The 72,089-nt window shown below is 33.6% G+C and overlaps 3 protein-coding genes and 1 pseudogene across 3 annotated transcripts in view; 3 read left to right on the forward strand and 1 right to left on the reverse strand.

The window, feature by feature from the left end:
- The first annotated feature begins 5,102 nt into the window (after positions 1–5,102).
- Positions 5,103–7,853, forward strand: LOC124828963 (DNA glycosylase superfamily protein). Its single transcript, XM_047302362.2, has 5 exons — positions 5,103–5,892; positions 6,099–6,156; positions 6,269–6,352; positions 6,439–6,574; positions 6,992–7,853. The coding sequence occupies exons 1-5, from the start codon at positions 5,229–5,231 to the stop codon at positions 7,280–7,282; spliced, it is 1,233 nt and encodes a 410-aa protein (XP_047158318.1). The 5' UTR covers positions 5,103–5,228; the 3' UTR covers positions 7,283–7,853.
- Positions 7,854–18,794: 10,941 nt separating this feature from the next.
- On the reverse strand, positions 18,795–20,386 carry LOC124828965 (putative aspartic protease At2g35615 pseudogene; annotated as a pseudogene).
- Positions 20,387–27,712: 7,326 nt separating this feature from the next.
- On the forward strand, positions 27,713–28,178 carry LOC148201472 (uncharacterized). Its single transcript, XM_088108935.1, has 2 exons — positions 27,713–27,799; positions 27,978–28,178. The coding sequence occupies exons 1-2, from the start codon at positions 27,713–27,715 to the stop codon at positions 28,176–28,178; spliced, it is 288 nt and encodes a 95-aa protein (XP_087965061.1).
- A 13,207-nt stretch (positions 28,179–41,385) lies between these two features.
- The window catches only part of NUA (nuclear pore anchor), a 35,937-nt gene continuing 5,233 nt past the window's right edge, over positions 41,386–72,089 (forward strand). Inside the window, exons 1-40 of the mRNA XM_088109011.1 lie at positions 41,386–41,802; positions 41,917–42,063; positions 42,273–42,371; positions 42,712–42,840; positions 42,936–43,028; positions 43,117–43,182; positions 45,861–45,950; positions 46,055–46,132; positions 46,405–46,514; positions 48,168–48,288; positions 48,376–48,468; positions 49,010–49,058; positions 49,530–49,633; positions 49,712–49,780; positions 50,922–51,062; positions 51,148–51,252; positions 51,350–51,463; positions 51,828–51,906; positions 62,442–62,494; positions 62,686–62,759; positions 63,353–63,455; positions 63,537–63,671; positions 63,777–63,875; positions 63,939–63,980; positions 64,066–64,119; positions 64,241–64,420; positions 64,505–64,552; positions 65,012–65,062; positions 65,248–65,331; positions 65,408–65,482; positions 65,570–65,754; positions 65,838–65,940; positions 66,584–66,700; positions 67,967–68,059; positions 68,617–68,775; positions 68,860–68,913; positions 69,277–69,390; positions 69,549–69,626; positions 69,832–69,981; positions 70,082–70,153. Of these exons, the coding sequence (XP_087965137.1) occupies positions 41,497–41,802; positions 41,917–42,063; positions 42,273–42,371; positions 42,712–42,840; positions 42,936–43,028; positions 43,117–43,182; positions 45,861–45,950; positions 46,055–46,132; positions 46,405–46,514; positions 48,168–48,288; positions 48,376–48,468; positions 49,010–49,058; positions 49,530–49,633; positions 49,712–49,780; positions 50,922–51,062; positions 51,148–51,252; positions 51,350–51,463; positions 51,828–51,906; positions 62,442–62,494; positions 62,686–62,759; positions 63,353–63,455; positions 63,537–63,671; positions 63,777–63,875; positions 63,939–63,980; positions 64,066–64,119; positions 64,241–64,420; positions 64,505–64,552; positions 65,012–65,062; positions 65,248–65,331; positions 65,408–65,482; positions 65,570–65,754; positions 65,838–65,940; positions 66,584–66,700; positions 67,967–68,059; positions 68,617–68,775; positions 68,860–68,913; positions 69,277–69,390; positions 69,549–69,626; positions 69,832–69,981; positions 70,082–70,153 (4,116 nt within the window). The 5' untranslated portion in view covers positions 41,386–41,496. The remainder of the gene's footprint in view (positions 41,803–41,916; positions 42,064–42,272; positions 42,372–42,711; positions 42,841–42,935; positions 43,029–43,116; positions 43,183–45,860; positions 45,951–46,054; positions 46,133–46,404; positions 46,515–48,167; positions 48,289–48,375; positions 48,469–49,009; positions 49,059–49,529; positions 49,634–49,711; positions 49,781–50,921; positions 51,063–51,147; positions 51,253–51,349; positions 51,464–51,827; positions 51,907–62,441; positions 62,495–62,685; positions 62,760–63,352; positions 63,456–63,536; positions 63,672–63,776; positions 63,876–63,938; positions 63,981–64,065; positions 64,120–64,240; positions 64,421–64,504; positions 64,553–65,011; positions 65,063–65,247; positions 65,332–65,407; positions 65,483–65,569; positions 65,755–65,837; positions 65,941–66,583; positions 66,701–67,966; positions 68,060–68,616; positions 68,776–68,859; positions 68,914–69,276; positions 69,391–69,548; positions 69,627–69,831; positions 69,982–70,081; positions 70,154–72,089) is intronic.

The following is a 72,089-nucleotide window of genomic DNA, read 5'->3' on the forward strand; positions in this document are numbered from 1 at the left end:
TCATTTAATAACATGAATCCTTTTGGGTTTGACTTTATATATTTAAATCCAAAACTGATGATATTGAATTGTAATTTTAAAACTCGAAAACCGATAATCTTAATGAACATGAACTTGTCTTTCCAGCCTAATTGAAATTAATCAATTTATCGGACCCATTCAAACTTATGTCGATCACTTCTATGAAATTGGAAAACCAGGAATAGAACATGGGCACGTATCTGTTCCTACCACTATTTGTCATTAGTGGTTGATTAATCAAAACCTAGTTTGGTTAAGCGTCTTGTTTCACCTTGCAGGATTCTAACACATGCCAATGATTTCCACTTTTGGAGAGTTCCATTAGAAAATAAGTTAAACCCTAACAATTGAGTATAAAGTCATTACTTACTCTCTCATATACTGATGTGTATCAACAGGTTTTCGGGTTGATAATAAGATTAAGTTTGAAAAATATATTCAATTATAAATAAGTTCTTAAGTATTAAACAATAAATATATTCAGTTTTGATATACATAAAGAAAAAACTAGACTTATAGAACATTTAATCAATCATATAATAGTTCAAACCTAATAATGTCATTAAGGCACATAAATCACTCTTCTTAACCAAAACATATGAAATCATCATACTATTAAAGAAGTAAGGAGAATCTCTAATAATAAATATAATGAATCAAAACAATAAATAAGATATTATAGGTATTAGAAGAAAGAACCAAATATTAGGTTAAGCATTAGGTTATGATAATGAAAAGAAAAAACAGATGAAACACTAAATATTCTAGCCTAAAGTCTTCATATTTCTTGACTGCACATTTTAGTATATATAGTGAAGGAGGTGAATCTTGAACCACTTTTAGAAATGCAAGCAACAAGAAGGACAATAAAATAGACAAGAGGTTGTACTCCAAACCTCTACAAGTAGATGACAAATTAGCACCTACATAGCCTAACAAAATTTGCAAGGTTTTAAGAAGGGAATCATATTGTTTGGAGTCGTACATGAAAGCCTTATTTTGACAACATGGAATGTATCAAATCAAATCTTCATATGTATTATGGCTAAATTATGTTACTTCTTTATCAAATCTTAAGCACCCAAATTTGAGATTTGAGATTGTAAAGTTAGGGATCAAAGCCAAACTGGTTACCAAGCTGAACTAAACTTATAAAGCATTTAAGTCTAGTCCATGTAATTGGCCAATTATGATAATGACACTGGCCACTTAAATCACTCTTCTTATCATAATATGAATATCAAACAATAGGTTAAAATACTCTTTTAATTAAAAAAAAAAGTACATCTTTTTTTTCAATTAAGTTTCACTTTTTGAAATTTTAATTTAATTAAGTCTTTTTTTTATTTGTTCTAACAATGTTAAAAATATGTCACAGGTAGTTATAATTTTTTTTAAAGATAAGTAAAATCATTTAAGAGTTAATGAACCAGTATAAAAGCAAGTCTTGTTCCTTATTATATTTTTAAAAGCTTCCTAAAAACTTCTAAAAATCCTTAAGTATTTAACATTATTTGGAGATCGTCTAATTCCTGGAAATAGCGTCTAGTATTAAATTGCGAAAATAATTTTAAACTCCTTCAAAAGCTTTTCATAGAGTTTATCTGTAATTTGAATTGTTTGTTGACATGCTAGTTAAATTAAAATATATGTCGCATAACCTATACTATTAGTAAATTAAATGCATAAGTCATTTTGATTATCTATTCTAATAATACACGTTCTTTACTATGTTATAAAATAATTTGATAGACCAAAAGAGAAATTTTAAAATATTTCAGAGATAATAAAGGAGACAATACAATATTTAAGACAAAATACAATTCTTTTAACCAAAATTTTATAGTTTATTAAATACTTAACTTAGAAAAAATAATTTATTAAGTGCTCCAAACAGAAATATATAATATATTAAGACCTAAAACTTATTTAATTAAAAAATTTTAGATATATGAAAATATAAATAAACATTTTAATAATCAAAATTAATCGAACATCATCTCTTATTACTTGTTTTTATGTTAATAAAATTAATTTTTTAATATATAAATAGGAGTTTATCTTAAACTTAAATTTCAGTTACTCATAAGAATTTGTTCTAAATAAAATCTGTTGAAGTTATTAATTTGTATTAAATTGAGTTGATTCCCATACCTTTTAGCGCGAAAATATGATGTCTCCACGTTTCCGCTACCATACTAGAAAAAGGAAGAAAATAAATTGATGTTTTGATTTTGTCCACGAAAGAGTGACTAATACCAAACCTTGACTTTAATGTCAATACAGCACTTAGTTGTCGAGTGAAAATCGCTTAATGTTTTGGTGTAAAAAGATAATGTGGAAAAAATTGAATTAGAGCTTTCTTCCAAATTCCAATTATTGAGCTGAAAAGTGACAAGCAAAAATGAAAGGAGTGTAAAATTGATGTTTCAGATTCTCTTATTTCCACATCACATGTCTTTATGTGCAATACAAAGAAAGTTGTTCTGCTAAAAGAATGCATGCTTATTTTAAGAAACAAAACCAGAAATATATATAAACTATTATGTGGCATTTCATTCAAATATTAATGTGTATATATAATCATTAATTATTAACTTTTAAATCTTTATATATGGTTTATATGATTAGCACGTCTTTAAATATTGGCCTTTATAAATCACAATAAACCTACCTCTCCTTTTTATTTGTATTAATCTTAAAATACATAACAAAAGACTAATTTCACAAGCATTCTCAAATCTTTCTCTCTAATTCAAACAATAATATAAAACAATTAAAAATAATAATAAACTACATAACACACAAACTTCTCTTACAATCTTAAGAAACTTCATAAAATACACTTTCGTTACCTTACTTCCGGTAATTGAACTATAATTTCGTACTTCTTCTTTCTTTATCAAAACTTCATAAAACCTCAATTTCTCTTCCAATTCTTCTGTCAATTTTTAAAATTATTTATCTAAAAGAATTAATATGTGCATGTACTCTATTAAGCCCTCCCTCTTAATTAATAAGAAAATTACAGTTTTACTTTTATTCTTCCTAGTTATCATTGAAGAGTAGTCATACTAATTTAAATTGTTTTTAATTGACATTAGTATGATAAAATTGTCCACCTCTGAGCTTTATATCTCCTATGAAAATATCTATATTTTCTTGAATAATTATTTTTTAAAATATGTATTTAATCTTTCATTTTTTTTAACTAAAAGCAATTCACTCAAAAATAAATAAATAACAATAATAAACTATATATATTTATAAACCTAATTAAATATTAAAGAATATAGGTCCTTACTATAGTTATTTTGAAGCAAAATATTCAATATTAGTTTATAAGCTTGATGTTAATGAAAATTTATATAATGAGTTTAAGTGATTAATATTGAATTGACATGAGTGGAGGATAATGTTTGAGCAAATTATTATTAATAATTTTGACTTGTTTGAAATGCTTATATATCTTAAAGTAACTTTGAATAAAATATTTGAAATTGATTTGATTTTCTGGTATGTGATTGATTTTATGATTTTTTTTTCTCAAGCAGTGAATTTTCATTTAAATGAAAATAAAATAGAAATTCAAGTCTAGTTCTATTTTAGCTTAATAGTACTAAAATGTATTTTTCTTTCTTTTTTCTTCTTATAATTTTAATGAATTAGATTTAAATATTTATTATGAATATAAAATGAACATTAATTTGTATATTAGTTGATTTTGTTTACATGAATCATGTTGTATAAAAATGGTTCTTGAGGATGCTTGTATGAATTTGTGATCACAAATTTAGAATCACATATATAATATTGTTTGATTTGTATATTAAATATTAATATTTATATTAATAAAAAAATTAACGTCTATGTCGTAATATATATTCTCTTCACTAATTATGGTCTAAAATGCATAGATTAAAATATTAGGTGATAAAAAAACAGAAGAGTTTTTACCCTTATCCATTATTGTTAATTATTTTTTGTAAATCTAAGTAACGATTTATAATTGAAATAGTTTCTAGTGGAACATTACATAGTTTTTTTTAGGGTATTATAAAATTGAAACTAGTAATTAACTCATACGTGCCTTTAGGGGATTTATTTCAAGTATGTTTTGTAGCACATGAAAAGAAAATTCTCTCTTTAAATAATCACTAATATCCGACTCTGGTGAAAAGCAAATGAGACTAAATTTACCCTAAAAAAATCCTTTAATCAGAAGGTGTCCAGGAATATAAGAACAAAAAACCAGAAAAACGATCTCAGTTTGAGTGTCGTAACAAAAGTCTAACAAAAGAGTTTCACACATGGCCTCAATATATCATATTTGTGCTAGAACACCACCATTTAATTCAATCCAACAACAATCTTTCTCCGCTCTCAATGCTCACTTTCTAATGTTGCCTCAACGGATATCACGTATGTACTTTTTCTACCAATCCGTTTGAACTCACATTCTCACACACACAAGAAGATAAACATAAAAAAAAAATAATAAATAAATAAAAGACAGATTCCATACAGATAAAAGGAATGGGCCCAATGATTGCTCTTTTTCCTTGCATTTTGATCTTTCTTATGCATCACTCCAACACCGATAAAAGTCCCACAGGAAGTCACACATATACTGCATACATACAACACTGCAGAGGGCAGTAAAGTTTCACTGTAGGAAATTTTTAACATGGTTGATACATACATTATATGATTCAAGCACAGCACAATATCCCACCCAACGAATCCTCCAACAAGCTTCCTTGATTCTCTCCCAATTAAAACCTTATATAAGTTATAAATTTTGATGCAGTGGTTGACAAGTTTAACTGATTCATAAGGTTTGTACATAGTGTAAACTTAGTTTTATCCCTTATGGAAGCAGCATATGAGTATGAAGAAGTATTAATTTAGAGAGATTGCCAAGTGGCAAAAGTTAGAAGCGCGTGTCACAGTCATCCTCGTGGTTTAGTTTGCAAAAAAGTAATGCCCCTCACAAGAGGTTGTATGGCAGATCCCCACCTCCCCATGTTACAACTTCTCCTCAACCTGTCCCTACCTTCCCCACATTTTATAAAACCCCATAACCCTCTCTTCCTTTCTCCTAATTCACTTCCTCATCACACCCTTCATTTCATTTCCTCTCTTCCTCTTCCTTTCTTTCTTCACCCTTTTCAATCTCAACTCATATCATAACTAAAGGCACCAACATGTGTAGTTCTAAGGCCAAAGTTACTGTTGGCATAGAGGGTGTTGCTGCAGCTGCTGCTGCTGCTGCTGCAACCACCACTGTCATGCCTTCTTCAGTGGCTAGAATCAATGGAAGGCCGGTCCTTCAACCCACTTGCAACCGTGTTCCAAACCTTGAAAGGAGGAATTCCATCAAGAAAGTGCAGCCACCAAAGTCACTTTCTCCACCCTCACCACCTCTTCCTAGCAAGACCTCATTGACACCCCCAGTTTCTCCGAAGTCTAAGTCCCCAAGGCTTCCTGCAGTGAAGAGAGGCAGTGACAACAATGGACTCAACACTAGCTATGAAAAGATTGCCATCCCAAAAAGCTCCTCAAAAGCTCCAACTTTGGAGAGAAAGAAGTCCAAGAGCTTCAAGGAAGGGTCCTGTGCGCCAGCCTCTGTAGAGGCTTCCTTCAGCTACTCCTCCTCTTTGATCACTGACTCCCCAGGGAGCATAGCTGCTGTGAGGAGAGAACAGATGGCACTGCAGCAGGCGCAGAGGAAAATGAAGATTGCCCATTATGGAAGATCAAAGTCTGCTAAGTTTGAAAGAGTTTTTCCTCTTGATCATTCAACCACTGCTCTTACACCAAAGCCAACTGAGGAGGAGAAGAGATGCAGCTTTATCACAGCCAATTCTGGTAATTCGCAGTGAATATTTCAATTGCGTATTTTTAATATTGTTCTTGATTAGAATTGGATTTTTTTATACATAGAACAAAGTTATTTCAAATATTAACAACAGTTACTGGAAAAAACTCTAATCTTAGTTGAATGAATGTGCTTTACCTTAAAAAGCAAAAAGCAAAATGTGTTGCTGAATCTCAACGTTGCTTTTGATAAATAGATCCCATCTATATTGCTTATCACGACGAGGAATGGGGAGTTCCAGTTCATGATGACAAGTAAGCCACCACTTCTTTCTTTTTCTGTCTCAAACACATCGCAGTGTGACACTTAACAGAAATATGCAGAAACTGACAATGATGACTGACAAAATCACTATTATCCATCCAGGATGTTATTTGAGCTTTTAGTCTTAAGCGGTGCTCAAGTTGGATCTGATTGGACCTCAACCTTGAAGAAACGCCAAGATTTCAGGTTGAATTCCGTTTAAAGCATTCATATTCATAATTCTATGAACTTTTTTCGGGTGGAGGAAACTAATATTTTTAAATTATGTACAGAGCTGCATTTTCAGAATTTGACGCGGAAACTGTGACCAACTTAACTGATAAGCAAATGATGTCAATTAGTTCTGAATATGGCATTGACATGAGCAGAGTCCGAGGAGTTGTTGATAATGCTAACCAAATTTTAGAGGTAAACAAACTCAAAAGCCGTAACCTTTTCATCACTCTTTTCAACTTAGTCTCTCTTCTTTTCTTCTCATGTCCCCCAAAATTATAGTTTGAGCTGGCTTAACTGAATATTCTATTATGAAACAACAGAATAGTTAAAAGAGCATTAACGGTAAGGAGGCTTCTCCAGCTACATCTTATTATTATATCTTTAATGTACCTAATGACAAGAAATTTCCAATAGATTACAAGTTTTAATAGTGACCCCACCCAGTTGATTCAATATTTTCATAAATTACGAAGTTTTAGATGCTGTTAGTTAACACTGGCTAACAATTACTGTTTACTGTTCATTTAGCTGGTAATAATATCAAAGTTGCATTAATTATCTATGGTTAACTATCAGCTAATGTTTGGTTTTTGAAATTGGGTGTTGCAGATTAAGAAAGACTTTGGATCATTTGACAAGTACATTTGGGGATTTGTGAATCATAAACCCATCTCCACTCAATACAAGTTTGGGCATAAGATCCCAGTGAAAACCTCAAAATCAGAGAGCATAAGCAAAGACATGGTGAGGAGGGGGTTCAGGTTCGTTGGTCCAACAGTGGTTCATTCATTCATGCAGGCAGCTGGCCTAACAAATGACCACTTAATCACATGCCACAGGCACTTGCAGTGCACCCTATTGGCAGCTCGCCCTCATTGTACCATAGAGTCCTCCCAATAAAGCCAATTTGAACTCAGAAATAAGGAAAAAGAGATTGACCCTGAAGAGCTCAAGACATAAATTAAGAGTTATTATGTATGCTGAAGATGGTGCATATATAATAATGTGGCTAACAATAGTTACTTTTCGGTTAATGTTGTGTATAATATTAGATAGGACAAAAAGGTTTTCTGATTTGTGAGATGTTGTGAGAACTTTTGATGACAGTTTGGGTGTGCTTTCATTTGCATGATTAATGAAAAAAAAAAGTGATTATAAGAGAGAAGAAAAAAGGGTTTAGGGAGGAGGCTTAGGGAACAGTGACCATGTGCATGTGCAATTGGGAGGCAAGGGCATGTGTGGTGTCAGTTTGCTTTCTAGACCATGTGACCCATCAGACTTTGCATTATTTGGTTCCCTTTAACAGCCTGTGTGTGTGTGATACTTGTAAGAGGGGATTGTAGGACCACCCTCCCCTCCCTTTTTCTTCTCTTGCTTTGTTTATGGGGTTGTTATCTTTACTGTATTCTCTAACTTTTTGGCTTGCCTCATATAAATTATATACCCCAATATATTTTGGAGTTGGTGTGGATGTTTTGAGTGCCCTTCAATTCATTTCCCATGTGCTTCTCTACTGTTTCATCCCTAATATACTTTTCAAAACGTTAACCAGATAAGATAAGTATCTCCCTATCTCCTCCATGTGCTCACTCACCTTATATGTTAAAGAAATACTTGTTTTCAAACATCAATATTCTAGTACGAGTTCAAGTTCTATATAAAAAAAAAGTAAAATAAAACTATGTCTCTTCTTTTCTCTTTTTCTTGTTTTCATTCTCTCCTATCTGGTAGTACTTGAGAGATAGTGAAACTCATTGCTACCACCACCAGTGTAGCAGCATTTAAGATGGTACACATGCATGCAAAGGACTTGGAAAATGCATGAGAGTGTTATTATTAGTGAGATTGGTCCTAATATGAAGGCTAGTATTAGTATACCTTCCTAGACAAAAGAGCATCCAATAAAGAATAAATGGCCAATTAATGCGAGGTAGTTGTCAATACCAAAAACTGTAAAACAAGAAGAATCCGCTAAAGTACTTGCCAAGTATCCCTTTATCGCAAGGTGTAAGCAACTTCGTGAACCATGCCAACGAACATTGTACCAACTAATTAATTTTCACAAGTTAATAATAATGGTTGACTATTATCTCTCCATCTTCTTATAACAGATTCATTAAGAACAAACTGAGAAATATAATATTCATTCATTTCATCAATCCAAATGCAGATAGGTTTTGCCTCATTGTTTTCTAGGCTATGTATGCTAGGATGATATGCAGATTCCTCACAAAGTTATAGGCCCATGTCCTTCATATTCTCTGTTTTTTTTCAGAAGGGTTATTCTACATTAGTGATCTTCATTGTTCTTTCTGCCCTTTTTCTAACTCCTAGGTGAAGTTATTGTAACAAAAAATCAAGCACTTTCAGCTTTGTATAGAGTTTCAGGCTACTTAGCTCCTGTCACCGTAATATGGTTCATACCAGATAATACGCAAATGTTGTTGTGCATCGATAAATAATTTTGAAAAATAACTATAGGTAAATCTAATTTCTTGAAGAAATATTGTTGTGCATTAATTTGTAAATAATTTTTCTTGCAAAAAAGATATTGTAAATAATTTTTATACAAAAAAAAAATACAGATAGGAGGAATAGGCAAAAAAGTGTAATAGGATAATTTATCTAGACTAAAGGTAAACAGTGTAACTATGAAACGGTACAAGAATTTAGACAACAACTCAATAGATAAATTACTTTAAGTAAAATCCAATCTCTAAGATAAGATTTATAGTTAATAATATATTATAAATTAATTTTATCTTTAGTTGATTTGAATTTTTTAATAACATAGTAAATTGAGTTGATCTATGTACAAATAAGAGTGTATTTTTTTATAAATTTAAAATTAAAATACTTAAACAGTTCATTTTACTACAGACAGAATTTATTTGTATTTTATTTATTATAGATAAATATATCTGTACAACTTTTATTTTTTGTATTCTTGTTTATTTGGATGATTCATTCACGAGTTGTCGTTTTCAATATAAATTTTTATAATATTGGGAGTTACTCAACCTAATTTCACTACGGATTAGGTTAAGATTTTCAACCTTATAAACAAACAACTTCAATCTAATCCATTTTTTAATGAGTTAGATTAAATAAACGCGTTTGGCATTCCTAATTTGTATCCACCTTTTTATTTATTTTTTCCCCTAAATCTAAAGATTCTATGTTTTAAACCTTACAAAATTAACTAATTTATGTTTTAATTCTTAGTCGCCTATTTTAGTGGGAAGCTTACATTGAAAGGAAAAAAACAACAAAAACTAAAAGTTTGCTTATATAAAGACCTAATCTAGAAATATTCTGGTATAGGGAATAAAAGAAAAAGTTACCACACTAGTAGACAAAAAGATTAACTAAACCTATTACATGTAATTTTCTCTCATGGTATATATGACCCACATGATTTTACTTTGTTAACTACCGTTAACAAAAAATTATTCTCAATTTTTATTTTGCTATGAGAAATATAAGTATTACACACAAATAAAATTTAAAATTTACAACAGTACATATAAGTAATGATAAATATATATAAAAAATTACCATCTACTAATTTATATCTTAAATTATTACTTTAAATATATTATATAAATTTAAGAATGCATTTAAAAACTTATGTTTTATTTATTATATGTATGAACCTATTAAAATAGTTGTACTTTGTCACCTTCTAAATGCTCATATAAACAAAACGTTCTTATTATTATGGTTATTGAAATTAAATTTGATAGTTGTTATTTTTCTCTTAATATTTAAATCACCAAAAACATTTTTATTCTAGGTTTTCAGATCCTCTATAAGATTTTTTAGCTTTTCTTTAATGGTAAACATACCACTTCCATCAAGCTCATGCCTCTCCTATAGAACATCTTAATTGTTTCCTTAAAGTCTCTATTACCAAACATCTAAAGATCTGAATGGCTTTGGTCCTCGGTCTATTTGGAAGTTTTTGACAACAATTGCGCAATGATATGATACAGTCTTATCTTGGACATATTGTTTACTAGGAGACACCATAGTTTATTGTTATCATTTCTTCTACTCTGAATTATTTCCTCCCACATCTTCCTTTTTTTTCGTTATACACACAAAGTGAGTAAACATTCACAATAGTTATTGGACATTTTTGCTCTCCCCACTTACTCTTTATGATTAGAAAGCTTTTGCTTCTGCTATACTTTTCTAATGTGAATAGGTTTTTGCGCCACATACAGAGAATTCCTCGTGCACGGTTCTTTGCAGTAGCATAAGCCCATTCTATATTATTATCACCCCACAAGCATAACATTTTGCATCATTTATTATCTCTGTTTTGGTTTCTTGTAGACCTACTACCTTTTTCAAACACTTCCTTTCCCATAAGTTTATTGGGATCCCCCAACATCTAATAATCGTTACTACTCTGTTCCAAAATTTCAGATCCTTGATCCACGGAATAATAGATTAAAAAATTGTTGCGAGCCATTCACTTTGCTCTTCCATTAGTTTGCTGATATTTTTGTCGTGAGCAGCGTATTGTTATCACACAAGAGTTGCACATGTATCAAACCAATGGCAAGCGTATACATAACAAGTAATAATTATTTATATTGTTCTCTTTCAAGGAACTTATGAAACACATAAAAAATCTTCCTTTCATAACTCAATTAGATATGAAAATGCACAAAATCACAAGAAACTCCTTTTTTGGTACTTTTATCAAACAGTTGATATGCAAGGAAATGTAACATAGAGTATTTACAAATTTATTAAGGCTAGAATTCATCCATTTCATTCTCATGTATATCAAGACATCTTAATTCCATCCATTAAGTATTCAATTTCAGTTATAGATTCATGTCATATTTCCTAATACATCAAGAACCACAAATCAAGCCACAACAATTGTTAAGCAAGGAAACTCAGTACTAACATGAATTGGAAAAACATATATTATTAAAAGCACAAAATACTCAAGAATCCCACCTTTTACAACTAATTTCAACCAATAGGAATAACCCTCCATGGTGGAGGACTTAGGGTTCTACAAAATTAGAGAGATAGGCAAGACATGGTACACCAAAGAGAGATGCACATCCTTTCTCAAGGTTCTTTGTAGTTATTCTATGCTCCAATTGTGCTTCCCTTTCACACCAACACCTCCGATTCGTGACACATCTTCATCCTCAACCCAAAAGGAGCAAAATCCCCATTCATGAAGATTGAAACCCAAGGAGGAGAAGAAAGAGTTTCCCATCACCCTCAAAGAGTCTCTAAGGGTCTTTCCTAATCGCTCTAGGTGAAGAATGAAGTGTGGGGGGAAGAGAATCTAAAACCCTCACGAAAACTTGATTAAATACCCATTTTCAAGTTTCTAGAGTGACAGACTCGCCCAACGAGCATCATTATATAAAATCTATTTTTTATTGTTTAATCATGCTTCCTTGAGTTCGGGCTTGTTTTCCTCCACTAGAATTGCTTTTTAATAACTTATTTCACACACTTAGATGCACCTAAAATACATTTCTTTGCTTTGTACATCCATAAAAATGCTTGGCCTATTGGGTGAAGAAAATAAATGAACTAACTACAAGACTACCATGTTATTGAATCATTTACATGCTTAATATGAAGAATATTTTTGGCTGCTTTTATAGTTGTCCCATCAATAAACTTAAGTTTACTTTTGGCATTTAATACACTAATGACATATCTACTGCATTAATGATAATAGTTAAAATCAAGAACACGAGGCAAGAGAAATGACAACGTTATCACTAGGATGAAGATAAAGATAACTATGTAAAGGGAAATAATGCATCAATTCTTCACTCATGATAAAATAAAAGAAAACAAGGCGAAGAAGAAAAGTAAAAATAGAAAACAAAATGGAAAAGGATCATAAACACAAGACAAAGCTCTTCAAACGAAGTACTATGATTCCATGAGGCCTTATGAAATTGTAGGTGCACCTCACATTATTGCACTTCATCAAGATGATTTTCAAATAATCTGAACTTCAGAAACGTGCAACAAGAAAAGCATAAAAACAAAAGAGAAATGTGATGAAAAACATGAAAAAAAAATATTATTAAAGGATACATACTAAAATTTACATAAATAAATAAAGAGATATATATACTAAAAAACGAGAAAATCACAAAAGAGATAAAGTTGAGTTTGAGCATCACAAGAATAACTATTAAAATAGTCAGTGTAATGAGCAAGAATTAGTTGTGCTTAACGCATCATTCTTAAAATTATTTTTTGTTGAATTTTGAAATCTTCCTACTAAAACTAAGATAACTAAATATTCCATCTTTAAAAAATATTATAAACTATTGATTAAAACAACTCGTGTATCATGTGGAAGTGAGAAAATAACGATGAGGTTTTATTTTTATTGCAAGAGCTTTTTAACTTTTCATGATGAAGTTATGAGTGATCAGATTAAAGTCAAGTTAGAGTCAACAATACAATAGTGCATAATAAGGTTTTAACGTCCCGTTCAACATCAGAATACGAAAAAATCAACATTAAAAATGACCGGTGGAATTTTTATAAATAGATGTTCAATTTAGACGCCAAAATTTATTCTTTTCCTACGTCATATGCTCATCAGAAGTCATAGTTTTCAATTTTCGACGTCATACTGGATAAATTTCATGAAAATGTTTGGCACGAAGGTAAAAATATACCCACATATGACATCGAATGACCTCATTTCAGACGCCAAAGAGCTATCAGAATATCACTTTTCAAACATTATATGTTAGTGAATTTATTAAAAATTTGGACGGAGGTGAGAATTTATTCACTTTATTATCTTTGCACGAAACCTTCTTCTCTACTTTGACCCTTTTCAAACGAAGTTTTCAGCGACCAACACATGTAATTTTTCTTGCTTTTTACACAAATGCATGTTGATTACTATTTTAAGTATTATTTTCATTTGTTTTGATCGATTGGTTACATGCACAAGTACTCTTTAGAGCATGGACGTGTTTCCCTTTCTCCCTTACTAGCAGCATTACTTTATTCTAGCGACGAACGCACCTTCAAGAAGGTTAGTTTCGTTTTGGGTTTTTAATGAACTTTTGTTTTTGTTTTCATTTTAATTGGCTATAAATTGGTTGAACTTGTTGGTTTTGTTGATATTTATATTGTTAAACTTTTTTATTGTTTATACATCATATACATCGAAACTTAGGGTAAAATTGAGAGTATATTCAAAAGAATCCCAAATGATTTGAATTTTTTTTTCAAAACACAAAAAAAATCATGAGAAGCTCCCACAAAAAAATTTAAATCAAAATTCAAAGTTTAAGTATGTGAAATATTTTTGCAAAGTTTAAAAATACAAAATAAATTGACGAAAAATGGAAAATGACCTGTTTTTTGAAAATCTAAAAGGAAAAAATGACTTTCCAAATATTTTTAAACGTCATATGGACTCAAAATAAGGACTCATGTTGTTTCTTCCGTGAAATAGGGGTTCCAAGGAGTGGTAAAAAAAAATTTAACCAAAAATAATAATTATAGTTATCAAAACCAAAAATCACAAATAAATAGTTAATATACACTACTCACTATAACAACATTAACTACTACTATTATTGTTGTAACACCACTACTAACATACATAGTATGGATTGACATAATGATAACTATTTCTTCATTCTATGGGTGATGCTGCATAAAAATCTGTTAGCTACATCCTCATGATTTTTCATATTTTTATTTGTGATAGATTTAGTTTATGATTTTGATTAAATTTGAAAATGAGTGTTGAATATATGAAATGCCAAAATCGGACTACATTTGCTAGTTTTATATTTTTCAAGTTTGGGAAAATTATAAAATTGAATCATTTATTAAAAAAACAAAGGAGGGACGTTTGGAAATACATTTTTAGATTTAAGGTTAGAATTAACCATCTATGACGTTAATTAATGTCTAAAAATATCAATTTTCTTATGTCAATCAACCTCTCTTTTTATTCTGACATCAATTAACATCCTTAGTTGGAAAAGAGTAATGATTGCAAATAACATATGTTAAAACTTTTTTCTATATAAGAAGTATGCTCCCATACAACAAAAGAATACATTGTTTCTAACTAGAATTTTGTATACACCTCATTGTTTGACTTTGAGCAAATTTCAATGTCTCCTGATATTATGGGTTCCATCTCTGTTATCTTAATTCCTAACCTATTCTATATATGCTTACCATGAAATATATCCAAGGTCAATTTCAAGATATTTATTTTGAGAACTAAAACTTTCATTAATGGACGCATTTTTTCTAACAATATATATATTTCTCGTGAAACTATTAGGTTGAATTTTTCAAAAAAAAATCATTTTTTTATAATGGTGATAAATTCAAGTGTGGAGTAAAGAGTTTCAAGTTAAATAAAGATAAATGAGATATAAAGAAAAAAAAGTTACAAACTCATTGTCATGAGATTTTTAATTAGAGGTGGCATAAGTCTCTTATATATGGGTTTATGTATGATTTGGGACTTATTGAATACATATCTCCAAGGTTAGGCACCAACTATCATATGCACGCAAGTAATAATTGTCTGTCATTGAAGATTTATAGGCAAAATACGTTTGAAATAGATGAGAAAACTGTAATGTGTAAAAGTCACAAACACATTACTTGAAGTTTTAAGTTAGAAATATCTTTTATGTATAAGTTGATTTATAAGTCAAAACTAGTTGAATTTACATTTTCTAGATGGAAAAATAAAATCACAAGAGAAACCTAAATTGAAAAATTAAATATATAAAAGAATTGTTGTGAATGACGCAAGTTCAATTATTCAGCTGAACGTATTCTTGTGTGCAGCCTGATTGAACCAAAAGCCTTTTCAAATATCTTATTTCTATGATAAAGCGATTCGTTGCAATGACCGGGAAATATAACATTCAAATGATGAACAATACCTTTCCCCAATTTTATTTATTTTTATATCAATTTAATGAGGCATACGAATGAATTTGTTTATTTTTTACAATAACTATTCTGAAAATTATATTTAATATTTTTGTTAGTTAATATTGTAAAAGGGTGTGCACTAATAATATGTGTAAATTTAACTATATATTTGTAATATAGATTTGGATATTAGAATTGAGAGGGAAATGAAAATATAACATAAAAAATTAAACCAATCAGAATGAAACAACATCGACAGAAAGTATGATATATGGTTTATTGAATTCAAACTTGTAAATATCGGTCTAACAATATTTCAATTTCGACAGTAAAATTTGTCTTTTATGAGCTTTTGTCGTCATATGAAACAATTATTATATCTTTAAATCTTTTATGTGATGTAAAATGTGGAGAAATACTTTGAATATGAGATAAATCACTTTAGGAGAAAAGTATTTACATTATATACCAATATAATGTAAATAATAAATAAGTAGAATAAAAATATGTGAAACAAAAGGTTTAGAAAACAAGAAGTAGAATTAGCAGTTATTTTGGACTTTTAAATTTTAACAGAATACATCTTTTTAATGAATTAGCCAACGGGAATTTTTTTTTAAAAAAATTATATAATTTTCATTAATTAGCATAAGAAAAAAAAAGTGTTTACATATTTTTAATTAATTACCCAACACAAAAGAAAAAAAAAGTCTTTATTAATTATCCTTTGCTTCATTGATCCCAGCATTTTCTGAATTTTTGTAACATCCCAAATTCTCACACTTGAAAATTCATAATTTATCTATTGTAGCATTACATTTAACATATCATCCCATAATCTCTCACTTGATAATTCATAATTGATATATATCTATATGTTTTAAACTCAGATGTTAACTACAAATTCATAAGTGTAGATCAAATTCTTCTACTTTATTCTTCTATTTTTTTTTTCATTGGCACTGAGTCAGACGACATTCCTTAATCTGCTCCCGTATAACGAATTATACGATCATCGCACATACCCAAACACAAACACAAACAAGTAAGGTGAGCTAACATGCAACCAATCATTTATACAACATGCATATTTACTTTCATGCACTCAACAAACCTCATATAATAACTATGTTAGACACACTCATACCATCATACAACAATCGCATCATAGATACTCATCCATTACTTTGACACACTCAATAGACACTCCTTCCACAATACCCAATAGACACTCATTCCACAATACTCAATGGACACTTGTCCCGACGATATGTTGATGAGCGGTCAACGGGAGGTTACGCACTTGTGATGCCTTCTTAGTCCTCAACACTATGCCCAAAACCGGCACATAGACCAGGACCTCCTGCCCTCCATACCATCCACAAGGTTAGTCCTCAACACTATGTCCAAAACCAGCACATAGACCAGGACCTCCTGTCCCTCTCCCCACATGATTCATCCTTCTCTACTTGAGACTAGATGATTATTAGAGTATCAGGATAACCTCCAACTTCAGGACCCTCAACATCAACATATACACACATACCATGGCATTAGAGAATATTTCCACGAGACTCATACCATGCTCACATTCCTCAACTCATATTAGACCCTTACGAAATCTCCCCATAATATTCATATCATGTTCAGATGCATAAATTCAAATCCAATATAATAAATTACAATCATCACAAAAATCATACAAAATGAATATATCACAAAATAAATTAACAATACTAAAATATCACCACAAATGGTCACCGGAGAAGAATCAAATGTTTGACGAATTAAACTCACCATAAACGCCAGTACATATGACTAGTCACAACTTACTGGATTTGACCAGGGCTACTCTATGATCAAGGATGTACCAACTCCGGTTTTTAAGATTCCTCTATCCTACCATCACAATTATAATTCATAATTCCATATCTACCACAACAACATGAATTCATCAAACATTTTCATTCCAACGAGATATATTGCACAATAATTTAATAGTACATAATCTGTTCAACAAGATTTAAGTTAAAAACTTGTCAAGTAGACTTTCAGGAAAGAGAGGTGCGTCACAATGGACAACTTAAGTACCGAGTTTTTCCTTAGCCAAAGTGTTCCTCAACTAGTTTTAACAAATTTTTTATTTACAGATTGAAAACAACAACATATAATATTAACACCGAAATTCAATATAGATAGATATACAGTAAGCATTAACAGTATTCACACATAGTTTCAAGACATGAATAGTAATAAAACAATATTAAATCATAATATAAAAGCTTAGAAAGGTTAGCTCCCCTACCTCTATTCCAGACTTCTCTTGCTCAGAATTTGTTTCCCCGAAAACCTTCCAGAACCTCTACTCTTCTTGCAACTAAAAATTTCTTCCTAACTCTTTCTTCTCTATTTCTCAAGGTTTCTCACTAGTCTCCCCTCTCATGACTATTTATAGTCCAAAAATTTTACTATTCAACAATTTTTTAATATTATTTATTATTTTAATATTATGTTATTATATTAATATCTTAATCACCACTTACATAACGGATTCTTCAATAATGCCTTAAAACATGAAGTGTTTAATCCACTATCAATATTTTAATTTTTTTTTAAAAAAAATTTTTAAAGAAAAAGGTAGAAAAAAGTTTGAACCCATGTTCTTGAAATCACCACAATTTTCTACCAATTAAGCTACCAAAATTTCTTATTTAGCTTTCCACATTTTATTTTTACATAAACTTATTATATTTTCCATTCACAAAGAAATTTATTACTACTAATAAAATTGTTACGGGTAAATATTTTTCATGAGTCTTACAATTTTTATGAAAAGTTTAGAAAATTTTCATTTCTTAACATTTTTTTCTTTTTTCCAAAAGTATATAAATAATGTACAAAAAAGTAAAATATTAAATATGAAGATTTCTTATTGAGAAAAATTGTAAAGGATTCTGTTGGAAGGAAACTTTAGAGAAGGAAGTGTTCGAAAATTAGAAGATGTTAGAAGATTTTTTGAAAAAAAAAGATATGTTGTAGTATTGAATGCTTCTAGATTTTTTTTGCTTGATTACAAATTATATAATAACTAGTGACACCTCTTTAATCAAGAGTTAGAATCTTGTCACACACCATTAATACAAAGATTATTACTCATTGATTTCTAAAACATTCTTGGAATTCTAAACTTATATGGAAACACCTTATAAATAAACATATTTAGATATTTTTGTACTTCATTCTAGAATCCATCTAGATAGGATTTTCTAGAATTGTATTTGGACCATTTTCTAATTTTGAACTTTTATTTTATAAGCCCAAAGTCAATTTACATTCCTAAATTAACCCAATATTAGTTTAGTTTGTTGCTTCTAAGTTAACTCTTAAAGAATAACTCCTGTATGAACTATTAATACATCATCTGAATATGTAGAACTAGTTGATTCATAGGAGCTGATAAATAAAACCATTTCCAAATTTAACACAAAATTCAATTCAGATTAATTAGTAGAGACATATAAGTAGAGGCATCGAATATCACCGTACATCTCAAAGGCCAGCTCCTTCCTACCTAGTTAAGTAAAAGACTATAAAACAAAGAACACATAACCTATTTCTTATCGAAATGCAACCTAGATTAAGAAAACAATGTAAGGTCTGGAAGGATAACTAAGGCAGTTAATAGCTGCTGCAATTGGTAGGAGCAAAAGAAACTTTTCTCGCCGCAAGGTCATACTCCACTTGAAAATCAATCTGTGCCCAATTTCCAAAGATAGAAATACCAGTGGTGGGTACCACTGTCATGCAAATCAAGTTGTTGTCCAAGGCAATGAACATGTTGTTAGGGTTTAGCACAACATCAGCCCCAGTGAAATGAAAGACAAATTCAGGGAAATTCAGGCTAGAAGGGTTTCTGACACAAAACTCAAATGGATTTGGAGCATCTTCAGCAGCCTCCACATTAAATGCTTCCTTAACAGAACTTATGAAAGCAGCATAGATTCTCTGTTCAAGATGTGTCAGTATTGGCACTGAATCTATGATTATGTTGCCACCAGATTGACCAGTCAAAACGTTTTTTTGACCAACAGTTATACCCTCTAGGTTGAGGAGATAATAAGAGGGCAAAGAAGGGTTGATTACGAAGGGAGTGGACACAACTCCATTCGTTGGTGATTGACTTGGATAGCTCCCAAATTTCAATTTCCCACTTGAGGTTGAACTAAAGGGAACCATGCAATAGGAAAATTTGTGGCCAGTTTGCTCACCAAGTTGTGAGGCAAGTGATAATGGGCCTGGGCCAAGGCCCACAATGCCATTGGCCTTGCTGCTTATCTCAAAGGTGAAATTGCTGTAAAAGGCACATCCAAAAACGGATTCGGGAAAGGTTGCAGCTTGGCCCGTAGTTGACCCAAAACTAACAGTGTCAGAGCCCAGTCTCCCAATGGTGATTGAACTGCCACCATATTGTTGAAGGTAAATGCATTGCCTAGAGTTCCCACAATCACGTTTGTTTTGGGGGATCAGTGTGCATGCTTGTGAATCGCATGCAACTTCCATGTACGTGGAAGATTGAGTTGGATCATACAAAGGCGCATCTTGCGGGTAACATGTTTTACAAGGGGAACATTGCACCCAAGAGAGATCACTCCCTGTGTCAAAAATTGCAAGCCTTTCAACTTGTGGGGTGCCTAAGGAGAATCTCATGAGGTATTCACCATGGTCAGGAACCGGAGTTATGGCACTTTCAGCAGACGAAGAGGAGGAGGACGAAGGTGGTGAAGGTAAAGATGGTGATGGTGGTGATGGTAAGGGTGATGATGATTCATTTTGACCTATGAAGTCAAGTAGTTTGGATCGAGCAATTGATCGCATTGCAGCACTTTTCACTAGCTCGGTTTGAGTCATTTCGGAGTTGTACAAAGGGGACATGGGAGAGTGGCGTGGGATGAGATCAATGCTAAAACCCATTAGGGTTTTGCTAGCATCAACCGACAACACACTACAAAATGAAAAGATTAACGTTGTGAGCACAAAGGGATGCATGTTTGCGAATTGAAAGAGGAAAAGGATTGATGGACCAAGAAAGTGGGAAATGGATGATGGAGAAGAGTACCTTGAAGTGCTTTTATTTATAGTTTTTTAGTTGTATCTATCTAGTGAGCTTTTTTTTTTAAGTGACAAGATAGTTTTATAGTTTAATGAAACAAAATTTTGATTCGTGCAATATCTTTGAGTTACCTTTTACGGTGACTTTTTAATTGTGTTCCGTAGTTAGTTTGTCTTGTTCTTGTCTCGTTCTGTGGACGGCACTGAGCGGTGAGATTCTTCAATTTCGGTGTTACGTTTTGTAAACGCAAAGTTGTAATTAATATGTGACAATTGAACTAAATAAAAGAAATATCAAATTAAAAGAAAAAGGATGTGTCAAGCAAATTTTTTTAGTATAGCAAAGTAAAAGTTAATTTAATGAGTTAATAAAACTGGCTAAAGAGTTTTTTTTTTTCTTCTTTTTTTACAGTGATTTAGTTACAAATTATTAGATATATTTGGATGAATTTTTCTATGAACAATTCTATAAGGAAAAAGAGAAGAAGAAATGAGATGGGTTTCTTTATAATCTATAAAATTTAGTTTATAAATGGATTAAAGTAAGAATTTTTAAGAAAGTTATACTAGAAAAATTCCAAGAATATTTATAAATAACCATGTTCAGAAATATTTGTCATATATATATATATATATATATATATATATATATATATATATATATATATATATATATATATATATATATATATATATATTAATTTTACTATAGTAAAAATCAAAGTTATGATTTTTTTCCTCTTATTATCGCTTTGGTTTTACACTAACTAAGTATCTAATTGGATAAAGTTAATTATACAATCACATCAAGGTATTTTGAATCGATCAATGACCAAAGTTTAAACAATGTTAGTATGAGATTCATTTTTATATTCTCACATTAATAATTACCTTCTCATACTTATCTTCTATAATCTATGTATAACTCATGCAATCGCCTTTGTTTTTTTCTTAAGTTCTCCACGATGTGTCCTTTTTCACACTTCAAGTCGAAAATTATTCGTGACTTTCGTGTTTTGATATTTTCTTTTTCTGTTTCATAAAAGATAAATTGCTCTCATATACTTTCCTAATATAAAACAAATTTTATTATTTATGTGTCTCTTTTCTCCTCTTAATTTAATTATGTTGTATAATGGGGAAAATTAAAAAGTAAAATAAAACAAATATAGTTTTGGCCTCTTTAAAATATTTATGATAAAATATTAAAAAAATAGATTTTATTAACTAATCAATTATATACTAGTAAAATAATAAGTAATAATATAATAGTCATATTAGATTAATTGTGTTGAACCTTGAAAACAAATTTTTTAACATCAAACTAAATTTGACTTATTTTAATTTTATAGGATAAAAAAGACAAAATATTTGAGGTACAGAAAAACATATTTTATCTCAAATGTTCGTTAGCCTTTATCATGTAAATCTCTCCTTTAAAATATTATTACGAAATTATTACACCCAATATCAATTTTTTTCCCCATTTTAGAGTTTTCAAGACAAAACACAAATAAATAAAAAAAAATATTTAGGGAATAAAAGCCTCTAACCAGTATATTAGAGAGACCGAAATCAAAACTAATTTTATCAGAAGAACAAAGTGGATCGACACAAAGAAAATAGAATTTATCGAGATACAAAATTTATCAATAATTATAAAATCTATTGATAAATCAAGACTATTAATGTATTATCTAGAATTAAAAGATTGTATATAAAATATTTGTCGAATAAAATATTTTAATAGATAAAAAAAATTATCAATGATTAAAATATGTGTATAATAATCTATTAGTAATTATTAACGGTCAAAATTTAGTAATAATTATTTGTCTTTTTTTTTGTTTCTCTTCTCTTCTTCCTTCATAACCTTTGTTACTTCTACTTTCTATTTCTCCTTTTCAGCTTCATGGTTTTCATTACCGCTATGGCTTTTATTTTTGTTACTATTGTCATAGTTGTATTCGTTATTACTACCTCTTCCATGCTCTCCTCCTTTATTTTTCTTTCCTTTCTCTCTTATTTCTCACTTATCTCTAATTAATTTACAATAAAATATGGTTTAACAAAAAATTTGGTTTCCAATTATCAATAGATTAATTGACAAATTTTCAAAAATTTCAATTACCAACAATTTTTTAAAAAAATCCATTACTAATTAATTTAGCAACGAATTTTAAAACAATTCAATTATGAATTTTACCCAGAATGGTCAAAACTTAAAGTGTAATTTTGACTCCAATTTTCCTAACAAAATTTATCAACAAAAATATATGTCAATATTATAAAAATTTCAAATTTTGATAAATTTTAATAACATATCCAGTATGGCACATTTTATAGTTAAATTATGAACATATCTATTACTATATGTATATTTTTTATGGTAATTAAAATTTTAAAATTAAATTTTGTTTATCAATGAACTTTTTTCTATCAATAAATTTCTATAGGAAATTTAATAATTCTTTTAGTGGATTAAATTGATATTAAAACCAGAAAATCGACCTAATTTGATATAAAATTTAATTTTAATTTATTTTTTAATTTTTATAGTACATATATTTTATGTGTGATATATGTGTTAGCTTTTGAATTTGTTTATGGAGTGTTTTAAGTATTTGTGTTGTGATTAAAAAAATTATTTAGATAGTAGTTATTTTACTAAATATGCTTTAAAATTTAAAGTACATAATCACATCATCTTTAGCTTTATTTATTATTTTATATAGGAGTACTTTATTATGACCCAACTATTATCTGAATATTTCAAACTGAAATCATTCTTAAACTGGTTTTTCAAAATTCTATATTATTGCCAAAAGATATAAAGTAAACTCATTTTTATATTTTATCTTCGGCTATATAAATTACTGAACGAATCCTTGGTTTAAAAATAAATAAGTTAGCAATCAAAGCACTAGTCACATGAAAACATTATAGCCAAATTTGTTATATAATAAAAATCCGTAAATGAATGTCAAAAGCCAGTTTCTTATTTAAAAAAAGGGGGCATTTCCAACTTGATTGCTTTTAAGTATAAACTAAAAGGCACGAATAAGCAATGTAAGTTGAATGTTAGTAAATTTTAAGTGTAACACAATAAACTATGAAGAGCCACTGTAATGCAACATTCATGACTTTTAGGGAATAAATTTAAACCTTAATTTATTTTTAAAAAAATAAAGTGCATGTTTAATTATTACACTAATCCCAAAAGACAGAAGGAAAACATAAAATTTAATTATTACAATAATCACCCTTTAAAATTTAAATACAAACCTTAATAAATGTGATGAAAATTTTGCATCTCAACTGTGTTAGCTCATTACAGTTTCATTGATAAGATATGAAATTTTTAAAAAAATAAGAAAAAAAGTATACAAAAAACATGAAGGACTAACCACTAGTAAAAAAAGGGGATTGGAAAGCGCTATATACGCTTCGGTTTAAGTAAACCCGAAACATATAAAAACGCGGTGGCAGAACCGTAAATAAAGCTAACATATATGCCTCGGTTAAGCTAAGACCCGAGGCAGAATAACGATATTGCACCGGTTAATCTAAGACCCGAGGCCTATATCACTGCTACACCTGCAACTTTACCTACTACGCCAGACTTAAAGGCATCGGTTCATCAGGAACCGAAATCGTAGATGATTTCCAGCACTTTATACCTCGGGCTGACCTTTTAACCGGTGCCAAAGCAAAAGCTTTTTTTCGCTGCCACTCTGCACTTAGCCTATTTGCGTCAAATCAGCACTTCCACGGCTTCTCCTTCCTCAGCTTCTCCTTCCTTATGCTCTCCATTCTTCCTCTGCGTCGCGGGTTCCTCCACCACTTCCACGACTCGTCGCGCCACCCTTGTGTTGCCAGTGCTCACCTCCGTCACTACTACCTCTGTCGGCGACACTGCTACCTCTGCCTCTACCTCCGACACTACTCCAGATCGCGAAGCCCAAAATCAGAAAATCCCAATTGGTCGTTGTTCAACCTCGCGAGTTCGTCTCCTCCGCCTCGACCACCATCGGCGTTTCTCCCGCAACGGCGAGTGGGTGGCCTCCGCCTCGGCCACCATCGTGCGTTTCTCCCCCAACGGCGATTGGGTCACCTCCGCCTCGGCCATCATCGCGCGTTTCTCCCCCAACGGCGATTGGGTCACCTCCGTCTCGGCCACCATCGCACGTTTCTCCCCCAACAGCGACTGGATCGCCTCCGCCTCCGGTACCGTCACGATCTGGGGCACGCGAAACGGCCTTCAGTCCCGACGGCCTCCGCGAAACTTCTCTTTTGTTGATGATGTCTTTTGTTGATGTTGTATATTGTGCAATGAAGCTTTTGTGTTGTGTATTTCTGATATGTTGTTGTTCTTGTTGTGAACCCCCAAATGGCTGGACGGCTGAGGACGGCTGAAAAAATAAAAAAAAAACGTTACTGCCTCAGTTACCTGAAAACCGAGGCATAATCCTATTCTTTTTTACTAGGCCCGTAACCGAGGCATAAAACCTACCATTTTTTATCTCGTTTGTATACGCCTCGATTGTAGAACCGGGGCCTATAAGCAAAAGTAACCGGTGCTATTTCCTCTTACTGCACTAGTGAACCCTAAACTCATTCACAAATATAACAACTTTCAAAAACTAACAATATAAATTGAAAAAGACAAACGAAGTATAAAAAAATGAAAAAAGTAATACTTTAATTCAATATTAATTTATAATATTTATAAATACAAATATGATTAAAAGATAATACTTTACTAATGATAACTATCACTACAAAAATACATGGAATTACTGACGAAATTTCACCGACGGAATTATTTTCGTCAGTAAATGAGGCTTTACCGACGAAGCTTATCGATGGATGTAAAAAATGTAATTATCGACAGATATTTATCCTTCGGTAATTATCGAGGGACAAAATCTGTCGGTAAAGTCTTCGGTAATTATCGACGGACAAAATCCGTCGGTAAATCCGTCAATAATACATATTTTAGTTACCGACGACCAAGATCCGTCGGTAAAAAGAACGGCAAAATTCCTGCCCAGTTTTTCTCTCTCTACGCGAAGAAGACTATATTTTTCTATCTCACAAAACACTTTCGTCATTTTTTCTTTCATCTCATCTCAAGATCATTTCTCACCTTCTCTGCAACCATTTTTCTCACTCGTGCAACCATCTTCCCATACTATCACCGTTGTCATTGGAGAGTGCTACTGCTGCCGTTGGAGAGCACCACCGCTGTCGTGGGAGAACCACGCGAAGCGCCACCATTGTCGTTGGAGAGCGACACCGCTGTCGTTGGAGAACGCCACTATTATCGTTGGGGAACACCACCGTTGCCATGGGAGAACGCCACCACTGTCGTGGGAGAATCACTGTTGTCGGAGAACCATGTGGAGTAGTGCTGCCGTCGGGATGCTCAAAAACTAATTAGGGATTTTTCCCAATTTTAGGGTTTCTAAAACAATTAAGTAGAGCCTTTGATTTTGGTTTGGAATGAATTGGATTGTTGTTTTGATTTAGGAATGAAGAAAGTTTGATAAAAAAAATTAAAATCTGAGGAAACCGAGGAAGGGGAAAGAGGAAGAAAATGAACCTGATCGAGATATTTATCGACGAACTTACTGACGGCTTTTTCCTTCGGTAATTACCGACGGATTTTTGTGGTAATTATCGACGGATTTTTGTGGTAATTACCGACGAATTTGACCTTCGGTAATTACCGACGATCATAATAATTCGTCAATAAATATTACCGACAATGTTATTATCGACGGACCAAACTTCGTCAGTAAGCCGTCGAAAAAATAACATTACCAACGGATTTTGAACGTTTTCAACAGATTTTGGTCGTCGGTAATAATTATTTTTTTTTAGTGTATTTTTTAATAAAAATAGTCAACAATAAACTTATTGAACATTTCATTTTAATAACATATGGTTAAAAAAAATATCAAACTTAGTTATGTTAACATTGGAAGATGCTACCATAAAATCTTTCACCAAAATAAGCCTTCTCTGTACAACTTGTTCTGTGTATAAGCAAGTCTTTGAACGGTTTAATTGTTTGGATCCTTGGGACAAATGTATATCTATACTATACTATTATATAATATAATTTAATAAAGAGATTACTCCTTTTTGCTGTCCACATTTTTCTCAATTTTATCCTTCAAATAATCGTTTTTTTTTAATTTAACTATTTTTTAAAATTTAACCATTTTTTTAAATTAAATAAATAAAAATATCTACAAAATAAATTAAAAATAATTATTTATATTTATTTTTATAATTATAATTTTATATTTTGTTATTATAAAAAAGTGAGGCATGTGTGTTTTTACTAATTTGTATAATAACGATAGTGGTGATGGTAATACAAGTCACAAAGAATAATATTAATATCAATTATATAAGTAAGAAAATTTACCATTAGTCAAATACTAAATGACTCGTTTAAATTATTTGACACGTGTCAAAAGTCGGTGTCTTTATGTTTTTTTTTTATTTTATGGCAAATTAACAATTTTAGTCTAACTATTATATTTGTTATGTCATCTTATGTATATATATATTTTTATATTTTCAGGATTACTATTTCTTTGTTTTGATGGTCAACCATTATACTTAATAGTCAGAAGGAAATGATTGATGAAAACACTTAGGATGGTTTCTCACTATTTTTTCTTTTTCAAGTATTTTACTTCTATTTTTGTTGAACCTGATTATAGTTTTCGTGTGTTCATTTTAAAAGAAAACAAAATTTTCAACTATGTATCTTGCGCTTGTGCATTTTGTTTTATTATTATCGTATTTTCGTTGTTAAAGAACCAACTTTTTCATCTTTGTATCCGTCCCTCGAGAATGTATATATATTTTTCTCTTATTTTTCTTTTGAATGAACTTTCATTTTCATTTTCATCATGATTTATAATTATTGTTGGTTTGAAGTTTGTTTTGTTGTCATTTAAGTTATCTCATCTCTGTTCATGATGACATATTATGAGACAAGTTTCTATTTTGTGTTTGAGTTGTGTTTTTTGCTTTTGTATAATGAAATTTATTGGTTTGAAGTTTGTTTTTTTGTCTTAAGTTATTCCATCTTTATTGATCAACATGTATTATGACACAAGTTTGTATTTTGTGCTTGAGTTGTGTTGTTTAGTTTTATATGACGAAGTTATTGTTGAATACACAATGTATTTCTTTTGTCCAATATATTTTACATATTGTTCTATTGTGGTTTGTGTTTACAAGGTCATTTATTAAATGATAAAGAAATTTGACATGGTAAAAGATATTGATGGAAGAAGAGAAACCTTAAAGATTGTTGTCAAAATCATATATTTATGGTTTGTTGAGAATAGGGATTCCAATATACATATTGAGATGATTCTTATTAATCAAAAGATAATTTAATCTATCCATGCATGACTTTAACTTTGGATAGCATATATTAAATCTTAATTGTATTTATACATAATATGATAAATGATGTCATGGTCAAGGTGATGTCATACCTACCATGGTTAAGAAGAAAGATTTGGGTTTGTGGGAGGACAGGATAAAGGAAAATCAAAGTTATATAATGCATAATTTCAAAATCTTAAAAAACAAAGATCAATTTAGTGTATGTGACCATCCCTTTAATCTATTGTTCATAGGAGCAACATCTATAAGGCCTAAATCCATTGTCAATGTACCCTTATGGAGGTTTTCAAGTTCAAAAGTTTAAAGGACATCATTGATGGAAACTACTCTATTGATTTGTTATATGATTGAGTACAATGTAGTGTCGTGTTTCTGAATTGCTAGATATAATTTCTTAGTCATATTGATTTCAAATTATTTGTTCATGTACTTTTTATTTTTTACTTTTAGATGTAATTTGTGTTGCAGACAATGTTAAGAGTAAAATGATGAAAATTGTTATATTTGACCTAAGGGATTTAAGGTTCGTTAATATCATGTACATCATTTCTATATTTTACATTGCACAATTAATCATTTAATTTTGTGACCTATTAACCATATAGTGATGTTATAATTTGTTGCACTTTGTGGGATTTGTATTGTGCAAAGTTGCTTAGTAATTTAGGGCAAGTCAAGATTCAGAAAATGATGCTATCATTCTCACCTAGGTTAAGATAAAAGTCGTATCATGTTGTATGTTATTTATGTAATTTAGGTTTAATTGTTTTTTTGTTCCTAGTTTCGGTACAGTGTGTCAAGTTGGTTAAACCTTTTAAAAAAGTTTCAATTTTGTTCATACCTGATAAAAAAGTTTTAATTTTGTCCATATAATATAATTTGCCTCAATCAAGTACCTTTATCGGTACTATCAATACTTCAAAATTACTTCTCTCTTTATTAGTATTATCAATACTTCAAAAGTACTTCTCGTGAAAATTCAGTTTATTTTAAAAAATAATTCTTTAATTTTATTTAAAAAAGTTTTAATCAATAATTATTTTCAACATTAATGTCGGACAAACATGCTACAAGTCCATTTAGTATGCCTGGTCAAAGGAAAAAATAGTTGCAGAAACCATATGAGACGAACATTATTCTATGATGGTTAATAAAGAGAAATTCGCAGGCAAAAAGCACATGGAAGTAGAAATTGTGACACATAATGCATAAAAAGAGCTATGAGGTTGTATGCCAACTTGAAATTGAATTTAAATAATAATATTATAAGTCATATGACAGTTTTGTATATTATGTAATTTTTTATATATTTCAATTTATACGAAAATGAAATGAAATAACATAATATCATCAAACTAATTCAATAAATAAGTTAAATAATTAAAATTAAATTAAATTAAATTGGATGACACATAATAGTAATTAGTAAAGATTGGTACATAGTATTAAAATTCAAAAGTGAAAATAATTGAGTAAAATAAATAATTTTACCTTATTATTAAAAAGAAAATATATGAAATGAAATTACATCATAGAAAAATATATGTTGTTATATTTTGTGATACAAATTTTTCAAACTGTTTTTTGAAAGATAATTTTCAACTGATGTTTTATCATACAATATTTTTAATTATATTTGAAAAATAATTTATAAATAAACACTTATATATTGTTACTTTTTGTTTTATATGATTTCATTTGTTAAATTAGAATAAAAAACGTTTAATTATATAAAATCAATCATTTTAAATTGAAGTTTAATTATAATAGAATGTCCATAATTACTTTTAATTTTAATTTAATATTTTTTTTTGAACGAGATGATGATGAAAAAGCCAATGATTGGTTGGTTCATCCCGTGCTTCAAGTTAGAAGTTGATGAATGAGGTTGGATTTGGTTCACCAAAAACTCTTTTATAAAATTATGATTTCACAAGCAAGTTTTAACAACTTTTTATTTATTTTGTATTATTTTACCCAGAGGTACAGATGAGAGAGCACTAACAAAGACGAGGGTATGCTGTTGCAAAGAGAAGTAAAGGAAAAGTTAATGTTGTTTATACATATTTAACGGAAGGGACTTGATTGAGACAAATTATAGCATGTGTGGATAAAATTAAAACTTTTTTACCAAGTGTAGACAAAATTGAAATTTTTTTAAAAGGTTTGACCAACTTGACACACTACACCGAAACTAGAGACAAAAAAGCAATTAAACCTGTAATTTATTTTTTATATTTTGCTTGTAACTAATGTATTTCCTTTTAATTAGGACCATGGTCAATATGATTAAAAATGCTAATAAGTGATGATGTACCTAAGCTAAAAAAAATTCAGAAAGCAGTTTTGATATCATTGTTTTGTTGTTATATGTTGTAATACAATGGAAAATTGATTGAGATCTTTAAATTTTAGTATATGAAGGAATGAATTCAATAATATAGATGTCAACACCCAATTTCGTCCAGATAACTAAATAATATAGGTCTTTCTTTTTTATTTTTTTTATTTTATTTTATGTCTTTTTATGATTTTAATTCTGTTTTTTACTATTATTTTATTTCGTTTTTTTATTATTTGATTTTCTATATGAGTATTTTAAAAAGAAAGCAAAAAGAAAAAATAAAAAAGGCACGCCCTTGTACACTCACACCCAATTCTCAGAAAAAAAAAAAGAGAAACGGTTCCTCCAACTGACACATGCTCTCTTTTGCTCTCCAACCCTGTGCTCCTCTGACCCGGAACGATCCAAAACCACATTTTCCCTTTTATTCCCAATTCCCTTCACACACTACTGGGATTTTCGAGGATTCACTCTCACGTTCCTCTCTATCAACTCAACAGAATCACCTCCTCCGAAGCCAAAACCCACACACACAAACTTTCTATTCCTTCATTCACTCAATAGAATCGCACCCTCCGAAACCATTTCCTCCATCACGCACATCATAGAATCCCATTCTCCCACCCAACTTCAACTTTAATTTCATCTTCCAACCACCAAAAACCCCAGGGGGCCACTTCCATGCAAAGACAAAAAACACAATAAAGAGGAGGCATTCCCAGTCACGGCGTTATGGTGTGACGGTGATGAACCTGGGAAATGATGAGCCCCATTCGAAAGGGGAAAGTGAGAGGGTAGCGTCGTGGCGGCCTCCAAGGCTGACGGCGGCGAAGTAGAGACAATCATCGGCGTCAGCGGTGTAGTTTCGGCGGCGGATGACAGGTAAAGGGGAGCGTCGGTGAGATCATGGCATGGTGTTTATTTGTCCACGAGAAGTAGAGTATAGAGAAAGCGGGGCGTTCTATTTTGTGTTGAGGAGATGAAATTAGGAATTTCAGGTGAGGGAATCGTGAATGGTGGGAGGCTGATCTATTGAAACGTAAGGTCAAAGATAAAAGAAAAAGGGGCCGTAGTGTTTAGAGCGACTTCTGACAAGAGCATAGGTAGCCGGAGTTTGAGACGTGGTGTTGATGGTGCTATGGTTCTTACATTGAAAGGAAAAAAAAGGCAAGAAGGAGTTGTGTTTCGTCTCACTGGAGGGATAAAAGAAACCTAGGTTGGGCTAAATTTCGTCAAGCACCCCTGGATTTTCATCTCTACACCCTTACGCTTATTGGGTTGCTTTTTTATTTATTTTACTTTCTGCTTTTATTTTCTTTACCCAAGTGTTATTTGTGTGTTTTTTTTATTTTGTTTATTTTCATTTCACACACCCCATTATTTTTAATCATGCGCCCTCATATATTTTGTTATTGTTTTTGTTTGTTTTATTTTATTTCTTGCTTTATAGTTATTTACCGCACGTATACTTTTTCACAACACAATTTATTTTATTAGTATCTTTCCATGCTAATTCATTTTCTATTTTAGATTCTCATTTTATTTCATTTTAAACATTTATGCGAATATTATTTCATAAACTAAGAAAGAAGATAAAATTATAAAATTAAATAAATCGTCTTAGGACATCTGATAGCATCTTCATTTACAAATAAATAAATAAAGTTTTGTTTTGTTAGCTTTTTATTATATAGATTACGAAATTATAAAAATAAAATAGCCTTAGTGTTTCTTAATTATTTAGTACCATTTTAATAATATAATTTTAATTTGTTTCAATTTTAGGTCTCTTTAAGCATACTTACGTAAATAGCATTCTTACTTTATAATTTCATTTTTTAAATATTTATGCAAATACTATTTTCATATTATAAAAATTGCAAAAATTATAAAGTAAAAAATGATGAAAAAAATAAAAAATTAAATAATGGTACGAGTACTCGTGCGATCGTCCGTATCAGCCTAGTACTTAATACCGTCAATCTAAAAAGTTAAATAATTGTATGAGTACTCGTGCGATCATTCGCATCAACCTAACACTCAATACTCTCAGGTCTTTCTAAATGATTAAATAATGATATGGGTACTCGTGCGATCGTCCGCATCAGCCTAGTACTTAATATCTTCAATCTTAAAAAATTTAAATACTAGTATGAGTGCTCATGCGATCGTCTGCATCAGCCTAGCACTCAATACCCTTAGGTTTTCTAAATAAGTAAATAACGGTATGAGTACTCGTGTGATCGTTCGCATTGTCCTAGTGCTTAATATCGTTCTTTCTCTTTTTAAAAAATAATCAAAAAATATTTAAATATCGTTTTAAAGGTTAAGCACACGTGTGACCGCTCGCGTTGTCCTTGTGCTAGAAACTTTTTCTCTTTCTTAAATAAAAATTACAAAAATATGTTTTAAAGGTTAAGCACACGTGTGACTGCTCGCGTCGTCCTTGTGCAAGAAACCTTTTCTCTTTCTTATAAAAAAATAACAAAAGTATGTTTTAAAGGTTAAGCACACACGTGTGACCGCTCGCGTCGTCCTTGTGCTAAAAACTTTTTCTCTTTCTTTTAATAAAGAAAACAAAATATGTTTTAAAGGTTGAATACTCGTGTGATTGTTCGCATCGTCCTTGTGCTCAATACCTTTCTCTCTTATTTAAAAAATTAAATAATGGTATAAGTACTCGTGCGATCGTCCGCATCAGCCTAGTACTTAATATCTTCAATCTAAAAAATTAAATAATGATATGAGTGCTCGTGCGATCGTCCGCATCAGCCTAACACTCAATACTCTCAAGTCTTCCTAAATAAGTAGATAACGGTATGAGTGCTCATGTGATCGTTCGCATCGTCCTAATGCTTAATATCGTTATTTCTCTTTTAAAAAAGATAATTAAAAATATTTAAATATCATTCTAAAGATATGAGTACTTGTGTGACCGTCCGCGTCGGCCTAATACTCATTATCTTCTTTTTCTCGAAAATATCAAAAAATATATAAAATCTTCAAAAGCTAAAAACATCAACACTTTCAAACAACAAAAACAATCTTTTAGCTAGAACTACATGATCTTTGATTTTCCATCAAAAGTGGAGATACGTAGGAGCAAGGCTAGTCCTTGTCAGGTTCACTTCCCAAAAATCCAAAATTATCCATAATCATTTCCAAACAAAATTTTCTAACAATTCTCCAAACAAACTTTCCCAAATAGTTTCCAAAAGAACTACGTAACCCTGATTTCTCATTTTGAATGAGAATACGTAGGAGCAAGGTCAATCCTTGTCGGGTTCAAAAAACTAAAAAATATATTTTGTTTCTTTAGAGTTTTACTTTTGGGATAGTTAAACATTTTGAAAACCACATCACATTCACGTATTTAATTAAGGCTATTGCCTTCGGGCAGGCGTTGTAGGGTGTTAACACCTTCCCTACGCGTAATCGACTCCTGAACTTAGAATCTGGTTCTTGTAGATCATGTCTTATCATTTTATGGTTTTTCTGTAGTTTTCCAGAATAAACTATGATGGCGACTCCAATCTCTTTTTCTAAACCCGTTTCTTTTTTGGATCGTCGTCTCATCGCAGTTCCGATTGTGACAACGTGTGTTGAAGACAAACGTCCAAGAATATCGAGGAGTCTATGGTTCAAAAACGGTGGCATAATAACAGAGCAACGTCCAATTTGCGTCATTTCTAACTAAAATTGGACAACATTTGATGTTTGTTAGCACACTAACAGACGTGCTAACAAACATCAAATGCTGCCTTTTAAAAAAAATTATATTTATTCCAGCATAGTTCAAAAAATTTCAACACATTATAATTCAAAACTAAAATTATTAAAACACAAAATGTAACTACTAACACTAAAACTATCAAAATTAAATAATAAAACAAAACTAAAACTTTTATAATAAAAAACTTGTCCTAGACAGTTTTCAAGCAAAATACAATTGTTATTGTGGTACCCAACTCTATTGTTCCAGTAGATACGATGTTCATTCCCCTTTTATCTTGAATTGATGAAAAAATAAAACAACTTCATTATGTATCAATACTAATGCTTATAGTTTGATGTGATTTCTAATATGCGAAAGGTATACTTATTAACTCAATCCATTTTTTTCTAATTCTTACTCGAAGGATGGTTTTATCCAAGACATGACATAATAGCCACTTGCGCATCAATTTGGTTGTTTGTTACATTACACATGACAAAGAAAATAATCAAATATCAAGGTCATAAATTGGCATGCGGAATTAATAACTTTAAGATGAATGAGTTCCAACCTTTGGATATAGTACTTGAATTTGATGCGTTGTGGGCTTACTCACAACTCTAATTAAATTGGAAACATTTGAAATTATTAATATAACTAAGTAGGAGATACAATAAAAGTAGAACTTATGTTCGTACATGGATTTCAACTTAGGTTTCATCTTCTTGTGTAGGGAACAAGACCATACAATTGTGCCTTGTCTTGGTGTGATGACCACTAATTGACAATGACCCCTACCATGAATCATAAATAGTTAGTCGATTAGTTTGTATTACTTCACAAAATATGTAAGTTAGTAACAAATAAGTTTGACTCAAACATCCATGTTTGCAAATAAGTCTGTTTGTACTCAAGTGTGTTTCTATCATATTAAATAATTTGCGGTTTAATAAGCCTAGCCTTGGTCCACAATGATTGTGTCCATGTACCTTTAACAAGAAAGTTAAGTATATATTAATAAGTAGTAATTCCAAGATTTAAATATGGAAGACAATGAAAAATCTCACATGTATCATAGTTGTTTGATTAAAATATTTAACATTTTGTCTCCCCTAATGACCTCTGGTGCCTCATTTAGAGTAATGTACGATAACATATGATACTACAGGCCAAATACTCTTAATTTCCACTCTAGCTCTACCATCTTTATTCAACCTATTTAGTTTCATCATGAGCTTTCTTAGGGGATCATCCTTTAGTTTCTCTTATGTCATCATTTTCATGGATAACAAGTTGATGCATGACATGTTTCTCAAGACGGGAAAACTAAAATAAAGATTTTCAAAGGTATGGATTATTTATTTATAAAATGTTACATAAAATTATTAAGAATAACAATATAGTACTTGTGGTGGGCATTTATAAAATGTTACATAAAAATAAGTTTAATAGCCTATTTTGTCCCCAGTTTTGTTCAATAATGTCAATTCAGTCCCTCGTTTTAAAAGTGTTTGAAATTGATCCTCACTTATTAATTTTTGCGTCAAAATTGTCTCTTTTGTTAAATAAAAGCAAACAGAGTTAGTGGGCTGATGATCTAGTAACAATTAGTGGTAATGTGTCATTATTTAGTTATGTGCGTGTTAACGTGTTATTTAATTACACATTGAGATGGACATTAAAGATAATATTTTTTTAAATAGGGGAAAAATTGATTTAGGGCATTTTGATTTGTGCGAGATTAGGGCATTTCCTCATCGGAGTGGAGAAAGCGTGATGGAGATGAGGTTTGTTCTTCTCTACAATCCTTAGCGGAAGAGTTCATTTCTTTAGCCACCAAACAAAAACTCAAATCTTCAAAATCCTCATTCAAAACCCTAATCAATTCCATTAAACCCTCATCTCCTCTGTGTACCTCTCTCCCTTCCACCCTCTCTGCCTCCATCAAATCCTTCTAGAACCTTCCAGGGTCCAACTCCAAACAAAACCCTGTCTTCCCTCACTGTCCTCCCTTCCACCCTCTCTGATTCTCGACATTTAGGCTGAATAGTTGAAGCCAGAACCCTATGTGCCTCAATCCAGTTCATTTTGGAAGCGGAAAACCCAACGTACATTTCAGTTGACACGTAGTTACCTTTGATAGGAACATAATGTGAAAGTGTAGGCCGCTTCGGGCGCGAAACACCGATTGATACCACTGTTACGTTGAACAGCAGATTATGGCCATTAAAATCGATCCAGGCTCGGATATTCTGGCCGGTTCGCATATGCACAGGCATGATCCCCCTAGTGGAATTTTAGTAGCCGACAAGGGTGGAGAAGGTGGATTCGATGTTGTTGAGGTCGATGACGATGTGGTTGTCGTTGATGTCGTTGAATTTAGGGTTTTGGCTAGTGTCAAATTCGACAACGACAAGGGGGAAAAAGGTGGGGGAGGTGGCGTTGGTGAATAGGCCGAAGTAATGGCTGGCGAGGGTTGCGGGAGGGACAATGGTGTTGTAGAGCACAAAGACAAGACCAAAGCTAGGACTGGTAGTGATTTGCGTCTATGCGAGCGTTTGTCACCAAAGTGAGGTTGGTTATGCCCGTGAAGGAGTTGAATAGGAAGTCTAAGCAAAGGGAAGGAGTCACAAAGACAGTAAGGTGAAGAAGAATAACCAACCACATGCCGGAATATGGTATTTCACCGACGACGGGGATTTTTAAAGGAGACATAGGCCACGTATGTTTTAGGAATTTCCCGGAATTTTTATGGTTGGATTTTATTTGAACTCTTCCTTTAACCGATTAATGATCAAGTTATGATTTTAATAGGCTATTAAATAACATGTCACGCACACAACTAAATAATGACACGTAAGCACTATCTGCTGCCAGATAATCAATCCTTTAACGCCGTTTGTTTTTATTTAACGGAAAGGACGACACTGACACAAAATTTAATAAATGAGGACCAATTTCAAACACTTTTAAAACGATGGACTGAATTGACATTATTCAACAAAACTAGGGACAAAATAGGCCATTAAACCCATAAAAATACTAAAAATAATAATATAGTACCTATGATGGGCCAAAGTATGACATGATTAATGCTTTATACCAAGTATAAATGTGCCTAAGGCCTTCCCTAGGAATTGGATTTCTGAAGTTGGAAGAGGCACTCGAGAATAGGGATCTCGAACTTCATCAATCGTCACACGTGCGTAGTGGTCCAATAGAGAAGCATCATGAGTAGTTTGCCCTTCTTCAAGTTTTTGTCCTACGAACACTACGCGTGGGGGATTTTCATCAACCAATAGCTCATCTTGAAAAATTTAGTCAGTATGATTTGAAGCAGAACATGATCCTTTTGTGTTGAGATGACGTCCTATTGGAGCTTTAGTGGATAACTCCATATTTTGTTGTTGCCTAAACTAAAGCCTTTCTTCAAGTGCTTTTTGTATTTGTTGTTGTTGTTGAAGTTGTTCCATGAAGTGTTGCTCCATAACTACTATGTGTTGATTAATTCTTTCCTCCAATTGAAGCTTCATTTTCCTTAAGGCCTCCTGACTCAAGTACTCGTTCCTTCTTTGTGGAGGACCAAAGTAATCTCAAAGACCAATTGAACCTCCAACGTCTCATACAAGATTTTGGTGCTCAGGCTTTCCAATGGTTTTTGTGAGTATATTATCTCGACCATGACCAACAAATGAACCCTGAGTCTGTTGCTCAATTAACTCATCTTGCACCACATAATCAAGTTTAATCATAAAGCACATCATATGACCTATGGTTTTGGGTTTAATGTTTGTACTTACTATTTTCTTATATATCAATTGAGCTGATTGTGATGTTATGTGCTTATCATACTTAATTTGAGCAACCTTTCACATATCGTACTTAGCAGATGCAAGTTTCTAGGTTAGGGGACTCAAGTCCTAAAGCCTCTACAAAAGACTTTCTCAATCGTTTCTCTAATAATGCATAATTAAGCATCATTAAGCTTTTGTCTTTGTTGAGATGTTATTTGTTTTGTTGTTACCTATAACATAAATTTATAATTGTATATCACAAATGTATGTCTTATGTGACTATTAAAAAATTAAGAAACAAACTTATCAGTCCCCAAACTCTCTAGATGCATGAAACTACATCTATTCCTTCTCCATTATTTTGTACTTCCCACAAGGAGTGTCATGTTGCTTGTCTCTGAACACATAAAGACGTGTGAGCCTTGTTTTAAAGTCTCTCCATCTGATAGCCATGTGAGATAACCCTTTCTTCCTAATTTTCTCAGTGTTCAGAATGTCAAAATTTTGTAGTTGAAAATAGAAAAGATGTTAATGAATTAAGTAAATATATTAAACACTATATCTATTTTAAGTAAACACACCAAAATATCCTACCATAGAAGATTCTTCTATGTCTTTGGGACGTCATCCCAATATGTAATCATAATAGTGACATGTGTTTTAGCCAACATTTCCAAATAGCTACAAATCTTTTCTCATATGGTCCTTTAGGTTTACTTGACAGAGGATCAATCTCGACCACCAACCACTCCATAACAATCCGTCAGGTTGTCACTTCTAGCAACCGAGTCACAAATCTTCTAGGTTCGCTCTTTCCTGATCCAAAGCTCGTCATATTTGAAAACACATTGTTACTACATGTAGATAAGAAAAATATAACCAATCAGGTTCTTAAAGTTAGAATAGGAAAAATAAAAAATTATAAATGTGGCAACATTAATAAAAAAATACTTATTAAGGTATTGTTTTCTCCCATATTCTTTCATTGTGATCACTTCGAATGACATGGATGTCATTCGCTACATCATTTATCACGCCCCAAATTCCAAGGTGTCACGAGTTATTACAAAAACTAAACATTTCAAAATATTCTTATAGTGTGGAAACATGTTTTTCAAAATATCATTATTCAAATGTGCGAAAATAATCTAATCTTAATAGTTTCAAAAGTTGTGTCCAATCACACTATTCGGAAACAATTAAAATGACCAAGAAAATAAAATAAAACTCTAATTACATTGTCTCAAAAGTCTAAACAAAAGAACTTTTCAAGGAATCTCAAATATTTCCTTGTCACCTCGCGAATTTATCATGCTTATGGAATATATGCAATATCATCTGCTCACGTATAATACATTATATGATCATTGCCAATAATTTCATTCACAAACACGCAAACACAAATAAGTATGAGATAAGCCACTATAAAACAAACCATAACAATATAAGATATGATTAACAAATAACAAGACATAACATTAAGAAGCAACCCCTTCTTATTCACTAGCATCACAATAGATCAGTGGTTCCGTCGTCAATGCAAATCAACAACGATCCTCGATCCTTGATTTCATCATGAACATCACACACATAAATCAACAATTTATCCATTCATAATCACTTATGCTAACTACATCGCAATCATAATAACCATTATGATCATGCAGCCCCATCAGGAGCATCATCACCATCATAAGTACCATTATCATGAATATCCCCATCATAAACACACCTCCATGAATATCTCCATCATGAACACACCATCATAAATATCCTCATCATGAACATCACCATGAGCATCTCCACACCATGATCTCCGTCATGAAAGAATCAATCACACTTTTGTACCCTACCTCACCACACCTATAGCTTCCTCATACAAGTCATCATGAACATCACCATAATCATCTCCATACCATGATCTCCATCATGAAAAAATCAGTCACACTCTTGTACCTTGTCTCATCACACATGTAGCTTCCCCATACAAGTCACTTGTAGCTTCCCCATACAAGTCATCTATAGCTTCCCCATACAGGTCACATCTAGTTTCCCCATACAGGTCCACTCGAGTCGTCCCACCTTCCGGATAGATAGAAGGAAAGAGAAAAAGAATTAAACCTGGCAGTGTTCTCTATTTTTTCTATAAAAGGGCCTTAATAATTGATAAATGTTTATGATAAAAGATAATTTGGGGAAAATATTTCTTTATATATTTTTTTGGGTATTTTTATATGAAATCACAAGAAAATATTAGAGCGGGTGTGAATAATGTTTTTAAAATTCTTTCTTAAAGCATCGTCTAATAGATTGTAAGAGATAAATATAATTTAAGTAAGATCTTTAGACATTGGTTTTTATAAAGGACATATATGGAAAACGTTATAAAGAGCTAAACAATAAAGCACGAATTTTGTACTAGTTCACTCCACCTGAACTATGTTCAGCTCTCCCTTAAAAACTCTTAAGGCGTTCCTCTAATCTTCAAGAAGATTACACAAGTTTTACCTTTTCAGGTTTACAACGAGTATTAACATTGCTTCTCGTTCACCTAGTCAACATGACTAGTTTGAGTTTAACCACTCCTGGTATATAAGTGTTCTAACCAGTCCTGGTTCAATCTTAGACAACTATCTAGACTATTCAACTCAACTAAGCTAAACACAAAGTATTTTAATTCTCTTCAGAATGTACAACATAATGAGTGTTAAGAGCAAATACAGATTTATAACTCTTAAGGAGATGATAAAAACAATACAATGAAATATGAGATTTTGGTAATGTTCTTTCTTTATAAAATTTGGCTTCATACAATATAGAGCAACAATAAGCTTTAATGAACGTTTATGAGTTCACTATATTATCCTTATTTTCTCTTCAAGCTTCCATCTATTTATAGCTTTCTTGAGAAATGACCGTTATATCTGTGCATGTTGACTTCATGTAAAATTGATAACCTTTATAGGTGAGAAGTCAGACTAAAGTCTACTTTGCCGTGTGTAATGTTTTGTCATAGCTTTATCATAACAAAGCTTGTACGATGTGTTAGATAGAAGACTTAAAGGACATATTCCCATAATGTTTTTCATATCTCTCAACGTCTTTTATCTTGTGTGCAGTAATTCTAATAAAGTCTTTTGCACTTTTGTGATATACACAAATACAATTAACAAGATATACAAACATCAAAACCTTTATCATACATGCATTAAATATTTTGAAGCACCTTATATGATATACCAAATATTATGTAAATACATGATATTCCTTAATATCATGACCTAATCAAACTACTTGGTTATATATACCATTAGTATATGAATATTTGTACTTACAAATATTTCTCATAATATCTTCAAGTTCTTTAGGATTTTTTTAGACTATCTTACTTAATATATTTGTTATACATTGATAAATAAAAAAATAAATGTTAAATTAACTAGAAATTCTAAAACCCTACAATATATAATTGGTATGATCTTTATAACACTGAGATTTTTTTTATTGATGTTTTGTAATTCAAAAATATTTTCTAAAGTAAAATGGATTTAGTTTATCCAAACGTGAACTCACACCGGGCCTGAAGCCCAATCCGTAAAAGCATTGCGAACATAAAATTTTCACCTTTCTCTTAAACCTTTACCGATCCCTTCGTTTCCCCTTCAAATTTCTCACTTCCCTCTTCTCCTTTCTTTTCCATTCCCCTTTACTGTCTTTAGTTTTCTCATTTCTACTACCCCTTTCAAACTCTCCGATTAGGGCACACGCGATGCCTCTCTTCCTCTCCGACGAGGAGTTCTCGCGGTGCTCCGGTGACGGAGCCGCCGTGGCAGCGAAGGCCGACGCGTTCATCCGCGGCCTCCTCCACGAGCTCGACACCGTCCGCGCCAAGGCCGACGCCGCTGATATCAACGCCGAGCAGAACTGTTCCCTCATCGAGCAGAAATACCTCTCCCTCACCGCCGAGTTTTCCAAGTTGGAGGCCCACGTCGCCGACCTCCAATCTTCCCTCAGTCAGCGCCTCCGCGAACTCGCCGAGGTGCAATCGGAGAACCACCAAATTCAGTTGCAATCGGTTCGAATCGTTCCAAAACGAAACATTTCTCCACTTTTTTTTTATTGTTGTTATGTTATTATTGTCGTTGTTGTACTTGTTGTGATTTGATGCTTTTTTTTATGGGTTTATTAGGTTGAGAAAGATAGGGAGATAGAGCGGTTGAGGATGGAGGTGGGGGAATTACACAAGTCAAAGAGGCAGTTGATTGAGTTGAACGAGCAGAAGGATTTGGAGCTTAGTGAGAAGAATGCAACTATGAAGAGCTATCTTGATAAGATTGTGAGTTTCTCTGCTTTTTGGTTTCTGGTGCTCGTAAGGTTTTAAAAGTAGTTTTCGCTGTTGCAATGTGGAGGTTTTGTGGTGTCTGCTACCCCAATTGTGGTCATATCAGCCGCATAAATACTAAGAGCCATGTCAAAACCGTAACGTGATGGGTTTTCTTGTAACGGTGTTGACGTGTTTTGTGTGTTTCAATGGTGTTGTTAAAGGTCCATTTAAGTGAAAATGCTGCTCATAAGGAGGCTCGATTGAGTGAAGTTGAGGCAGAATTAGCGCGGTGCCGGGCTGCTTGCAGTCGCCTTGAACAGGTTTTTTTTTTTCTTTAGTGCTTGCTGTTATATATTACTTGTTTCCTTTGATTTGCCTTTCTATTTTTACACGAGCTGATTACTTGGGGTACTGGATTCCTTAACCGTCTGACTCTTTTAAATGACTCATTTCTGAATTAAACGTAGTTGTGGCTTATTAAATATAATGGTAAACAACTTGGAAATTTTCAATTGTGCTGCTCTGTTTTACTGTTTCCCAAAACAGCAAAATGTGTCTGAATATCTATTTCTCTTCTTATGGACTAGACTCTTTCTTGTTTTATCTGGTATTAAAACTTGAATGTTTCTTTCACGATAACTGTGCAATGTGTGTAAGCAGGAGAAGGAGATTATTGAGAAGCAGAATTCTTGGCTTAATGAGGAGTTGAATGGTAAAGTTAATAGTGTTTTTGAGCTACGCAGAAAGAACGCAGATTTGGAAGCTGATACATCTTCCAAGCTTACAGATGTAAGCTAGTTGGAAAAATGACTTTTTCTTTTCTTTTTGAATTTGTTTTATTCTCTTTGCATTAATGATATTTGTGTTGACGTCAATGCTTTCAGATGGAGAGACAATTGAACGAATGCTCTCAATCTCTACAATGGAATAAGAATAGAATAAGGGAGCTTGAAATGAAGCTTAAATCTGTGCAGGAGGTTGAACTTGGAGCATTATCTCAAAATGTGATTAGTGGATTTCTTTTATGTGGAACCGTGCTTGATTGATTTTATTTTACCTTTTTAGGAATTAATTTCAGCTAAAGATGCTGCAGCAACCAATGAAGAACAATTATCTGCTGAACTCTCTACTGTGAGTTTTATGACAACCTTTGGCATGCACAATCCATGCTCTCCTCCCAAAAACGCTCCTTATACTCTTTCTTGACATAGTTATGTTAGGCATTAGATATAGGTTCATTTCTGTTGACTTTACGCTTGTGGCATATTAGCGGAATCAATTGGAAATAAGAAATTGATAGATAGGGAAGACCTTTTGATTAAATTTGAGTAGGTTTCAACATATTACAATGATCGAGTGAAGCTTAGTGGGTGTTTTTTTTTTGTATCAGTTTGAACAGAGAAAATGGATTTGAAAGCTTTAGTTCATGAGAAACAGCAATTTATTGTTTATAAATCCTAGACATTGGTTCACCAGTCACAATCACAGAATAGGCATTTGAGGCATTGATAAATCCAACCTCCCTTAAGATTCAGAAAACAGTGGTATGGTTTAGAGAATGAAAATAGTGATTGTATTATAGTATACAATTGATTGAGCTGATAGGGTACAACTGATATTTATGAGATATTGAGGATTCATTTGTAACTGAATTCCAACCCTCTTAGTTAACTGTAGCTGAAAACTATACAATATAATTATGCCCAGACTAATGCCTTGTGCAAACGCTAAAATATACCCTCACCCCCAATCCAAAGCTGGATCTGGCTGAGCTAGGGTCTGATGTACTTCGATCAGCATGCTGCTATTATAAGGAAATGTGCAACATCTTCAAGCTTTGTTGATCACCTTTTCTCAGAAAGGAAAATGTCCTACTCCATATGCTCTGTCCTAGAGTGAAGTATACAGTGCTCATGTTTTCACAGTAGGTTTTTTGGTGACGGAACCCAAGAAATTTGTGCATTGGTTCTTGGCTTTTCCTGAACTATTTGCTTTCAGGATCACCAAGAGATGATGTTATGGTATTCATGTTGACTTTGTGTCATCTGGGTATGATGATCACTCTAAAACGTGAGGAACTATCCTTTGAAGCTAGCTCTAAAAGGCAGAGAACCAAACACTGAAATATTCAATCAAGTATCCCGTACTACTTTATGTGGTACTTAGGCGTCTCATAATACCGAAGTCTCTATTAGAGTAGGTCAATCTGTGATAAAATGATATATAAGCTATAGAGGTATTACTGATGATGCTGGTTGAAATGTAAGCCCTGATTCATAAGACCCTTTTGACAATGCAGTATGTCCAGTGAGACTGTGAAGGTGTATGTTTATGCACTTTGTTACTGAGAATGGAGGATCAGGAGTAATTATAGCAAACTGTAATGATCCAATTATTGTTCTGTACAATAAGTAGTCTGGCTGCTGTCTTGATATCTTTAAGCTTCCAACCATGGGGGAGGAAATGTGTTTGATATGAGGAAAAAGATAGTTAGAATATCATTGGTCATTTAGTTTGAAGGGTAGTTAGATACAAATAGGGGAAGAAGAATAGGTGGAACTGAGATTGGTTGATACTGTAAATTGAGCTTTGGTTCTTTGTGAAGGGACAAACTCATTGTCAAGGGCAAACCAATGGAATGACAGTGCTCTCCTATTTCTCTTATTTATTATCTAACTACCCTTCTAACTAACAAAGTAAACTAACTAACTAACTAACCCATTATTATTGCAAAAACCTTAACTAATTTCTCCTTTTCCTTATATCAACAAAAAAAGCTTTCTGTTTACCAAATTAACCTTCTCTAATGTATTTGGACTTAGTGTCAGCAAAGTGCTTTGCTTCAGTACCTAGGAAATAGTCCAATTCTTTAAGTTATTTTGGGGCAAAGTTGCTGTGCCAATGATTAATGAGGGACTGAATGAGCCTTTGTTAGGTTCCTGAGTTGGAGACCTAACTAAGACAACCCAATCACAAACACAAACAAGAATTAACACGGTAAAATGAATGGGTTTCTGTATTGATATTGAAAGAAGGTGCACAGGTAGCGTTAATGGAGGCCTAATCCTCCTCTTAACCCTAGCGGAGGCTTAATCCCCCTCAACAAGGTCCAAGACCTGTTTACAAATAGTAAAAATGATTCCCCCCTTCCAGAATTACCCAAAAGGTTTATTTATACTCTCTCTCCCTCTAACAGCCTAACAAACTTCCCCGCTCTTCTTTACTCCTCTGCCTTCTATCCTAAACCCATTACCCATAATGTCCTATCACCCTATATCCTAACAGCCTTGGAGGGCTAGATTGTTTGAAAGGGAATTGTATGAACTTGTTGTTTACAGTTTAGACATGTGGAATTGATTGAACATCTTATAACCCAAGTGTTGTCTATTTTTTGGAGGTATTGTATTTGAAGGATGAGTATTTTATGATCTATAGTATATGGGGTAGAAAATAAATTGAGACAAGAGAGATGGTAAACATTTATGGTGAGGACAAGGAATCCTTCAATACTATGAAATATACCTAGGGAAGACAGTCGAGTGCTTGAAAATTCTTGCAATGGAATAATGCTGTCTATTAATCTTGACATATTTGAAAAGTTCCTTTGAAGCAGTCAGGAGTAGAAGACCTAAAAGATAAGTTATAAAGTGATTCTAGCAACTCATGTTTTGTGGAGCAGATGTATTTCCTGTGGAAAGTGAAATTTTGTTTACACTTAATGAACAATGATGTTTTCTTCAAGATTCTATGCAGCAAATTTTTATTTGTGTCTCTTTTATGCATTTTGAATTTGAAATCTCCCTTTTCAGGTTAATAAGCTTAATGAGTTGTATAAAGAGAGTTCCAAGGAATTGTCAAAAAAAGCAACTGACCTAGAAGGTGTGATAAAAGCGTTGGAGGTGAATTTATTTTGCCATTGCTCTATCTTTTATGTTTGGAGAGAATTAGTCAAATTATAAATTTCAAGACATGGTATTTTTAAATGTTACTTGTGTGTAAACAGTCCGACTTAAAGCAAGTTGAGGATCATTATAAAGTGGAACTTGAGAAGGAATTATCTGCCAGAAAACAGGTTGAAAAGGTATTTTTGTCACCTAAGTTCTTTTAGTTTTCAGTATTTCATTGCTTTGCCTTCTGACACGAATAACTAGTGGTACTAAAAAGAGTTAAAGTAGTATGGTTCTTTAAGCTGCTAAGTGTTTTAGGTTAGTGCAGGTAATGCCTAAAGTTGATAACTACTTGGGTGACCCTGGGTTGCCAGTGGTCTCCTTTTGTTTGAGGGTGGATATTTATTTAAAATAGATTGTGCTTGAATGTACTAATAGCCATATATGTCTATTTGGGTGCTTGTAGGAGGTCACTGATTTAAAAGAGAAGCTTGAGAAATTTGAAGCTGAAAGTGAGGCAAGGAAGAAGACCAATGAGCTGAATAATCTTCCTCTTAGCAGTTTCACTACTGAATCGTATGTCTTTACCTTTTTTTTTTGAATTTTGATTTTACTCATAATTCAATGTTCTACTTTTGTCCTCATGGTATAAGTTGCTTAAAATGTCAAGCCCCAAGATGCAGCATTGTTATATGCTGTCTTTTGTATCTAAAATCTAGTCCCCATTTCATTGGTTGTTGAAAAGGGCTAAAATATGCAAAAATCTGTTTTTTTCACTTTGGAAGATGTTATACTACCTAATCATAAGTTGCTTAGCCATGGAGGTCTCAGGTATAACTATATTGCTGTCCTGGTATCCACTATTGGCAACATTGAGCAATGAGCATGGTCAGACTTTGTGTGTACTCCATAGTGTTGGTATTTGATTGGGCTGAGGTTTTGGAGTTGGATGCCAGAGTTAAAATCGTATTACTTTATTGATTGTTGTATCTTTATGTGGAAGGGAATTGCTTTTTGTTTTTTGGGGGGAGGGGGGATGTGATGAATATAAATCACGGAAGTTTAATTGTTTATGTTAAGAACTAGCATTTTAACCCTTGCAAAAATGCACAACCTGAATATTTACTTATATGCAAAACTTTAGTTATATAAATGGAATCTCTTTATTATATTATTTCAATGAGTAAATGAGGGAAGAGAGAATATAAACATGTGTTAATTGAGTTTGATTGATAGAGTGGGGAGAGTTAGAGTCTCACTCTCCAAAGTGAGTACTGAACTATTTAAGATAGGAGTATAATATGCCTAGGGTTAGGAATGAATAAGACGGAAAGATGACCATCAATGGTAAATTAAAAATGTGATATGAAACTCAGCAGATATATTTCTTACTTTTAAAGAATAGAGATATATGAAGGGTTCTACTTCCAAGGATATCAAAAGTAGTACTCCCTCCTGTTCTTATTGTGGCATATTTTAGAAATGATTGATGGCCCAATTTCAAAGGCATTTTATAGTTTCTAGGCAGCATTAAATTTGTTTTTATTATTTGCTTGTATGTTTTTTTGGTTAATGAATGTTGACAAAAAGATTGGTATTGAGGGTAAATTTAGTACATCAGTACCATTTTTTGTTTAAATTTCATTAGTTTATTTATTAATTAGTTTTATTGGTCTGCTTAATTCTGTTAAAGGTGTCTTATATCGAGAATTAAAGGGAGTAATATATAGAGCAATGTGGAACTCAAAACAGTTGATAGGGGTGACCCTTTGAGTTGAATGATACGGTACCATGTTAAAAATTATAGGTTATTAGGTTCATGTAAGGAGGAAGAAAATGAAAGAAAGGTGGCCTGACACTGTAAACTGAAAATATCATAGATTTTGGCAAGAAATGTTAAAATAATCTCTTTTTTATACTAGTAGTTGTTATATGGTCTTGTTAGTTTGTTAGTAGTAGCTCAAGTCCACTAAACAGTGACACTAATGATTGTAACATGTAACCAGTTTTAATTCTCAATTGATTAATATTCTCAGTGGAAGCAATAGATAGATGAATATTGTTGACATTTTTTGTGCAAAATCAGCATATATAATTGATTTTCCTTCCAATCCTTTTCATGTATTAAGTTATGGAAACATACCTATTCATGAAATTTGTAAGAGATAACATAAGGCCATTGGTTGTTCCCATAATTCTTTTTCTTAATTAGTTGTTTTGTTCTTAAAGGTGGATGGAATCAGTTGAAGCTGATAGCATGGTGGAGGAAAATAGCTTGCTAGTCCCAAAACTTCCTGTTGGAGTTTCTGGAACTGCATTGGCGGCTTCACTTCTTCGAGATGGGTGGAGTGTGAGTTTTAAAACTTTTAACACTGGTCCCACTTTTCTTTTGATTTACACAATGATACATCTTACCATATACATCTATTTGTTGAAGTTGGCCAAAATGTATTCAAAATACCAAGAGGCTGTTGATGCATTGAGGCATGAACAATTGGGAAGGAAGGAGTCAGAGGCAGTACTGCAACGGGTATGATTGACCTGGTGCATCTTTTTTATGTATAACCTCAAAGTTTGATGAAAAAAATTGGCATGGAATGACCATTTTTGTGTATTTATTTATCAGTGAAGGACCAAGCTAATGAATAATGATACTTGTAGTTTTGGAGGACTGAGATGGTGTCAACTGACTATTATTTCTTTTTCTTTGGTTGGATAAAAATGTTTTGATGAATGTTTGAGATACAACAGATTATAATTGTTCTCTCGGCATATATTTGCTTTGAGGTGCATTTTGGTTAACTTATGCTTCTGGATGCACTTTGATTTGATTTAGAAAATTGATTTACTACAACTCTACTCTACAACTCAACTGTGTTCTGGTTTGCCCAAGTTCAAAGGTTATGTTTTATAAATGACAAATTATATTCATTTTAATAAAAAGTTTTTTTCGGGAAGGAATTTGTTTATAATATCGCATATCACTAACTGCATTATTTTCAATACTAATACAGGTTTTCTGTGTTTATTATGTTAAATATGACGCAATGCTATTCTATTAACCTTTTCAGGTTCTATTTGAGTTAGAGGAGAAAGCAGAAGCAATTATAGATGAAAGAGGTATATTTTTCTGTTAGATTAAATGTTTGAAATCCCATTCCAACATTGCCCTCCATGTTGATCCACATAAAAAGCTTAACTAGAAAACAGAAAAAAAATGTAGATCTGATCTCAATTGCACTGCATTATTTCTCTGATTAGATGTCTAATACGAAGTTATCAATGTACAGTAATATTTGGTGGTTTCTATTTTTGTGCTTCCTTCTATTTTTATCATTTTGATGGTGGTGGTGCTGTTGTTTCTCAAAGATTTCATTGTGCACTGCTTGGGCAAATACGAAAGAATTGATTGTTCATTTGAATTTTAAATTGGTTGGTGTTTTTTTTTATGTATATAATGGTAATTTTTCTAGCAGGAATCAGTTGTGCCTGATTTCACTGTGGGGTATACTCTAGCATGTTATTGTTTATATCTGTTTATCATTGATGCTGTAGTTTTTCTTTGAATTAAATCTAATGGTGTGCTTGCAGAGGAGCATGAAAAGATGGCCGATGCATACTCTTTGATGAGCCAAAAGTTGCAAAACTCCCTGAACGAAAATTCCAACTATGAGAAAACCATCCAGGAACTGAAGGTTTCAAAACATAAAATACAGTGTCATCTATCTAAATTTTTGTTTACATGTGGATCTGCTAAGGTGTATCTCATGCAGGCTGATCTGAAAAGGCGTGAACGTGATTATAATCTTGTCCTGAAGGAAACTGACGACCTTCGAAAGCAAGTAAGAAACAAGAACACGTATATATTAATGTAGCATTGTAATAGAATCATACTAGTCAATAGAAGATGGCAGCATGGAGTGGCCACTAAAAAAATCTTTTGTGGGATAGTGGATAGTGGATGATTGTTATTTGAACAGTGAGTAGGTTTTTATTACATGACATATATTTTATAGATAAAGTTGCTAAAATTAAAATCGTTTATACTACTGAACCAAACAAGGAATAAACAGAGATCTGCTGTTGAACTTGAATGAAAATTATGGGTTAGTTCTGGAAATGAAGAGCCAACATCTGAATATTATAAAGCTTAGTGGAACAAGGCCGAAGCAGATTAAAATATGATTGAAGAGGTGTGAAGTTGCAGAACATAGGAAGAAGTTAAAGGTGTCACGGGGGAAATGCAGAGGAGCGAGACAAGAATTAAGTGAATTGAACTCAATGCATCAGATTTATTTGACATGGGAGTTTACAAATTTGCCTCCAATTGCAACCTGGTTTCAGGGCCAGAATTGACTCAGGGTGTATTCTCAACGTAACAACTTTGCAGGCCACTATTTGCTATGATTTCTTCTGCAAATTGTGATGATCCTGCCATGATTGCTGTGTGCTACAATGAATTTTGTAGGAGCAGCAGGGTGCTACTGTGCTCCACTGCAGTGTGTTTGATTTGTATGTGTGATTGTAACTGAAATATGTCTTTCATCAAGTTATTTGTTGAGATGAGTTTGTAGTTTGTCTTATTATTGTGCAATGCAAATAGTTTAAACTTTATTAAAAGTTGAAGAAAGTGAGGGAAAATGAATGGAATTTATCAAACTGATTACAGGCTAAGCTGTGTTAGTTACAAACTAACTCTGACCTCAAATGACAGGTATATCACAATAACAAACTACATAATAGAAACAACAAAAGCTTAACATCTTATGTTAACAGAAGTATGCTATGCTGTTTATAACTCTAATATGCCTCAAGCAAATGGTTATTTTGGATCTCACACCTATTTGCTTGTTAAGATGTAATAGTTTTATCTAAAAATTTTCATTTGGAGCATTTTTGTCTCACTTCATTATAATCATTTTCATGGCCTAGATCATGGTTGTTTGTATTACAGATTATTATTTAATAATTGATTCTTTACAGGTGACAGTACTTTTAAAGGAATGTCGAGACATTCAACTTCGTTGTGGCTCAATGGGGTATGATAATGTTGATTATTCTTCAAACACTGCTTCAAGGACAATTACAGAGACTGAAGCTGAGCATGTCATATCAGAGCACCTGGTAAGCTGCTTATGGAATTAATTTGTATCTTCTTGAACTTTCCTGTTTCATTGTTACATGTGTTGAATTGAAATTTGGGATGCAGTTGACCTTTAAGGACATTAATGGACTAGTTGAGCAGAATGTTCAACTTAGAAGCCTTGTACGTAGTCTTTCTGGCCAGATTGAAAATCAGGAGGTGGAATTCAAGGTTAGTTGAAAAATAAATCTTTTGCTATCCTTATACTTATTACTGCAAAGACCCTCAACCACAATATTTGGATTTTTCTTGTCCTATTAAATTGTAGGAGAAGCTTGAAATGGAGCTCAAAAAGCATACTGAAGTAGCTGCTTCTAAAGTTGCAGCTGTTCTGCAGAGAGCAGAAGAGCAAGGGCAAATGATTGAGGCACTTCATGCATCTGTAAGTTTATATAATACTTATTTTTATAGTTCATAGTCTGCAACCTGGGGAGGAGGGGACTGGACTGAGATGGGTGGTTTTTGTTTTAGATATGAGGAGATAGCCTTACAGTTCCCTGTGAGATTAAACCACTATATTTAGAATACTAACTGTAATGACTGAAGTTCTAACTGTAGGTCAGAATGCTCACTTGTAATGTTCCACCTCTATTATAATTGTCATACTTTTTACCTTGATTTTTGTTCTTATGAAAAGTTTTATTCTTTGGTTAATTTTATGTATTGAAAATCTTTAAAAGCTGATTCCTTGTTACTACACTATTCAGGCCTCCTAAGTTCATACTTGTGATGTCTACTTCTTGTAGGTTGCCATGTACAAAAGGTTGTATGAGGAGGAGCATAATCTTCATTTATCTCATAACCATTCTTCAGAAGCACGTGCAGGTTTCACAAATGTTTATTTGTTGGCATTTCCTTTTAATCTTTCCCTATTTTGCAATCAGTTTTGAATGAAAACATGTGCTTTATGAGTTTGAGACTCACCATAGAAGACATTTTTCTAAACCATTTTATTTCAATGAGGTTGAGACAGGCCGCATCTATGTAATTAGGTGTACCATCATAAGCTACAAATCAAAGCTGAAGTGGGCATAAAAGTGCTGGGAAAAGATAGAATTATTCTACTCGATCTATTTACTGATTTCATCTGTTGAGGCTTTTTCACATGCTTCAATGTTTGAACACCATGATATCTTAATGAAAACCAACTTAAGCAAGAATGCATTTTGTTTTTGCTTGCTATTTAAAAGAGTGGTTGTTTGATATATGCCATTGCTTCTCTCTAACTACCCTTTTAATATTGCTTGCTGCTGTGATAGCGGGTGGAATAGAAGAATAGAATGTCCACTTAGAACTCGCTAGGATAGGCTCTAACCATGACTCTGATACCATATTAAAAAGTGAGTTTTTTTAAGCCTAACTCAACCCCACAAAGCCGGCTTGTAAGGTGAGGTTTGCACCTCCTTATAAACTATGAAATGGCCTTGTCTCTAGTCGATGTGGGACTTCCAACACACCCCCTTCACGCCAAGGTATAGACATCTCGTGCGTAATAGTAGAAATTGGGTGGTTCGATAACGGCCCGATAGCGGGTGGAATAGAAGAATAGAATGCCCACTTAGAACTTGCTAGGATAGGCTCTAACCATGACTCTGATACCATATTAGAAAGTGGGTTTTAAGTCTAACTCAACCCCACAAAACCGGCTTGTAAGGTGAGGTTTGCACTCCACTTATATATTATAAATTGACCTTTTCTCTAGTCGATGTAGGACTTCCAACAACACTAACTGTCTTTAACATCAATTAGTATTCTGTTGTCTAGAGGTCTTGTAGATGTATCCTTGGACTGATCTAGCCTGCAGTGTAACTTATTTGTTCTTTGAAGGTGTCAATACTGCTTAACTTGTGTGAAGTGGCTATCTTGTTAAAATATATTAACTCAATATTTGTATTACATATCTGGCACGTATGTGTAGATCATCATATCTTTTTTGTATTTTATGGATTTTAGAACCCTTATAAATGAATGGATAAGCTAATAGACATTTAAGCTCTCACATTTTTTCATAATTTTAATCTTAAGTTGGTGTTAAAATGGTTCTATCATACTGTTTGTCATTGTTTGGTGAGTTCACCTCCAGTTGCTGTTGTCCACTGTCATTGGTTGTCAGTTGCTGTCATCTTCAAGTCTCAACCCGCAACCACATGCAACTTTTGAAGACAAAATACCTAGAAATGTGTTGCCTTACAGCCATTGGAACGGCTCTACACTAACTCCATTGTTGTCATTGACCACTTTTTGTGAAGTTGAGTTAGATTTCAAGCCCACTTCTTCATATGGTATCATAGTCATGAATTAGAGTCTATTCTAGCGAGTTTTGTTTTCTGTTGGGTCTATTGTGCCACCTGCTATGAAAAGATTTATTGTTTGTTAGTTCTATTGTGCTACTTATTGGGCCACTATTGGATCACTCATTAATGTCTTGTCCTAAACTCGAGATGCATATATCTCGGTGTGAGAGGAGTGTGTTGGAGTTCACATTAACTAAATATAAAACAAGTTTACAATATATAAATAGGTGCAAACCTTACTTACAAGTTGATTTTGTAGGGTTGAGTTAGGCTTAAAGGTCGCTTCTTAACAATAGGGAATGGTGCTACTAAAATTCACAACTAAAGAAACATTTATGTAATCGTTTTTGGAACAAAGATCTTGGATGTATTGAGTATTTTCTCGGTATTGAAGTAGCTTTGTCAAATAAGTTATTGTCATCTATGAGAGAAAGTGAGCCTTTGATATTTTAAAAGAGGCATGTATTGTTGCTTGTTGACCTATGGATAATCTGGTGATTCCAAATAAGATATTCTAAAAGAGACATGTATGGTTGGTTGTTGACCTATGGATAATCTAGTGGATCCAAATTAGCAAATAATGCAATAACATGAGTAAGCCATTCTTAGACCCAAATAGATATAAAAGCTTGTTGGTAAACTTAGTTATCTCACTATTACTAAACTTGTCTTTTGTTGTTGGAGTGGTTACTCAGTTTATGTAAGTTCCTTGTCTTTATCAATGGAACACTATCATTTGCATTCTTTGATACCTCAAAAGGCTTTAGGACAAGTATTGCTCTATGAAGATAAGGGAATACATAAATAATTTGGTATTGTGATACTGGTTGGGTAGGATCTCCTTTAGATCTGATAAATATTTGGTTCTACAACCAAATATTGTGTTTTTATTGGAGAATTTTTATTTCGTAGAAAAGTAGGAACAAAATATGGTTGCTCAATCTAGTGTTGAAGCTAAGCAATTTCATTGCTCACTTGTGAAGTTATGTGGATAAAACAACTCCTTTGAGAGCATAAATTTTGTGAGATACAAGAACAGTGGCACATGTATTATTGTGACAACCAAACAACTATTCACATCACTTCCAATCTTGTAATTCATGACATAAGTGTTGGAGATCCCACATCGAATAGAGATAAGACTAAATTACAATATATAAAGATACGACTACATTACAATATATAAGTGAGTGCAAACCTTACCTTATAAGTTGATTTTTTAAGGTTGAGTTAGACTTAAAGTCCACTTCTTAACATGATATCAGAACTATGTTAGAGTTTGTTTTGGCAAAGTTTGTTGTTTATTGGGTCTATTGTTCAACCTATTATCACGCCACATCATATTACCCATAGATATCTAGTTCCACGTTTGAGATGTCTTGGTGTGAGAGAGTGTGTTGGAGATTCCACATTGACTAGAGATAAGGCCAAATGACAACATAAACGTGAGTGTAAATCTCACCTTACAACCTCTTTCTATAAGATTGAGTTAGACTTAAATCCATTTTTTAACAATAACCAAATATATAGAGGTTGGTTATTATTTTATTTTGGGAGAAGTTGTTGTCCAAGTAAATTTCATGAAATTCCTCAACTATAATGATCAACATGCAAATATTTTAGAACAAGTCCTTGGGAAGACCTCAAATTCAATTTATTGGTTCTAAGTTTGGTACATAAGATCTATGTGCTGCAAAACTTGTTAGAATATATTAACTCATCCGAAAAATACAAAAAAACCCATATCTAGACATTTTTCATGTTTCGATTTGTAAGTGCAGGTGTTGTGTTGTGGAACAACAGAAAGTTACAGATTGTAATGGGTAAGGATCAGGGTTTTAGGATGAATAAAATGAAGCAAACAAGTATATCAAAGAGTTATTGAGTGTAAGGTAAAGGCAAGAAGCTTTACAGGGTTAGCAGAAATCTTAAGTGGTCTATTTCGTGTTGTTTTGGAGCTGTGAATGTACCTAGGGTTTTTGTTTGATGTTTTTCCGGGAATGTTGGAGGAAGAAAAGGATCAGCAAGGGTTTCAGTGTTGGTTATTATTAATCTTGTCTCTGGAAGAATTATATTTGGGTAGCACAGGAAATCTGAGTGAAAATAAATTGTAATTTGAGAAATAGTAACAAATGGCCTGATCATCCCACTTGAGGTCCCTTAGACGTTAGTGATTGGTTTAATTAGCATAAGAGATTGAGGAAGGAATGTAAGGCTGCTCTACCTTTTGCAGTCATATAGCAGTTTAATGATTTCCTTTTCCTTGTAAGGTGTGAGAAAACATACACCTAAAGTTTTAGATTCTTAGGTTATAAGAAAATGTTAGCTTTAAAAAGAAAAACTAGCTTATGATCACATCAAAATTGAATTTATGTATATCCATACATAAACACATACATGCACAGTCGCTATCATTGCTATGGTATGGACCCTTTTTGTAAGAGTTTTATTTTTTAAATAATTAAACAAAGATATTTGAGGATATTAATAGATACAAAAACATAGGATTGACAGAATTCTAAAGCAGAACAAATACTGGCAGATCTTATAATATAGAGGATACTAGCTTTATTTCACCATAGGATTGAATCCGTATGGAGAGCTTATGTTTCGTATCGTGAATCATACTATTCATAAACATTTAAAAAATATAACATACAAGACATACAAACATGTAAAAATGTAATTAATAATAATAATTACATTAAAAAAGAGTGGTTATATAGTAATAAATTAAGTTAATATTATAATTATTGGATTGAGATAGGTTTTATGACTCACCTCCTTTGTTTAATGAAAAAAAAAATGTATGGGTTGATAAATACTGCCCCTGCAAATACTAGAATGTCCAGTTTCCTCCATTTGGAAGAAGACAAATTGAGATTTTTCTCTTCCTCCCAACGTGACCCCTGAACAACATGCAACACTGAATGAGGTTCACCCTTGGTAGTGCTACAAGACAGTTTCGACCACCCTAGTTAAGCCTTGAATCATGTCCTCCAAATGAGTTTGATTTTCCTGGTGGGCCTTATCTTACAAAAATTCCTGCAACATCTTTTCCACTACATCCATTCCATTCGTGTATTCACCATACTCCACACCCCGACAGGACCAAGAAAGTGACTCTGTTAGGTTCTTTTAGGCAAAGAGCCGTAACAGATAATTCTCCCTTCTCACAACACTCAAACAATAACCAAGAAATTAAATGTATGAGTATTTCATTAATTCTGTAAAGTATGTCAAACAGAATGACAAGTAAGAATCCCAAGGAAGCCTCCCTTCCTCCACTGGAAAATGTCCAGTCTAATTTCCCAAGAGTAAAATATCTCATAAAAAAAACCCCTCTCCACTTATTCTACTACTATTTATACTATCTTGCCCCTCTAACAAACTTCTAACAGACTTTCCCTCTTAACTTCCTTTCCCGCCTTTATTTCTCCTAACATACACTTTTATTCCTCTATCAATACCCCCCTCCATCTCAGCAACCTTGTCCTCAAGGTTGAAATCCGGAAACTGGTGCTTGATGTACCGTTCCTCTTCCCAAGTTGCTCCTTCTACTCCACCCTCCTGCCACTGGATCAGAACTTGGGACACCTTTTCTCCTTGTTGATCTTTGTCTCGCCTCTGCAATACCTTCAAAGGTCTGTATAATGGACCTTGCACCTGTAATTCTTCCGGCAATTCTCCTTCCACCTTATTCTCCCCTACAGCTTTCTTCAATTGTGACACATGAAAGATCGGGTGTATTCTGGCTGTTTCTGGCAGCTGCAATTTAAAAGCCACTGGACCCACTTGTTTTTCAACCAAGAAAGGTCCGTAATAACGAGCAGACAGTTTGGGATGCAACTTGGTTGGCATTGACACTTGTCTATGGGGCCTTATCTTAAGGAAGACCCAATCTCCTTCTTTCACACTAGACTCCTTCCTCTTTCTATTCGCATACTGCACCATCCGTTCTTGCGCTCTAGCCAAATGATGTTGCAATTGCTTGAGAGCTTCATCTCTCGTTTGTAAGTCCTGTGCCACCGCTTCTACCACCGTTTCTCCTGGAATGAATCTGTTTAGTGTAGGTGGGGCTCTGCCATAAACCGTCTCAAAAGGAGTGCATTTTGCTGCTCCTTGATAGCTGGTATTATACCAGTATTCAGCCCATGCTAACACGGTGTTCCATGCCTTCGGTTGTTCTGAACAGAAACACCGTAAATAGGTCTCCAATATCCTATTCAATACCTCAGTTTGGCCATCCGTTTCCGGATGGTAGGCAGTACTCATTCTCAATTTGGTGCCCTGAATTCGAAACAGCTCCTTCCAAAAAATGCTAATGAAGAGAGGATCCCGGTCACTAACAATTGATACGGGTATCCCGTGCAATCGCACCACCTCTCTTACGAAAATTTCTGCAATTACCTTTGCTGTATAAGGATGCTTGATGGGGATAAAGTGCCCATATTTGCTCAACCTGTCCACCACCACCAGTATCGTGTCGAACCCCTGAGATTTTGGCAATTTAACCACAAAATCCATACTTACTTCTTCCCATATTGCCTTGGGGATTGGCAATGGTTGTAGAAGCCCCTGGGGAGATGATGCCATATATTTGTGTTGCTGACAGATCAAACAAGCAGCTACATAATCGGTCACCCTCTTCTTCATACCCCTCCAGTGAAAAGCCTGAGCGAGTCTCCTATATGTTCGATATACCCCTGAATGGCCCCCTATAGTCGAATCATGGAATTCTGCTAAAAGCTTGGGTATCCATTCAGACTTCTCTGAAAGCACGAGCCGTCCTTTAAAATGTAATCTCTCGTTCTCCATGGTGTAAGCGGGATGGGAGTCAGGATCTTGTTTTATCTCTTCCATTATTTTTTTCAGTCCTTCATCATTCTCTACTTCCTCCAAAAGCTCTTGAAAATCAGGCCAATATGGCCTGGATATACCTTGCAGCATCTTATCCCCTTCTCCCCCATCTTCACCTTTTCTAGATAATCCATCGGCCACTCTGTTTGAAGCTCCCGTTCTATAATAGATATCAAACTCATACCCCATGAGTTTTGCTAACCAGTTCTGCTGGTTTTGAGTGGTTATGCGTTGCTCCAACAAATGTTTCAGGCTTTTCTGGTCTGTAAATACACTGAAACGTCTTCCCAGTAAATACGGACGCCAGTGTTGAATGGCTAGCACCAGTGCCATCAACTCCTTCTCATACACCGACTTGCCCAATGAGCCTTCTGACAATGCCTTGCTGTAATAAGCTATGGGCTTCTTGTTTTGTGACAATACCGCTCCTATTCCTTTCCCGGAAGCATCACATTCCACTTGAAACGCCTGTGAAAAATCAGGCAGAGCTAGTACAGGAGCAGTAGTGACTGCCTTCTTCAATGCTTGCATGGCTGCCTCCCCCATTTCCGTCCACTCAAACTTCCCCTTTTTTAAGAGATCTGTGAGAGGTCTCGCGATCTTCCCATAATCTTTTACAAATCTTCTATAGTAACCGGTGAGTCCTAAGAAACCTCTCAGCTCTTTGATACATCTGGGCGCTGGCCAATCAGTCACCGCTGACACCTTCTCACCATCCATCTCAACTCCTTGCTTTGATATCAGATGACCCAAATAGCGAATCTGTCTCTTACCAAATTCGCATTTTTTCTTGTTTGCAAATAGCCTATGTTGCCGCAGCACCTCCATCACTTGTCTGAGGTGATCTTCATGAGCTTCCCACGATTTGCTGTACACAAGGATGTCGTCAAAAAAGACCAACACACTCTTCCTCAAGAAAGGTCTCAACAGTGAATTCATCATATCCTGGAAAGTGGCCGGAGCGTTTGTGAGGCCGAAGGGCATTACGAGGAATTCGTAATGTCCCACATGAGTCCGAAACGCTGTTTTTGGGACATCGTCTTCCTTCATCCGTATTTGATGGTACCCCGATTTAAGGTCCACCTTGGAAAAAAAATCTGCTCCATGAAGTTCATCTAATAATTCTTCAATCACGGGTATGGGGTATTTGTTTGGGATGGTAACTTTGTTTAAAGCTCTGTAATCAATACAGAAACGCCAGCTCCCATCTTTTTTTTTAACTAAAATAACCGGGCTAGAATATGGGCTGTTACTGGGCCTGATAATGCCCAAGCCCATCATCTCCTGTACCTGTTTTTCTATTTCAGCTTTCATCAGATGAGGGTATCTATACGGTCTTACGTTTACAGGTTCGGTGCCTTCTTTAAGGGTTATCTGGTGATCAACCCGCCTGACAGGAGGAAGTCCCTGCACTTCCTCGAACACTACCTCGAATTCCTGCAAAATTTCCTCTAAATTTTGTTTTTGCATGATGGTTAAGTCTTCTTCCCTTAGCTGTCCCTCTGCTGTTTCAGCTTTATACATACTCCATACCACCGCCACTGTCTCTATCTCAGCTTCCTTTTGCAACATTTCAGGGGTAATTAATTTTTTCATTAATGTGCTGTCCCCCCTTAACACCACCTCAGCATCTGCTGACCCATACTTCAATGTCATCTTCTTCCAATCCACCCTTATCTCTCCCAATTTTGCTAACCACGCCACTCCCAACACTACATCCACTCCACCTAAATCAAATATGTAGAAATCCTCTCGCACTTCCGCTCCCTCCAACGCCACCGACAGCCCTTTGCAACACCCTTGTGTCTCCTTTCTCTGGCCATCTCCCAAACATACCCGATAGGGTGGCGTCTCCTCTTTCTCTAACCTCAGTTCGTCGACCAAGTGAGCTGAGATAAAATTATGACTCGCCCCGCTGTCGATTAATACGATGATCCTCCGCTCTCGAACCCATCCAGCCATCTTCATGGTGTTGGATTGCGTCACCCCCCCGGCTGAATAGACCGACAGCTCCATGCAACACTGTTCTGCTTCTTCCATCGTCTCCGCATCTTCCTCGTCGTCATCGGCTCCCATAATCATCACCTTAAAACTCCTCTCTGCGCAGCGATGCCCGGGACTATACGGTCCGCCACAGTGAAAGCAACGGCCCTCCTCCCTCCTTTTGAGATATTCCGAATATGGCAGTGTTCGCACTCCGCGATTCGACCCGCCACCACCGGACGTACTTTCGACTTTCGAACCGGCGGTTCTGGTCGTTGCCTCTTTCTTCTGACCCATACCTCCATTGCTGCTTGTGCGTCCCTCCGATGGCCCCCGATAGATCTCCGTGCTAGCCACTGTTCCCCCACTGACAGCGTATTTTCCCCACGTTGGTCCTCCTTTACTCCCCGCGCCTCCTTTGATCACCCTCGATATCAGCCCCGATTGTTCTACGTCTCGTGCCCTCTCCATTGCGGTTAATAAATCGCGAGGGTCGTATGGTCGGACAAGATCCCTTAATTCCTCTTGGAGTCCCGCAAAGAAATACCCCAGCAACTGTTCCTCCGTCACGCCATCCGCTTGAGCCACCAGGATTTCGAACTCCCGAACATATTCCGCCACCGATTCTCGTTGTCTCACTGCCGCTAATTTTTCGAAGATCGTTCCCCGGTGTCTACCTCCAAATCTCCTGACCATCGCCTCCGTTAACGTCGCCCAGGTATGTTTCTTAACTTTCTTCCGCCAAAAACGAAACCAGTAGTTCGCTTCTCCCTCCATGCAAATGTACACCAGTTTCATCTTCTCCTTTTCAGTTACACTCTGTATTTCAAAAAACTTCTCTGCTCTCGCAATCCATCCCGTCGGATCGATCCCTTCGAAAGTGGGTAATTCCACTCTCTTCATCCAACTCTTCTGTACATCCGCCCTTTCTTCCTCCGATTCATCCTCCGATTCGTCCTCCTCCGTCTCTCGACTTCCATTAACCGAATGACTGCCCTCCGAACTCCTTCCCTGGTTCCTTCTTCTCTCATGTTTCCCCAATCGTCTTCCACGGTCGCGATTCCCGTCTCGAGCCCTTCCTCTCATCTCCTCTCGAATCTCTTCCAACATGGCTTCCATGGACTCGAACTTTCCTTCCCACCTTTCCTCCAGTGCATTCATCTTGTTCTCCATCGCGCAACTCCTCCGATCTGGATCCGGCAGGTCGGACCAAATCTGTTAGGTTCTTTTAGGCAAAGAGCCGTAACAGATAATTCTCCCTTCTCACAACACTCAAACAATAACCAAGAAATTAAATGTATGAGTATTTCATTAATTCTGTAAAGTATGTCAAACAGAATGACAAGTAAGAATCCCAAGGAAGCCTCCCTTCCTCCACTGGAAAATGTCCAGTCTAATTTCCCAAGAGTAAAATATCTCATAAAAAAAACCCCTCTCCACTTATTCTACTACTATTTATACTATCTTGCCCCTCTAACAAACTTCTAACAGACTTTCCCTCTTAACTTCCTTTCCCGCCTTTATTTCTCCTAACATACACTTTTATTCCTCTATCAGACTCTGAATACCAAATTGATAGGTATTCAGAAATCACAAGATTGTTGATAGATAGATTAACACGGATGACTTAATTAGAAATGACCATAATGTTCTACAGAAATGGTAAAAACAGAAAAAACATCAACATACAATCCAGGAAGTTATAACTACCTGCCTCCTATATTTCTTCTAACATAAACCTTGCCACTAAACCTATCACCATCAAATCCTCCATGTCTGGATCCCAGAATTCTGTTGAGATTTGGTCATGATTTTGGTCACAATGTTTTGCAATGGCTGCAGTGCTGAGGAATGAGGTGTGACACCTTTTTGTGCTGGGAGTGTCATTCCACTTTGTATCAGTGTGAACGCACACTATTGACTACTATGGACTGCAGATGGAGTTAGAATTATTTTAACTGTGTCTAATGGTAAGTGGGTTGCATAGTCCATGTAGGTAACTTACCTAGTGGGACAAGGGCATTTTTGTTCAGTGGATGTACTTGTGTGCATATGTATTTTTGTTTCATTTTGATAAATGCTTAAAATGAGGATTTCTTAATGGAACTTTAATATCTTTAAGCTATTCTAGCTTAGCTTCTTGTCTTTGTTTTATTATTGTAAAACACATGTCTGCCTATACAGTGTTGGCATCTTATCTTCTATTGATTGTTGGTTTTTCAGCTTTTGCCGAAGTTGGAAGAAACAACCTTAAGACTTCAATTGAAAGTTCATATGTAATTACTTCTAATCTCATACTTCCTCTTATGGATCTGCTTGACATTATTGAGTTGTGACCCATTATTTTTTATCTGCTCTGACATCATGTAAATAACTAATTCTTCAACAAGCATTATTTATTTGGTGAATTGTCCCGAAAGGTTCTAATGTTAGCACTTGTATTTTGGGGTGTTTTCATTATCAACAGGAGGCTTCTAAGAAGTCCCTGGAAAAAGCTGCTGAGCGTATGAGATGCCTTGAGGATGATTTAGCAAAGTCTAGGTATGGTTGAAAATTTGCTGTAAGATTATTTTCAGAAAAACGTGGCATATAAAATCTTCAATTGTTTTTTGAAAAACGTGATTGCTTTCGGTGGTTCTGGATTTCTGGTTAAATAGTAGTACTCTGCCTTTTCTAATCTGCTCATGTATTAATTCAGTATGTCTAATTGGCTGAAATGAGAAGATTATAATGATAAAGCTGAATATAACATAAAAAGGTTTGTAGACCCCTGAAATGCAGCATTGTCTAGAAAGGGTCCTATCCACAATGTGAGTGTGTGAAAGGGCTGCCTCACACCTTTATAATATTTAATCCACTTACCTCGGAGTAGTTTAAATTTAGTTCTTGGACCTTTACCTGTAGTTATGCAACAGTGATTTTTCTAATTTCAGGTTATTTATTCTCAATCCTTCTAACAATTAATGATTTTGCCGACTCACAATTCCCTTTTTTTTTATTTTAAAGAAATTATAACCAGGTAATCTTAATGCTGATTATAATAACAGTATATAGATTAGTAAATGTTTTACAGGTACCTATGTGCTTTCTGTATAGCATATGTATGGTTTCAAATTCTGAAATTGTGTCTTCAGGAGTGAGATTATTTTATTACGATCTGAACGTGACAAGATGGCACTTGAAGCAGATTTTTCTAGGGAAAGACTTGATAGCTTTATGAAAGAATTTGGGCATCAGGCATGTACTTCCATAATGTTAAGTGCATTTTCTTGAATATATGTGATGTACTTATTTATGGATTTTCGAATGTCATTTTAGAAAGCTGAAGCAAAAGCCATTTTAGAAAGAAATGTAGAGTTTTCTCAGCTGGTTGTTGACTACCAACGAAAACTGCGTGAAAGCTCTGAGTCTTTGATTGCTGCTGAGGAGCTTTCTCGGAAACTTACTATGGAGGTTAATATCATATTCAAGTTAATTATTGGGCTATTTTAAAATTTATAAACCTTTGAACGGAGATGTACCTTTGTTTCGTGGACACATTTCATAATTTCATTTCAGATGTCAGTTTTAAAACAAGAAAAAGAAATCATATCAAATGCTGAGAAAAGAGCGTCTGATGAGGTTCGCAGTTTGTCTGAAAGAGTGCAGCGTTTGCAGGTAAGCATTGTTTTTGTTTCTTATATTTCTTAAATTTGCATATTCTTACACTTGCTATTGCAGGCTAGTTTGGGCACCATACAAAGTACTGAGGAAGTTCGAGAGGTAGGTTATAATCATCAACAAGTGTTATCTTCATGTTCCTATGAAACTTTCCATCAATATGATCTTTTTTATTTGTAAAACATAGGAAGCAAGAGCTGCAGAGAGGGTTAAGCAAGAAGAATATATAAGGAAATTGGAGGTGTGTTCTCTTGTTTCCTTATAAATACTTCCGACTAATTGTTTAATCATAATTTCATATAGTTAAAAAAGGGCAGTTTTGGTCATTTTTTACATATTTATCATAAATTCTCACTATTCAGAAGGAGTGGGCTGAAGCCAAGCAAGAGCTAAATGAAGAGCGGGAAAATGTGCGGAAATTCACACTAGACAGGGACCAGACCATAAAAAGTTCTCTGAGACAGGTTGAGGATATGAACAAAGAGTTAGCTAATGCTTTACGTGCAGTTGCATCTGCTGAATCAAGGGCTGCTGTTGCTGAGGTATGGGTTTTTGTCTATTCTCTTTTGTACACTTTATTAAAGTCTTCACAAATTGTAGAGATTAACCTCATGTTCTATGCACAGGCAAAACTCTCTAGTCTACAAAGAAAGTTGGGTTCCTCTAATGACAAGGTTTGCTTCTTTGATTTGTTTTGTTAATTTATGAATTGTGTTACTGATGGTTTGTTTTATGGTTTACAGTCCTTATGGTTTAGTTTGTAGAAGTTTTCAATGCATATATTTTATAACTTTCAAATTAAAATGTTTTCTTGGGCATTATAAGTTTTTAAGCGCCCGTTTTTTATTGAATGAAGAAATCTATTAGATGTGATAGAAATGAAGAATGACTAAGAATGTGAGAGAAGCAGGAGAAAATTAGAAGAAAGTTTACAATATTGCCAAGTACCTGCATGCCACTTCTCTTGGCCAAGTATCTATTTACTTACCAATGGATTCATGATGTGTCATATAACCTCTGGGATGTTAAATTGTTTCTCATTCATCATGCCGAAGTCCAATTTTAGTATGTTTTCTTTCTTTCAATCAAAATATTTATCTTTTAATTCTAACTTCTTGTATTATTGAATGTAGCTTATCGAAATGGGCGGAGAGAGTGGACCTTCCACTTTGTCAAGTGATGAGGTGGGCACAGTTTTGTATACATCAATTTCTCCATATTTGGAGGCATTTCTTGTGCATATGAAAAATATGGTTAAGTTTATTGAGGAGTGCATAGTATTTAGGGCGTATTTGCTTTCTGCAAGAAGCATTTTTTTCAAACTATACTTGTAATTGTGCTTGACAAATATGCCCCCAACTTAATCTAGGTTGTTACTGAATTGCAAAAGGCAAAGGAGGAGATAGAAAAGTTTAAAGAGGAAGCACATGCCAACAAAGTTCACATGCTTCAGGTTGTTATTATTTTCTTAACAAATTATATTTAATTTGTAATTAAACTAACACCTGTGTTTAAACTCTGCACTGAAGTATAAGAGCATTGCTGAGGTCAATGAAGATGCACTGAAACAGATAGAAATGGCACATGAGAAGTTTAAAACAGAGGTAATTATGCATATTGAACCTTGACATAGTTTTTTCAGTCAGTTTGATATTGTAGTATATTGTTTGTCTTCTCTTAATAACAAATAGGCTGAAGATGCCAAGAAGGTTCTTGAATCTGAACTTAATTCACTTAGAGAGAAGATGTTAGAGATTGAAAATGAATCTAGTTTGAAATATGAAGAAGTTGCTTCTGAAACTGTGGGAAAGGAAGAGGCTCTTACATCTGCTATGGCTGAAATCACAAATCTTAAAGAGGAAATTTTAACAAAATCGTAAGTTGTTTCTTAATGCATTAGTGTTTAATATAACGTTAGTTTGGTTTCACATTTATTACTCTTTTTTTTTTTCTGTGTAGCTCTCAAATTTCAGCATTGGAAATTCAGCTATCAGGTTTAAAGGAAAACCTGGACAGGGAGTATCAGAAATGGCGGGCAGCTCAAACTAATTATGAAAGACAGGTGCTTGAAATATGTTCACTTGGTTTGCAGATGGTTTTGCTAGTTTGACTGATTTTTGAGCAGTTTGATTGTTCCATTTTAATTTCACTGATATTGCAATATTTATACTCAACTAGCTGCAAAATATTTGATTTTTGGTTTAGTTTTGTTATCTTTAATGTTCATTTACCATCAATTGTTGTAGTTGAAATTAAATATGTAGTAATCAGCTGAAAGAATATAAAATTTTATTTCATTTATAATATAATTAAAATAGTGACTGTTCTGTCATTTCAGTTTTGGGATTGGCCGATCCCTTCCATGATCTGGGATTAAATCCTATTGTTGTGTATTTGTTGAGCATATCCTTGGACCTTTACCTATCACCTTTGCCTTCTGAGCTGTATTTTCTTCTTCTGTCAAATAAACTAATAATACAATCTGTCTGCTTAATGCGCATATGAAAGTGCAAGTCATATTCTGAAATTTTTTCTTTGTTGCTAGAATTTTTAATTTTTGGGGACGTGGGTATATATATATATATATATATATATATATATATATATATATATATATTCTAAGCAAAAGTTCAGAAACTGTTTGAGATAACACTGTTTTTATTCCTTTCCATAGGTTTTAATCGTAGTTGTTTCTTATTTTTCAGGTTGTTCTCCAGTCTGAAACGATTCAGGAGTTAACAAAAACATCTGAAGCACTATCCTTGCTGCAGGAGGAGGCATCTGAGTTACGGAAACTAAACAATACTCAGAAAGTTGAAAATGTAAACTATTTCCTATTCAATCCATAATTTAGTTCTCTCATGTATTTGTTTTTCAATACTTCATATTCTACCCATAATATACTTTTGCTACAATACCTTTCATTTTCCCTTCTGCATAAGTTTTACTTGAGAATTAAACTGTAAAATAATTCTAGAGGGCTTGATTGATCCCTCTCACAGTTTTCTATTTATAAGAATAAATTGATACAATAGTACATGATAAATAGGGTAACCCTTAACACAATATAATGATGATAAAATAGGATAAATATCCTAACACTCCCCCTCAAGCTGGTGCATACAAATTGTATGTACCAAGCTTGGAACAAATAAACTCAATCCGAGGACTCCTTAATGACTTGGTCAATACATCTGCGAGTTGATCGTTTGACCCAATAAACTCAGTACATATTTATTTAGTCAACAACTTTTCACGAACAAAATGACAATCAATTTCTATATGTTTAGTCCTCTCGTGAAACACTAGATTTGATGCAATGTGGAGAGCAGCTTGATTGTCGCAATACATCTTCATAGTATGGATGTCACAAAATTTAACCTCTTGAAGGAATTGTTTCACCCATATAAGTTCACATGTTAGTGATGCCATTGCCCTATACTTGGCTTCCGCGGTTGATCTAGCTACTACATTATGTTTCTTACTTTTCCATGAAATAATGTTTCCTCCCATAAAAACACAATATCCTGTAGTAGACCGTCTATCAATAGGTGCCCAATCTGCATCACAATACCTAGAGACCTGAATGCTTCCTTTATCTTCATATAACAATCCTTGCCCGGGAGCCTTCTTTACATACCTTAGAATGCGAATGAGAGCATTCCAATGGTCAACACATGGAGTTCCCATACCTTCTTTACATACCTTGATATATGATTCAATAGAGCTTTTGATGCTGGGGTAGCGCTCACCAAACATGCACCCCCAACTTTGTTGTAGAATTAGATCATGGGCTCAAATTCCAAGATATTTAACGCTATCCCTAGGTCATATATTTTTGGCAGTTGTTTTTGCTAAGCTCTGTGCTGGTGCCTAGGCGTGTAGGGGAGTGTTAGAAAGATGCCATAGTTGCTCCCTGTTACTTCCCCATTCAACTGAGTACCTGCTATTTTAGTAGTTTTTCCCTAATTCTTTGTTATGCTTGGAGATTTGTACCAATTATTTTATCTCTGTATAATATTTTATGGTTGCTTTTCATATTATGAATATAAATCTGGCAATTAATTTTCAATTCCTATGTTGGACAGAATGAACTGAAGGCTAGGTGGGAAGAGGAGAAGGCACAATTAGAGAAGTCTAGGAATGATGCTGAAAGGAAATACAATGAAATCAATGAACAGGTAATTGAGAATATCTCTAGACTATTTTATGCTTCAGTACAAAAGATGGCAGTAAACAATATATACAAATTTATTTGCATAGCTTTATTATGCTACTAAAATATTAAGTGATGCTACATGATTGTTTCCTTACTGTCATATTCTTTTGGTTTCTAATTTCATTCATCTGGGAAATGGGTTAGTATTATTGTTATGTTCTTAATTTTCAACTGCTATAAATATTGTTTCAGTTTCTATGGGATTAGACAATGTTTCTGCCATTTTTGTCTTCTCCTTTTTAATTCTCCCATTGCTTTTTTTTTGAAGGATTTCTTACCAATTCTTTTATTTCTCTTGACTTAATTATACCTTTCTAGATCTGTTCAACTGCATTTGCTTCGGTGAAGTAGGTATATAATTTTTGTTCTATTTGCCATGGTGAGAAATGCATTTAGGATTTTTATTGTGTAGAAGACTGAGCTCCGTATGACTTAGTGTTTGCTTGTAATGATTTCTTACTTATATTGTACACAATAGATGTTATCATTCCCTCCACATAAATTTTCTACATTTTTCAGAATAAAATATTACACAGCCAACTTGAGGCTTTTCATATTCGATGGGCTGAGAAGGAGCGTAATGCTGCTGGTATTTCATCCGGAAGTAGTAGTGCAGATGCCTTTGGTGATGCTGGACTTCAAAACGTGATTAATTATCTCAGACGATCAAAAGAAATAGTAAATATCTCTGCCTTGGTAAATACTTTTTTATCTGTATGTTCATTTCCTGGTTATCTAATAATGTTTTTTGAACTTTTACAGGCAGAAACAGAAGTTTCTTTGTTAAAACAAGAGAAGCTGCGTTTACAGTCACAGGTAAAATTGTGTATTTATTATGTTTCTTGCATGATGTGTGGGGTAATCAGGGTTGCATGGTGGACAAATTGTTCGTCTAGTAATCTAAATAATGCTTGAACTCTCCTTACATTCATATTATGGTTTGTTACCTTAATATATTGTTCAAAATTGCACCATTTGTTTAACAGCAGCAGTGCCTTCTATCTATATTGATATCTGTAACTGAATTAATTCTCGTCCAATCACTGTTTGTCTTGCTAATTTGAACTGGTGATAAAATTGTGCTTGGTTTTGTAAGGATTTGTGATGGGGCCGGGGATTTTGCTATTTATATTGTGTATTTAATGATATAATCTTCTGGGATCTTATGGTTCTGTGTAGCTTGAGAGTGCTTTGAAGGCAGCAGAATCTGCACACGCATCACTAGAATCTGAGCATGCAAAATTAAAATCATTTTTGTTTACTGAAGAAGAGTTCAAATCGCTGCAACTCCAGGTTGAGAATCCTATCATCAAAATCTACTTTTCTATATTATTTTAGGTTTGTTTCTTGAAAACATAATAGGATTATAGATTTCAACTTAAGTGTTTCTTAGTGGTGTTATTGTTGAATCAATCAAATAATTTACTGATTTTTTAAAAAATATTTTGTAGGTCAGAGAAATGAACTTACTTCGTGAGAGTAACATGCAGCTCAGGGAAGAAAATAAACACAATTTCGAGGAGTGCCAGGTATAAAGCTATGTCAATTACATTGTCTGATTTTGTTATTCCAACACATGAACATCGTTGCAATGCTTTCTGACAGGCTAGAAGAAAAGGTTTTTGGAGGTGTCATAATAGCAAAATGTAGTTTATGTTAGTTGAAATGTATTTTGGTAGCATCTGTTGTATTGTGTTATGTTGTTACTGACACTTGCAGCTTTCGGTTTCTTAGAAACTGCGTGAACTAGCACAAAAGGCTAGAGCTGAGACAGATAACCTTGAGAATGCCCTGAGGGAAAGAGAAATTGAGCTTGAAGGCTGTAAGAAGGAAATTGAAACACTAAAACTGGAAAAAGATAATCTCAATAACAAGGTTTTGGAGGTATATTCTTTTGAAACATTGAAAGTTAATTATGACAATGTATTACTGTCTTTGCTCTACAGTCTTTTTTTTCTAATTTTTTTTTGCATTCTTTCTTCAGTTGCTTGAAAAGAGTAAAAACGTTGATGTTGAGGATTATGATCGAGTGAAGAAACTTGCTAGAGAAATTCAGGTTGTTTTATTAGCATAAATTGTTCATTTAAATGAGTACTGAGGCCTCTTTCAACCTTGCAATTGTATAGCACAATTGATTATTTGATACATGTTTCATGCCTTATACATGAACTCTGTTATCTAAAGCGTGTGCGTTTAATAATTTAGGAGTATTGGCGATCAAGCTGCGTCTGCCTGCTTTAAAACTAATATGAAATCTATTATGATAGCAATCACATTTTATTACTTCCATTTTTAGCATATTATAATTAAAGTGTATAACGGAAATATCCTTGAATCATAGGGATCTAGTTAGCTACTTGTTATTATATTTTCAAAATTAGTCTTCCAATCTCGTATATATGTCTGATGTACTCTTAGCAATAAAATCATTTTATTCTATCGTAATATTTGAGATGGCATTTGAGCGTTCCAATACCATCTATCCTGATAGCAGCCTCTGAATTTGCTTTCCAAAAGCCCTAGATGACACATCCTTCATTGCTGTTAAGGCCAAGTTCAGCAGATTCAGCAATGGTCAAAGAATATATTGAGCAGGATAGAGTTTATGATTTTTTGGTGGGCCTTAACTCTAATTCTTATCAGGGTTCAGACCCTCAAAAAAGTAAAAGTAGCTGGAATCAATGAAGTAGCAGCTATGGTCAAAAGTGAATAAAGTAGAAGGGGATTGATGCAAGAAACTCGAGTTATGGAAAACATAGCCAAAATAGCCAATGGGGCCTCGACCAAGAGGGTAAACTAGAAAAAGGAGGAAATAACCAACATTGAGAATAAAAGTGAAGGAGTGCGGTGTACAGACACACATAGCCGCTCCAACTAATAAAAGAAAACAAAGAGGAATTGGTTCAACTCAATCAAGATGAAATAGAGAAAATGAGATCATTTTACATCATATTGGATAAACCAAAAAGTACGTTTGGAAAATTTCCTTTTGCTGTTGGACTCAATGTGAGATTCTATATGAAATATTGGATACTGAATGTGGGTGGCTCTGATCACATGCACCCCTACCTAAAAATTTCTCCTCCTACACCACCCTAACAATAAGAAAATCTACGCAGCAGATGATACTTCCATCACTACAACAGGACATCCGTTAGATGTTGAGTTTGATTTGTAGTTCATTTGGTTGTGAGCATAATTGAAATGTTTTTGAGAGGGTTACAAATTTAAATTTATGAAATTTATTTTATAATTATTTAGATTGACACCATAAAAAGGAAATCCTTTACAACAAAAGACCATGAATGATGTTGTGTTTGTGATGGCTAATTCAAGATTGAACAAGAAGGTTCATGAAAACAGATGATTATAACAATGATGATCTTGCGTATAAAGATGAATGGCCTAGTTGAAGTTAGAAGAGATGAAGATGCTAGTGGTTGTGTTGCTCAAGCTATGGATGATTTGGAGGTTCCTCCAATTGCTGATAAATAATGAAGGTCATGGAGGAGATGATGACTTTAATGAATTTGAAGATCATGTGGAGGAAGATGACTATCCTGCGCTTAATATGAATTATTTTATTGGATAGTTTGGTTCAAACATTTGTGAATTTATAAGTTGTTTTTTATATGAGCAGTTTTATGAATTGTGAACCTATTTTTAGCTGTGCTATTTATTGGATCTTGCTCCTTTAAGACTTATTATGAGTTATTTTGATCATGTATATTATGTTTATCGCATGCACTAATCTATGAATATATTTTTTCATCCCCCTCTATGATCCTCTTACTATACTCGAGTCTGACAACATTGCAAGAGAACATATAATTCCAAAAATTATAACTGTATGTGCAATACCAATTGAGCTTAATATGAGATAGAGCAGTTTAAAGTTGGCACGAAACTTCTAGTTTTCATTTACATGCCTGGTTACACACACACCTGCTATTGTTAGATTTATATTTAGTTTTCTCTATTTGAAGAGAGAT

The sequence above is a fragment of the Vigna umbellata genome, chromosome 3, assembly GCF_029865625.1.
Source record: "Vigna umbellata cultivar VRB3 chromosome 3, Vumbellata_1.0, whole genome shotgun sequence".
Classification (NCBI taxonomy): Eukaryota; Viridiplantae; Streptophyta; class Magnoliopsida; order Fabales; family Fabaceae; genus Vigna; species Vigna umbellata.

Excerpts from the sequence above, each read along its gene's own strand:
- LOC148201472 (XM_088108935.1), top strand. The coding sequence starts at position 27,713 with ATGATAAAGAAATTTGACATGGTAAAAGATATTGATGGAAGAAGAGAA. Across the intron at positions 27,800-27,977 it reads AAATCATATATTTATGGTTT|AAGAAAGATTTGGGTTTGTG; the intron begins GTTGAGAATAGG and ends ACCATGGTTAAG.
- LOC124828963 (XM_047302362.2), top strand. The coding sequence starts at position 5,229 with ATGTGTAGTTCTAAGGCCAAAGTTACTGTTGGCATAGAGGGTGTTGCT. Across the intron at positions 5,893-6,098 it reads CTTTATCACAGCCAATTCTG|ATCCCATCTATATTGCTTAT; the intron begins GTAATTCGCAGT and ends TTTGATAAATAG. Across the intron at positions 6,353-6,438 it reads AAGAAACGCCAAGATTTCAG|AGCTGCATTTTCAGAATTTG; the intron begins GTTGAATTCCGT and ends AATTATGTACAG.